This window comes from Moschus berezovskii, chromosome 9 (genome assembly GCF_049115385.1).
Source record: "Moschus berezovskii isolate FMDL1 chromosome 9, NW_MosBer_1.0, whole genome shotgun sequence".
In the NCBI taxonomy this organism is placed as follows: domain Eukaryota; kingdom Metazoa; phylum Chordata; class Mammalia; order Artiodactyla; family Moschidae; genus Moschus; species Moschus berezovskii.
This window is the reverse complement of record NC_142468.1, coordinates 9,880,017-9,952,105: the sequence shown is the minus strand read 5'-3', so window position 1 is coordinate 9,952,105 and position 72,089 is coordinate 9,880,017. Positions and strand designations below refer to the sequence as shown.

The following is a 72,089-nucleotide window of genomic DNA, read 5'->3' as shown; positions in this document are numbered from 1 at the left end:
TTGTCCTAAGGAATTACTGAATGTCAAAGTCCAACATAACATTTATGTAAATCCGTTTTGTGAAGTGTTAGTCGCTTAGTTGTGTCTGACTCTTTGTGACCCCATGGACTGTAACTGGCCAGATTCCTGTGTCCATGGAATTCTCCAGACAAGAGTATTAGAGTGGGTTGTCATTTGCTTCTCCAGGGGATCTTCCTGACCCAGGGATCGAGCCCAAGTCTTCTGTATTGCAGGCGGATTTTTTACTCTCTGATCCACCAGGGAAATCTTAATTTGTTTCTAATCTCTGTCTATTCTCTACACCACACACACAAATGCACAGACACACACCAGTAGACATAGAGCTTTCAGATTATAGTGATCATAGCTTGATCTCTTTAGAACTGGAAGAATCTGTCTGTGGGGACTGCTGTATAAGACAAATTTGAGTGAAGGGTAACATTCTGTCGTCAGTTTTGCTTCAGCTTACCTGCCAGTTTTGTCTTTTCTTAAAATGAATGTTTTCCTGGATAGCCTGTCCTTTTCTCCTGCAAAAATACAGACACCTGCTGCACAGTGTTTAGTATCTGACTGGACCCGTACCTGTACTGGACATAACATATGATACATTTATACTGGCAAATAGAAAAAAAGTATAAAGTTTGTCAGAAGACACTGTTATTAGTATGCATAATCACTTGACTCTCCTTCAGTTCTGGTAGATGTTAGTTTCTATGACTTAGGATGACATTTTTAAGTATAATTTTTTTCAGTAATAATTGATCAAAGGTCATTTTTTCTCTAAGTTTACTATTAAGCAGCACAATAGTACATCATGCTACTCACTCCCCTTTGAGTCATAGTTGAGCTCCTTATTCTCTTTTCAGGGCTCAAATAGTTGAGAGCTATTAGTGCTTGCATAGAAAATTTTTTAGTAAATTCTTTGGCATCTATTGTAAAAACAGTTTTGACTGATGAACTTTTGGGAGGCTCAATATTTGAAGGAGAGTAAGAAGTGAACCCTGATGTATTCTGTGCTTGGTCAAACCTGTTGCAGCTAGAATTAGATTTAGTTTGTTAAGAATTTTGTTATTAATAAGTCATGCAGAGCAGAGAAAATCTGAAAGCACTAAGCCAGTAATAAATCAGCAGGTAATAAATATTCACTTGTGGCTGATTTTGTGCTATTGTTGTTGATAGCACAACAGAGCTGAGAAACTTTCATTCTTGTCTAGTCAGAAAATGAGAGCTCTGCTTCTTGTCCTAACCCTGAGTATCTTCTATAGTGTCAATAGCTTTTATAATATTAACTTTGATGTCTGTGTTTACCTTACATGAATTATAAAGATATAAATAAGCAGGTGGTAGGATCTTGGATTTTTATAACTTTTTGTTTTTTAAAGTGTTGATGCAGCAAGTGATAAAAAGGAATGAGTCTATTTTTAACAACACACAAAAAGTCAGCCTAATCTTCCTATCAAACTGTCTTTTAAGTAGCATATCTCTGAAAATGAGCAATATATAAAGTTCCTGTTGTTTTGCAATTTTTCCTAAATAAGATGAGGTTTGAAAATTTCATAGATATGTCTCTTAAACCCAAGGTAGTTGAATTTATACTCTAAACCTCAAACTTTATATTTCAGTAACCTATGAATCTTCTGTTACAAAGATTGAGTACTATCTCCCACACGAGTGAGACCAACACAGAGATATTTTATTATTATTTTGAAATTTTGAAATATTCTTTCTGACTCCAAGCTTTTGTTGGCTTAGCTAAATCCTACATCTCTTTCCAATTCTCCTTAACTAATGCTTCTTACAGGAGGCCCTTTCACACCTTTTAATCTGTGTTATGTCTGCTAACCTCATTTGTATTCCTTTTATTTCTTTCACATTCCCTTTTCACAACAAAACATATATCAATTGTACACGTGTTTTTCAGGTTTACATTTTATCTCTAGGATTTCTTCTGATTGCAACTCTCCTATAGTTAAAAACCTAAGCTTTAGACAAGATACAAGAAAACAATGACCTGAAAGCACTGGAGAGTTAAAAAAAACAGGCATAATCTGGTGGGAGAATTGAAACTTGTAAGAATGGACTAGAGCCAGTTGAGTTTCTTGTCTTTATGGTTTTAATCCTGAGGATAGACCAGTGGTACCACAGTACAGGGTAGTCAAAACTCCAATAGAAATCGAAAATCTTTGTGGTCTGAAGAACAGAGTATGTATTTGTAAGACACTAGCCATGAAGACGGAGAAGGCAATGGCAAGCCACTCCAGTACTCTTGCCCGGAAAATCCCATGGATGGAGGAGCCTGGTGGGCTGCAGTCCATGGGGTCGCTAGGGGTCGGACACGACTGAGTGACTTCACTTTCACTTTTCACTTTCACACATTGGAGAAGGAAACGGCAACGCACTCCAGTGTTCTTGCCTGGAGAATCCCAGGGAAGGGGGAGCCTAGTGGGCTTACATCTATGGGGTCACACAGAGTCGGACACGACTGAAGTGACTTAGCAGCAGCAGCAGCAGCAGCCATGAAGAAGAGCAGGGCAATTCCTGGAATGGAGAAAGCCAGAGAGGGAGCTCCAGATTCTATTTAAAAAAAAAAAAATGAAATACTGGTTGAGTCTCTGACTGACTTCTTGATCCATACAAGGGAGAAGAAGTCTCAAGTCTTCACAGCTAATGTTGAAAGACTGACCTGAAATTAAGCTGCTGCTCAAAGGAGAGTTTGCCTGCCAGGTGCAGCCATGTTAATTGCGTGTAAAGACAAAAGCATCGATACTCTTTTGAGGAGCGTGACAAGTTGCAACATCTCTATGGCAAAGTATTTACAGTGTCTGGGGTGCAAGATTACTCAGCATATGGTGAACCAGTCTCAGAAGAAAAGGAATTCAACTGAGATCAATCATGAGATGATTCAGATGTTGGAAAGAGCTCAGATTTTAAAGCAGTTATATATTGATTCTCAGAGAAGTTTTTTTTTTTTAAAGCTAATAATACACAGAAACATATGAAATCTCAGTAGAGAAATAGAACTAAATGGAAATTCTAGAGCTGAAAAAATAGCCAAAATTAAAATTCCCCAGATAGGCTTATCAGCAAAATAGAAATGAGAGGGGAAGTCATCAGTGAATTTAAGGATGACTCAATAGAAGACTAATCTGAAGACAGAGAAAATAAGATTGCAAAAACTGAGCAGAACCTTGGGGACTTGTGGGCAATAACAAAATAGCAAAAACAAAAGGATAGCATAATCAGACTGCTGAACGCCAAGGATAAAGAGGAAATTTTGAAGCAACTAGAGAATAATGGTATTTTATGTGAGAAGTACAAGGAAAATGAACCTATGATGAAAGAAATAAGAACAGTGGGGGAAGGGACAGGAACTACCTGGAAATAGACATGAGAAACTTTTGAGGGTTAATATCATGATAGAGATTTGGGTCACATAGGTGTGTACTTTTATTATAACAGCAAATATCGGCTTTAAGATTAGTGTATCTAATCTCATTATGTGTAAACATAAGTTCTATATTAAAAGAAAAAATAGCTAAGCTAAAAATTGCAGTTTATTCTCACAAACATTAAATACTCTGAGGAAAAGGACTCAGCTCATTTCCCATCATGTGTCCCTTGTGCTGAATACAATGCATGACATAGGATACATGCTCAAAAAATTTTTGTTGAATTAAATTTAATTCCGTGTATTCCTTTTTCATTTGTGCTGATCTAATACAGATGAGTAGATCATGATCAAAGTTCTAGAAAATAAGCAGGAAGACAAAATAAATCTATAATTATTAGCATGATGCGCTATTGGGAATTTAAATGTAATGTGTGCCGTAGTTACATGTTAGAGTTTGCAGTTTTAGATCTTCCATTGTCCTATACTAAGTGCCTAATGTAAGTCAGGAACTCAACATACATGACCTCAGAGAACATACACATTATCTACAGGAGCACTGCAAAGTAAATATTACTATCTCCTTTTTTGCAGTTGAGCAAATAGAGACTAAAGAAATGTAAAGGATTGGGATTACGTGGCTGTCGGTTAGGATTTTAGCAGGAAACAGTTATTTCCAGATGGCTAAATAAAGAGGATTTAATGACAACCTACACACAGAGGTATGGGTAAGTGGAGTAAAATAGGGTTGATGAGACACTTAAGGAAGCCATTACAACCCCCCTTAGTTCTAGATGGAGCAAGGGAGGAATTGTATCTTTAGAGCCCAGTGAGAACTGGAATTATAGAGGAGGCATGATCTGGTGGGAACTCTAATGTTGTCGAGTCTTGCAGCTATTATCAGAGCTGTGATATAAAAGAAGGACAAGATGCTCAATCCCTACCACTTCCTGCCATCGTATTTCCTGCAGGGGCCTCCCATTGGCTGAACCCAACTGGATGCTGGCGGTCAAGGGATCTGCCAGTGCCGGCCTCCAGGACGCAGCACAGGTCCAGGAAAATGGAGACTAGAATGGGTTCAGAGTAACTGGAAATTAACTAGTACTTGTAGCCATATCCAGGTTGGAGCCCACATTCTTGTGTCTTCTAGGCCCTTGTTCTTTCTTACATATCATGTTGGCTTTCATTTTAGACCCAAGAATTTTACTAGCAACCATGGATTTTATTATCATGGCTACACAGCTGCTGAACGACACCCTCTCACTTCCGCTTTCAGCAGTCAGAAGGTGATCACGGAGTTGCTGAGTTTAGATGTGAATTGGAGAATGGGAATGAACTCCTATTAACCTGGCTTCGTTCTTTGATCATTAGCACAGACAGCCCAACCATCTTTCAAGTTCAGCATAGAATTGTCCCCAGGTTAGTAGATTTTCTCAGGACTTTCACATGAATGAAACCGAGTTACTAATTAAATGCCATAAGGCTAACTGATGGATGGTTACTCTTTAATGTGACATTTTAGAGCAGAAAAGACAGGGATTAAGATAATTGTTCTCCAGCTAGCTAAATGAAATGCAGCTAAGAAAAAGAACTAGGGTGCAGGGTCTGGCTTCAATTATTTCCAGCCCAGCAGGTCTTTTAGAAAATGTCTTTTAGAACTGCCATCCCTATCCAATTGTCTTGGCAGCATGAAACACAGACTCCTTCTCATGAAATGTGGCTGAAAATGCAGATCAAATGAAATATCCTTTTCTAAGTGTTAATTAAACTAGTTAATTAATCTCACTGAGCCTCAGCTTCTTATATCCAAAATGGGGATAATAATAATGTATACCTCATATGATGGTTGTGAAATTTAATGAGGTAGCAAACACAAAGCACATATGACAATGCTTGGAAAATAATAAGCATTCAATAAACGTTAGCTGTCATCATCATTGTTATTATTTTACTTTGTGCTGAGCAATGACCTTTGCCCTCTTTTTAATCTAGTCCTCTTTTTTAGGCTGTCAAGAATTTCTGAGATTTCTCTCCCTATTGTTTTTTCATTTTCTGTAAAACTCTTTTGTTGTACGGGCAGAGACACTTTCACACTGGTATTTGTAATTTTGGTAACTTTAAGGTATCCTGAATATGAGTCCCTATGTGGCATTGCCCTGGGAAATAAGCCATATATTCATGGGTTCATTCTGGAATGAAACCCTGCAAATAGACTGTGACCCATATTTTACTTACATGTGCTTAAAAGGAAGCAGGGGTCGGTGTTTATATCACAAGGGATTTATTGATCAAAACCTTTACATTTCAGCATCTTCCTCTTAAAGTTGACCCCTAATCTTTAGTCTTCTCTGCTCTTTTTAGTAAGAGACTTGAGGTTCAAATTCTGATAAAACCATTTATCAGTAAGTGACTGTGGGTAAGTCATATGCCTTTTCCATGTCTCAGTTTCCACATCTGTAAAATAAAGGTGACATTGTGTCTTCTCCATGTGTGTATTTGCCAGCAGAATGGAGTGTCTAGAATGTATAATGGGGTCTTATTAAATATTAATTAAATCTCAAAACGTGATCTTCTTTGTTCTGGGATGGAATTCAAAAGAGCAATTCCTACTGTAACTCCTCTACAGGTTTCCAATGTTTCTTCCCAGATGATTAGATGAACAGAATTTAATGACAACCTGTATATAGAGGTGTGGGTATGGTACAGGGCATGAAACGGGAATAGTAAGGTACTCAGATAGAGCAGTTGAAGGAAGCTGTTGCCTTAAAAAAATGCACAATGTGAGAGTTGTGAGTTAAGTTTTATTTGGGGCAAAATGTGGACTATAGTCTGGTAGACAGTGCCTCAAATAGCTCCAAGAAACTGCTCCAAAGAAGTAGAGAGGAAGGTCAGTATACATGTGATTTTGGTGAGGAGGGATTACATGCAATCAAGCACATATTTTTTTTTTTTTTTTTTTGGAGAATGATTCTGCTAGTCATGAGGAGCAGTCATCACCATGAAGAATTTTAGTGCTTTTATAGATATGAGAAGATACAAGACTTGGGCTCATAAAATCAGCTCCTGAAAATATCTAACCATCTGAAGACCAGTTCTGCCAGTTTTTTCCCTGGGCACAGAGTGCCTCATTTTTGCTTTCCTCTCTGAACTCCTTGCTGGGGGTGTTGAAATTCAGCAGCTGCAGCATGAATGGCTTAATCCTTGTAGATGCTAAGTGCTAGATCAGTTCAGTTCAGTTGCTCAGTTGTGTCTGACTCTTTGTGACCCCATGGAACACAGCATGCCAGGCTTCACTATCCAACACCAACTCTGGGAGCTTGCTCATTTCATGTCTATCGAGTCAGTGATGTCATCCAGCCATCTCATCCTCTGTCACCAACTTCTCCTGCCTTCAATTTTCTTTCCCAGCATCAGGGTCTTTTCCAATGAGTCAGTTCTTCCCATCACATGGCTAAAGTATTGGACTTTCAGTTTCAGCATCACTACTTCCAATGAATATTCAGAACTGATTTCCTTTAGGATGGACTGGTTGGATCTCCTTGCAGTCCAAGGGACTCTTGAGTCTTCTCCAACACCACAGTTCAAAAGCTTCAATTCTTCTGAGCTCAGCTTTCTTTATGGTCTAACACTTATATCCATATGACAACTGGAAGAACCATAGCTCTGACTAGGTGGACCTTTCTTGGTAAAGTAATGTCTCTGCTTTTTAACATGCTGTCTAGGTTGGTCATAGCTTTTCTTCCAAGAAGGAAGTGTCTTTTAATTTCATGGCTGCAGTCACCATCTGCAGTGATTTTGGAGCAAAAGAAAATAAAGTCTGTCACTATTTCCATTGTTTCCCCATCTATTTGCCATGAACTGATAGGATTGGTTGCATGATCTTAGTTTTTTGAATGTTAAATTTTAAGCCAACTTTTTCTCTCTCCTCTTTCACTTTCATCAAGAGGCTCTTTAGTTCTTTGGTTCCTGTGATAAGGGTGGTGTCATCTGGATATCTGAGTTTATTGATATTTCTCCCAACATTCTTGGTTCCAGCTTGTGCTTAATCCAGCCCAATATTTTGCATGATGTACTCTGCATATAAGTTAAATAAGCAGGGTGACAATATGCAGCCTTGACTTACTCCTTTCCCAATTTGGAACCAGTCCATTGTTCCATGTCTGGTTCTAACTTTTGCTTCTTGACTTGCACACAGATTTCTCAGGAGGCAAGTAAGGTGGTCCGTATTCCCATTTCTTTAAGAATTTTTCACAATTTGTTTTGATCCACGTAGTCAAAATCTTTAACATAGTCAATGAAGCAGAAATAGATATTTTTCTGGAATTATCTTGGTTTTCATGTGATCCAATGGATGTTGGCAATTTGATCTCTGGTTCCTCTGCCTTTTCTATATCCAGCTTGAACATCTGGAAGTTTTCCATTCATGTACTGTTGAAACGTGCTGCTGCTGCTGCTAAGTCGCTTCAGTCGTGTCCGACTCTGTGCGACCCATAGACGGCAACCCACCAGGCTCCCCCGTCCCTGGGATTCTCCAGGCAAGAACACTGGAGTGGGTTGCCATTTCCTTCTCCAATGCATGAAAGTGAAAGTGAAGTTGCTCAGTTATGTCCAACTCTTAGCGACCCCATGGACTGCAGCCTACCAGGCTCCTCCATCCATGGGATTTTCCAGGCAAGAGTACTGGAGTGGAGTGCCATTGCCTTCTCCGACTGTTGAAGCCTAGCTTGAAGAATTTTGAGCATTACTTTGCTAGAGTGTGAGATGAGTGCAAATTTTGTGGGAGTTTGAACATTCTTTGTCATTGCCTTTCTTTGGGATTGGAGTGAAAACTAACCTTTTCCAGTCCTGTGGCCACTGCTGAGTTTTCCAAATTTACTGGCATATTGAGTGCAGCACTTTCAAAGCATCATCTTTTAGGGTTTGAAATAGCTCAACTGGAATTTCATCACCTCCACTAGCTTTGTTGTAGTGATGCTTCTTAAGGTCCACTTGACTTCACATTTCAGGATTTCTGGCTCTGGGTGAGTGATCACACCATCATGGTTATCGGGGTCATGAAGATCTTTTTTATATCTTCTGTGTATTCTTGCCACCTCTTCTTAATATCTTCTGCTTCTGTTAGGTTCATACCATTTCTATCCTTTATTGTGCCCATCTTTTCATGAAATATTCCCTTGGTATCTCTAATTTTCTTGATGAGATCTCTAGTCTTTCCCATTCTATTGTTTTCCTCTGTTTCTTTGCATTGATCACTGAGGAAGGCTTTCTTATCTCTCCTTGCTGTTCTTTGGAACTCTGCATTAAAATGGGTTTATCATTCCTTTTCTCCTTTGCTTTTCACTTCTCTTCTTTTCTCAGCTATTTTTAAGCCAGCCTCAGATAACCATTTTGCCTTTTTGCATTTCTTCTTGTTGGGGATGGTCTTGATCACTGCCTTCTATACAGTGTTATGAACCTCCATCCTTAGTTCTTCAGGCACTCTATCAGATCTAATCCCTTGAATCTATTTTTCCCTTCCACTGTATAATTGTAAAGGATTTGTTTTAGGTCATACCTGAATGGTAGTGGTTTTCCTTACTTTCTTCAGTTTAAGTCTGAATTTTGCAATAAGGAGTTCATGATCTGAGCCATAGTCAGTTGTGGTAAGTGCCAATTTGTAATTGAGAAAGCCATTGCAATCCCTTAGTTATGGAGGAGCCAAGAGAAAGGAAATGCCTTTTCTGGAGTCTGTAAGAACTGGAAATATATAGGAAAGATAACCTGATGTTCCTCTGCTAGGTCCATTATTTCTCAGATTTGTTTGGCTCCAACTCTTTTCTGAAAATAATGAACTGAAATATTGCCAAACGTTGGTTTTCTGCACATTAAAGAGTGAGTTGGATTCTGGAGTAGAAGATATCCAATTCCCTCTTCACACTAGAGTTCAATGAGTGATAATTATTCCATAGTATGATATACTGGTGTCCCTAGTATTGTGTTCTGGAGCTTCCCAGGTGGCTAAGTGGTAAATAATCATACGACCAGTGCAGGAGATGTGTGTTCAGTCCTTGGGTCAGGAAGATTCCCCTGGAGAATGAAATGGTAACAGTATTCTTGCCTGGCAAATTCCAAAGACAAAGGTGTCTGGAAGGCTACTGTCCCTGGGGCTGCAAAGAGTCAGACATGACTTAGTGACTAAACAACAACAAACTATGCTATTCTTCCCTGTACTTCAAATATCAGTGTTTTAAGCTCTCGTCTCTCTGTTTTATTCAAGGGAAAGGGAGTTAATTTGATCATATGATTTGCATGGGTCCACCATTTACTAGTGGGGAGCATTACATATTATAATGCTCTCTGTGTCCTTGGAATAAACATTTTTTCTTTAGTTCAGTTCAGTTCAGGCGCTCAGTCGTGTCCGACTCTCTGCAACCCCATGAATCACAGCACGCCAGGCCTCCCTGTCCATCACCAACTCCCGGAGTACACTCAAACTCATGTCCACAGAGTCGGTGATGCCATCTAGCCATCTCATTCTCCAACGTCCCCTTCTCCTCCTGCCCCCAACCTTTCCCAGCATCAGAGTCTTTTCCAGTGAGTCAACTCGTCGCATGAGGTGGCCAAAGTATTGCAGTTTCAGCTTTAGCATCAGTCCCTCCAATGAACATCCAGGACTGATCTCCCTTAGAATGGACTGGTTGGATCTCCTTGCAGTATAAGGGACTCTCAAGAGTCTTCTCCAACACCACAGTTCAAAAGCATCGATTCTTCGGCGATCAGCCTTCTTCACAGTCCAACTCTCACATCCATACATGACCACGGGAAAAACCATTGCCTTGACTAGACGGACCTTGGTTGGCAAAGTAATGTCTCTGCTTTTTAATATACTATCAAGGTTGGTCATAACTTTTCTTCCAAGGAGTAAGCGTCTTTTAATTTCATGGCTGCAATCAGCATCTGCAGGGATTTTGGAGCCCAAAAAAATAAAGTCTGACACTGTTTCCACTGTTTTTCCATCTATTTCCCATGAAGTGATGGGACCAGATGCCATGATCTTTGTTTTCTGAATGTTGAGCTTCAAGCCAACCTTTTCACTCTCCTCTTTCACTTTCATCAAGAGGCTTTTGAGTTCCTCTTCACTTTCTGCCATAAGGGTAGTGTCATCTGCATATCTGAGGTTATTGATATTTCTCCTTTATAGTATTAAACTTCAGTATAGCTTTTTAAATTTTTTTCTTTATTTTTTAATTGAAGGGTAATATGGCCTTTTACCAATAAGATCTACACTGGGAGTGCATGCTGGATTGATAGCTGGAAATAATGTGACACTTGTATTTTCATGCTGTTATTGTTTATGTGTATTGGTTACTCTTTAGAATTGAGCAGGACCAAGGGACACGTGATTGGCAAACAGAGCTTCAAAAATCCTGTATTTCTGGCAATATTATAAAACCATGGATACCCCACCCTGAAAAGGAGAATAGCCATTTCATTGCCTGTTTTCTAATTGATGAAGCTAAGAAAGTCCATTTTGACTTTAGTTGCTTCATTTGAGCTGGTTGAGCTGGAATTTAAGTAACTCTACTTAAGAGTAATCTTTTCATTGTAGAATTTAATTAGGAAGAGTGAATAATAAGAGGGCACTTCCCTTGGAGTGCTGTCTTGCTTCGGGTCCTGGAAGAAAATAGATGGCACACTCAAACTGGATGCGTGAAGAAGGATTTATAAATAGACCACTTATAAGGTGTGGGCAGGGAAGCCAATAAAAAGTAGTAAAGCATCCCAGGACTAGTGTTCATGTCTGAAAAGAAAAGAGTATCACATTTGAAAAGAGTAGCTGTGGTGAGGGCATCTGAGATCTGTTCCTTTGGGATTCAGTCCAGCAAGGGAAAGTGCAAGCCAGGAGATGAAAACCTGGTCATACTTTCCTCCTGCTTTATAATCTCCTTAAGATGGTTCAACCAAATCTGAAGCCAGAGGTTCAAGGGAGCCTGTTAACTCAACTCAGATCCCTATTAGGGTAGAGAGTCTATCTGATGGAAGAATGGAAAATATCTTGCACAGCTGCCAAATTTTTTGCTAAATTTCATGAGAAAGGAAAGATCATAGCTGAACCTGTTCAATCCAGTTCACTGGAAGCATTGAAACATTACCTTGGCTTAAATCTCTTCAGTCATTTTTAAGCTGCCTTTATTGTTTCCCATTGTGATAGGAAGACACATCCCTAGTTTGAAATGAGTATGTATCATCTATTTAATTTTATTTTACAACCATGTGTAATAATAACTATCATGTACCAGGACCAGTTCTAAGCACTTTAAATAGGCTAATCCTTTAATTCTCATAACAGCTTTCCCATTGTTACTGTTGCTTTCCTCATTTTGCAAATGAAAAACTGAACATAGGAGGTTAAATAACTTGTCCAGCATCGCAAGTTTAAGATGTGGTCTGCATCTGCACTGAGGCAGGTTGCTCAGTGCTATCACCTTTCTTTCTTTCTTTTTACCAGTTTTCTTCTGGCTTTTTTATTCTTTAAATTTTTGCTTTATACAGTATTCTGTGGACACACTTCCATATCAGTTCACATAATGTCATCTTATCCTCTGAAGGATTGTGTGAAGGTTCACTGATTTACTAACTTGCCCATTGCGGAAGGACATTTAGGATTCTTTTTCCCTGTCAAGTTTTTGTCATTATAGATAGTGCTACTATTAATGTACTTATATATATTATGTTTTGTTGACTCAGATGCACAGTTTTTCACATTTTAACGTCTGAATTCTTGTAATTGTTATCCAGTCTGGTGGCAGAAGTGAACATAATCATCGTTGCTTTTGTATGCATCAAATTTGTCATAGCTACCTGCAGTGTTGATCCTTTATTTAGTTACGGACATTAGTGATATATTAACATTTTGCTGATTAAAACTTCTTCAGAATTTAAATAAAATGTTATTGTTTATGTAAAAAATCATGGAACTATATCAACGATGTATAAATGCAAGTATCAGTGTCAGAATGGCTTGAAGGAAAGAGAAACTAGAACTGGGGGTGTGAGTTCAATCCCTGACTGGGGAACTCAGAGCCCACGTGCCACGCAGTGCAGCTGAATGTTAAATAAAAAGAAAAAAAAATTAATTTAAGAAAAAGAAATAAAGTAGGATCCTATGTTTCACTTGTGGTGTTATGATGTTGTAAAAAGAACATGCACTTAGAATCCAAGTCTGCTCTAGGAAGGGTCCTGGACCCCAGGCAACTTACCCAGCACCTGATAAAAAATAAACGTCCTTGAGAAAAGCCAGTTATTTAAACATCCTTCCTGGGGCTTGAGATATCACTAAGAGAGATAATGCTAAATTGGATTCAAATAATTATATTAAAAGTGGGTTTATTATTCTGAACACTGCTCCCTGCCAGACTTGGAAGACCACAGGAGCTATTCCATTGCCTTACCAAAGAGTCAAGACAGGCAGATACACCTAGGTTTTTGAAGGCCGGAAATCCAAAATCAAGGTGTTAGCAAGGTTAGTTCTTTCTGGAGGATCTGAAGGAGAATCTGTTCTATGCCTTTCTCCTAACTTCTGGTGGTTCTGACAATCTGGTGCTCCTTCGCTTGTAAACATATCACTCTAAATTCTGCTTCCATCTCCACATCAACTTCTCCTCCATGTCTTCTTCCCTTTTGTATCTCATAAGAAGACATGCCATGGGAATAGAGACCCACCCAGTTGATCCAAGGTGATCTCAGGTAGAGATCGATAACTTAATTACATCTGCAAATATTCTTTTCTGAGTAAGTTCACACTTATTTTCCGAATAAGTTCCCAGGTTCTGAGTATACTTCTAGGGGTCACCATTCAACCCGTTATAGATGACCACCTGATCCAGGCAGGCTTCATTCATGGTCATCAAGCTCTTTTTGCAGAAAGAATCTCTATAAAAATTAAGACAATGTGGAGAAAAGCAGGACCAAATGATGCAGCAATGGGGAGAAAAAAGGGAAAGAGAGAAGAAACAGCGAGAAATAGACGGATCTCAGTGTCTCGAGGGAGCACGCGGATCCAGTAAGCCTTAAATCATTTTCATCTCTGGACTTCTCTGTTCCATGAGCTAATGTGTTTTGTTTGTTTGTTTGTTTTATTTTTGTGTAAGCTTGTGTAAGTTGATTTGTTTTATCATTTGTATCTAAAAGAATCCTGAATAATACAACTAACATATGCTAATTCCTTTCCTTTATCTGCCTTTGGTAGGAAGGGGTAAAAGGATTGTTAGAAAGGGCTTCCTGATGAGTGATTACTTCAGCTCAAGTTGGAGTAGACCCTAGCCCTTCTCATAGTGGATTATAGTTGCCTGCTTCCTCATAAGGATGCTCAGTTCTTATGAGCTACCATATAAGGAGAGCTTTCTCTTTTTAACTCCTGGACCAAACCTTTGCGTATATTTTATCTAATCTTATAGAAAACCTATGGTATAGACAGTATTATCCTCATTACAGATAAGAAAAGTGAACCTTGGAAAACTGAAATATTCTCACAATTAAGAAAGGATTCTGTCAGGCAACAACTCTGATGTCTTCACTGTGGTGTCTTCAGGACTTATCCCAGGACTTGGCACATAGTAGAGCCATGGTTCTTAAAGTATGTTTCCTGAATAAGCAGCATTAGCATAACCTGGGGTCTCATTAGCAATGTAAATTATCAGGCCTGACTGTACATATGGAATGGAAACTCTTGGGTAGAATCCAGCTCTCCAGGTGATTCAGGTTCCACTGAAATTTGAGGGTCATTGAGTGGGCACTCATTAAGTGCAGAAAAACAGTGACAATACCGAACTTCAAATTGGAAGCTTTAGTTAAGGGAGAAGGTTTAGTCTAGGTCTATGGTTTCCCAAGAAATGATCTGACTTCTAATATTAGAGTGACTGAGAATACCTATAGGTACCCTAAACTTATTTTTCTCCTTTATGTCATCTCAACTGACTGCTGAGGTATTTCTTTGGTGCATAGAGTTTGGAACCCATTGCAGTATGCTAGTTACAACCACAAACATGTAGAAAGCAAGGACTTCTCACCTTCCAGACAATGGAGGGCTTCAATCTCTCTTCACCTACACTCCTGAGCTCTGTTCCCGGCGTCTCTCTGCCTTTCCTTACAGCACAAGCTTGCAGAGGAAAAAATCATCTTTCACACCATTTAGGCCATTGCTTACCTAATGGGACATATAATGTGATGAAATTGCCACCTGGTGGTTGAGATATGGGACAGTTCCCAAGGGTATAATTATGCAGGCTATTATTGAATATTTTAACTGTATGTACTCCAAAGGCATGCCTGTGGAGTTAGTTAATGTTATGACAAGCTGTAGATTGGAACTGAGATTTTTAACACTTTTCAAATGGCAGAAAAACAAATGACTAGATTCAGGGGGAGAAAAGCCCAGCCACTTGATTATAAAGAAAAATTTATCACAGATGCAGGTGTTCAATACTCAGAATAAAACATGACTGAAGGACAAGTAGCAAGGAGCAGTAAATAAAAGCCCAGAGTTAAAAAAAATTGGTACACTGATTCATTTTGAAAACAATGTTCCGTTTTATGGATGTAATATCATATGTAGAAATAACATAATATTGAGAGAAAGTTAAATATCTCTTCACACTAGACTTTGTAAGGTATATATTTGTTGGAGATTCCAGGAGATGCAGTCTCTACTGGGAAGTACTGAAGTGCTGTGTTAGGCTTTGCTGCAAAAACAAATTAACCTTGAAACGTCAATGACCTAGCAGTGAGGACCACAAAGGTTAATTTTGGGGACTTGGTGGTTCAGGGACTGAGACACTGGGATCCCAATGCAGGGGCCTGAGTTTGATCCCTAGTCAGGGGACTCAATCCCACATGCCACAACTAAGAGCAAGCACAAGCAAAAAATAAGTAAATACTTTTTGACAGGGTTCATTTCTGTCTTGTTCTTCATGTCCAGTGCAGTCTGGGGTTGTTGCGTTAGGCGCTCAGTCATGTCCAGCTGTTTGCAACCCCAAGGACTACAGCCAGACAGGCTCCTCTCTCCATGGAATTCTCTAGGTAAGGATACTGGAGTGGGTTGCCATTCCCTTCTCCATGGGATCTTTCCGACCCCAGTCTTAGGGGGAAAGCATTCAGTCTCTCATCACTAAGTATGCTATTAGCCATAGGTTTTTAGCTGCTCAAACCTCAGGCTGAAGAGATGTTCTGACAGTTTGTAGTTTTATCATCTGAACATGAGAACTCAGCATTACCAAAGTCAGGGAAGAAAACGTACATTGGTTGCTCTGTGTTCTGGCCTAGAAGTGATACACGTCACCCATCATGGCCTGTTGGCCAGGACTTTTCATATGGCCTCGCTTAACTGTGAGAAACTTGGATCTATGAGGGTAATACATGGATTTCTTGACTGGAAAATCCCATGGATGGAGGAGCCTGGTGGGCTGCAGTTCATGGGGTCGCTGAGTCGGAAACGACTGAGTGACTTCACTTTCACTTTTCACTTTCATGCATTGGGGAAGGAAATGGCAACCCACTCCAGTGTTCTTGCCTGGAGAATCCCAGGGACGGGGGAGCCTGGTGGGCTGCCATCTATGGGGTCGCACAGAGTTGGACACGACTGAAGCGACTTAGCAGCAGCAGTAGCAGCAGCAAATATCTATGTCCAAAGCACCTATTTGTTCTAGTTAATTTGATGTCCTTCTGCATCAGCTCAGATCTGTATTCTGATAGCCCGTTGGGACTTTGGTTGGGAACCCTCAGCTTTCCCGGCAGACTCTCTCAGAATAGAATATCTTCTCTGTCTTCTTGGATAGCTTCAGCACGTGAGTCTTCACTCTACAACTGACACCCAGCTTTTACCAAAATGTTAAGAGAAAAAATGTTGCTTCAAGTGCTTGTGAGAGATTTTCTTTTCAATTATTTCTTCAAGACTAAGTAAATTATTAGAATTGAGTTAGACCACCAGAAAGTATTAGTACCATTCCTGGGCCCCTTTAGTTTTACCTTGTATAGAAATATATTTAGTGAGTTAAATTTTAATATAATATAGAAGCAGGAAAAAAGTTAGTCATTCATGAAAGTTTTGGCTCTTTTATCTTAAAATAATGACAGTATAAACCTTTGTACACTTTCCCTATTGCTTTGGCTACTAGGAAGCTCAGACCTAGATTAAGTGTTTATCACAAGTCAATACAAGAACTCCTGTATATCACAGCTCTAAATTCTCGAATATCCTGTGTATAAAGACCCATGGGATACCATTTTATATGGATCACTATGGAATAGATGTGGGTTTCTCTTGTGGCCCAGCTGGTAAAGAATCCGCCTGCAATGCAGGAGACCTGAGTTCAATCTCTGGGTTGTAAAGATCCCCTGGGGAAAGGAAATAGACTACCCACTCCAGTATTCTGGCCTTGAGAATTCCATAGTCCATGTGGTCACAAGAGTCGGACACGACTGAACGACTTTCACTCACACACATGGAATAGATATAGGCTTTGGAACTACTTAGTATTTGATCTGAACCCCTGAGTCTAGCAATTCTTATCTTAGTGACTGTGGCTCAATAACTTTAACCCATTCTTTCTTAGTATGCCACTATAGAGGATTAATTGAGGTCCAGTAGAGTCTCATGGCTAAGAGTTTGAATCATGAAACCAGGCTGAAGTTTGAGTTCCAGAGATCAATCCTGGGTGTTCATTGGAAGGACTGATGCTAAAGCTGAAACTGCAATACTTTGGCCACCTCATGCGATGAGTTGACTCACTGGAAAAGACTCTGGTGCTGGGAAAGGTTGGGGGCGGGAAGAGAAGGGGACGACGGAGAATGAGATGGCTGGATGGCATCACCGACTCTGTGGACATGAGTTTGAGTGTACTCCGGGAGTTGGTGATGGACAGGGAGGCCTGCCGTGCTGTGATTCATGAGGTCGCAAAGAGTTGAACATGACTGAGCGACTGAACTGAACTGAACTGAACTAGTACTTACTGGGCTTCCCAGGTGGTAGTCATGGTAAAGAACCCACTTGCAATGCAGGACATGTAAGAGCCGCAGGTTGGATCCCTGGGTCAGGAAGATCCCCTGGAGGAGGGTATGGAAATCCACTCTAGTATTCTTGCCTGGAAAATCCCATAGACAGAGGAGCCTGGCAGGTTAGAGTCCATGGAGTTGCAAAGAATTGGACAGGACCAGAGTGACTTAGCATGCACACAAGCACTAGTACTTACTAGTCATGTGGCCTTGGGCAAATCCCTTAACTCTCTGTACTTTGATTTCCTCATCTCTAAAAGAGGGATACAGAGAAGGCGATGGCAAGCCACTCCAGTTCTCTTGCCTAGAAAATCCCATGGATGGAGGAGCCTGGTGGGCTGCAGTCCATGGGGTCGCGAAGGGTCGGACACGACTGAGCGACTTTACTTTCACTTTTCACTTTCACACATTGGAGAAGGAAATGGCAACCCACTCCAGTGTTCTTGCCTGGAGAATCCCAGGGACGGGGGAGCCTGGTGGGCTTCTGTCTATGGGGTCACACAGAGTCGGACATGACTGAAGTGACTTAGCAGCAGCAGCAAAAGAGGGATAATCATAGTATCTATATCCAAAGTTACTGTGAAAATTAAATTGGTTAATATATGTGAGGCCTCTAAAACAGTGCCTGGCACAGACTAAATACTAAATTAGTTAGTGATGCCTATTATGGTGAAATTAGATGATGTTTGTAGAGAATCTTTTACCTGGTAAGTGCCTTATAATATAGAAGCAGCAAAATGTTAGCCATTCATGAAGATATTGACTCTTGTATCCTGAAATAATGGAACTGTACAAACTTTGTGCTCTTTAGGAAACTCAGAGCTGCATGCATACTCAATCGCTTCAGTCGTGTCCTACTCTTTGTGACCCAATGGGATTGCATGGGATTCTCCAGGCAAGAATACTAGAGTGGGTTACCATTGCCTCCTCCAGGGGATCTTCCTGACCCAGCGATTGAACCTACGTCTCCTGGGGCTCCTTCATTGCAGACAGAATCTTTACCACTGAGCCATTACATTGAAGAGCAATGTAAATGCAATGTAAATTTATAGTTTACATATATATGTAATATAAAATGCCGAAACCCTCTTTTGAAAGATTGAAGGGTAAAACTAATTTTTAATAGTAGGTTAAAATAGGTCAATTTTTGTTATTATACATTTTTTTCTCCCTTCCTTCCATGCCTCCTTCCTTCCTTTCTTTCTTTATAAGACTGATAGGACTGCTTCTGCTACCAGGCCTTCCCAGGTGGCACTAGTGGTAAAGAATCCACCTGCAGTGCAGGAGACACTGGTTTAATTCCTGGAGAATGGCAGTCTGTTCCAGTATTCTTGCCTGGAAAATTCCTTGGATAGAGGAGCCTGGCGGGGCTACAATCCATGGGATTACAAAGAGTCAGGCAGTCCTGAGCACACAGCACACAGGACTGCTACTCTGTAACTCCTGTGTTGCAGGGCTAACCTGTGTAGGAGCTAGACATTCTTCTAGAAGGATGCAAGTTGCTAACTGAAATATTTTTGAAAATACCCATGATTTAAATAACTGAAGAGTTCCCTAAATTTTTAAATGTCATTTCTCGCCAAATTTCAGTGATTGCTACCCTAAAGCTATCACCTTCCCACCGTGACATGAATCTCTGGCACTGATTTGCAAGTAGCTTGCACTCTCTGAGCTCTGCTGTCCCTGATAAATGTCTAAATATCTGTGATGAGATATCCCACTCATGATGTAGAAAAAGGAGAAGTAGAACTTAACGAGTGGGGGTGCGGTTGTCTCAGATGACTCCTGGCTTCATTTGAACGGGTATACTTCCTTTGCTTGGTAAAGTGGCACGGTTCCAGAAAGATAAAATACTACTGGAAAGACTTCTGTGAATCGAAAGAAAATGTGGCCGTGGCAGCTTGGAAGTATTGAGCTTTTAGGAACAGTCAGAGGCCAAGTGTGTGATAAACTTCAATAACTGACAAGATGGTGAAGGAGACTAATTGCCCAAAGGTTTGTGATGGCCATGAATACCTAGGAAGAAGAGGGAATATGCAGGAAGATTGCAGGCGGCATGGCTACAAGCAATAGAACACAAGCAAGCTCTCTCTCTGCTGAATTCCAAGTACTTATTATTTATGCAATTATTTTTGGAATTAGTCATTTTTGTCACCCAGGATATTTCCTATGTGGTTTTGTATTCTCCCCTGACCTCGTACCTGTGGATGTCTTATTTCCACAATATAATCATAAATTACTGGATAGCAGGGACCACAGCTATCCTCTTTGTGTTTCTGTCAATGAACAAAGCAAATGGTTCCAATCCCAGCTCTGCTATTCACTAATGGTGCGAAGGAGGGCAAGTTCCTTGACTAAGCTTGAATTTAGCTCATGCAAACTGAGGCTAATGATATTCATTAGAATTTTAGGGAAGTTTAATGGTTTATAAAATTCTTGGGTATGCTATGTAAGATGCAAATGACAACTATTAGCTTTCCCTTTTACAGTGGCTGATCTCATTGCCTGACATATAATAAGTATAATATTGCCCTTTTATAGTACAGATTGGTACAATATATAGTATTGTATATAAATTATAGTATAAGTATTCTATATACATGGGTTTAAAGTGTATCAGTTCAGTTCAGTTCAGTCGCTTAGTCGTGTCCGACTCTTTGCGACCCCATGAACCACAGCACACCAGGCCTCCCTGTCCATCACCAACTCCCGGAGTTCACTCAAACTCATGTCCACAGAGTCGGTGATGCCATCCAGCCATCTCATTCTCTGTCGTCCCCATCTCCTCCCACCCCCAACCTTTCCTAGCATCAGAGTCTTTTCCAGTGAGTCAACTCGTCGCATGAGGTGGCTTATTGGAGTTTCAGCTTTAGCATCAGTCCTTCCAATGAACACCCAGGATTGATCTCCTTTAGAATGGACTGATTGGATCTCCTTGCAGTCCAAGGGACTCTCAAGAGTCTTCTCCAACACCACAGTTCAAAAGCATCAATTCTTCAGCGATCAGCTTTCTTTACAGTCCAACTCTCACATCCATACATGACCATGGGAAAAACTATAGCCTTGACTAGACGGACCTTGGTAGTCAAAGTAATGTCTCTGCTTTTTAATATGCTATCTAGGCTGGTCATAACTTTCCTTCCAAGGAGTAAGCGTCTTTTAATTTCATGGCTGCAATCAGTATATAGCTAAAGTAAACAATACAGCCTATGCATATTGTAAGCTTTTACAACTTGGTACAACTTTGTAAATTTTGTTTTGCTATTTATGCATGTACCCATTGTGTATGTATTAGGTATTACATGCCTATGTATGTATTTAATATACACCAAGAGCCTCAGAAAATGGGATTATTTTGAAAGTTTCCAATTTTAGAGAGGTCTTGACTAAATTCAGCAGACCTACAATCAGCCTTGTTTCCAGGATTTGGTTGTATAAAAGTACTGTGAGCCTCATTTAACTGTGACCCAAAAGTCCAAGGGGGTGTTCCTGGTGGCTTAGGCAGTAAAGAATCTGCCTGAAATACAGGAGACCCGGATTCGATCCCTGTGTCGGGAAGATACCCTGGAGAAGGAAATTGCAACCCACTCCAGTATTCTTGCCTGGAGAATCCCATGGACAAAGGAGCCTGGTGGGTTATAGTCCATGGGGTCATTAAGAGTCGGACGCAGCTGAGTCAGTAATACTTTCACTCCACTTACAAGTCCAAGGTGTCAAGAGAGCATCAGTACAGTTGGAAGCTGAACTGGGTCAAGTTGCAAAAACAGGCCATTGGGAGCTAGCTCTTTTTAATGGGGAAAGTCACAGTGGAACTCGGTTGGTGTGACCTAACAGGGATCTTTCATTTTCAATTGCCATTTCTATGAAATCTCTCCTAATTGATGACAGAATCCTAATTCAAGGAGAGGGCTTCCCTGGTGGCTCAGACAGTAAAGAATCCGCCTGCAATGTGTGAAACCTGGGTTCGATTGATTCCTGGGTTGGGTAGATCCCCTGGAGGAGGGCATGGCAACCCAGTCCAGTATTCTTGTCTGGATAATCCCATGGACAGAGGAGCCTGGCAGGCTATAGTCCATGGGGTCACACGACTGATGCTGGGAAAGATTGAAAGCAGGAGGAGAAGGGGATGGTGGAGGATGAGATGGTTGGATGGCATCACTGACTCAGTGGACATGAGTTTGCGTAAATTCCGGGAGTTGGTGATGGACAGGGAGGTCTGGCATGCTGTGATTCACGGGGTCGCAAAGAGTTGGACATGACTGAGCAACTGAACTGAGCGACTAAGTACAGCACAATTCAAGGAGAAAGAACAGTCACCTGTCAGTCATTCCCTTTAAGCCTTCTGCAGACCCCAGCACCACGGTGCTCCTGGTTCTGTGAGGGGAGTGAAACAGCAGGGAGAAGGAGAGTAGGCGGCTGGTTTGCATGCAGTACAGACAGGCATATCAGTCACGCTCAGGGCAGCTTCTTAATCAGAGGCCTTCGGCACCCTGCGGTGGGCTGCCAATGGCACCTTCTGTTTGGGGACACTATTGATTGCACCTCTCTTCTTCTCTTCCGGGAGAGTTTCCGGCCTCATGGAGGTGTCCAGAGAGGAGCAAGGGGAAAGGTGGTTTGTGAGCAGCACATAGGATTTGGAGCCCAGCTCTAGTTTCCAAAGCAGAGGACACAGTGCCACTCGATGCAGATTTTTTAGAATGGTGATGAGTCGGGGTATAAGGGAAAGGAGTGGAGAGCCAGGGATGCCCATGGAAGGGCAGGGAGAGTGATTCAGTGAGTGGATAAGAAGTGGATTCAGTTTAGACATGAAGGTGGTCGGTCTGGGGAGGAGGTCACGCTGAGTGCATTAGCTCTGCCTGGAAGAAATAGGAGAGAGTTGCTGGTTAAAATCATCTGTCTGGAGAAACGTAAAATCTGGAAATCTGGCAGGGGCTAAGAGTATAACTGGCCTATTAGTAAACTCTTCTTCTAAATTAATTATCTCTGTGTAGACATTAGTGAGTAAGCAGAAATACCCTTAGAAACTGAGATCTATCATGGAAGAAAATTATTTTGAACATAGGATTGGGGGTGGGAAATGCAGAATTTAATTATTCTTGATTCAGAGTTTGCTATAAGGATGAATAGTTGAACACAATCAAAGAAAAAAATAATTTTCCCTCTGAGCTAGAGAAATAATGCTGGGGGCAAGACACAGTAGGAGTGAGATTCAAACCAATTTGAGATTATAAATGAGAAGATAATATAATTTTGTATATTGAATGGTTATGAAAATCAAAAATATTCTTTAGTGCTTGACTGCTGTTAAGCAATTCAGAGGCAGAAATATAAAATGAAGCAAACTTAAACTCCAAAGGCTATAAAGCAGCAAGCTGTGAGAGAAATAAAAAAAGGATTTTCAAGTCTCAGAGAGATACGTTCAAATTTTAGGTCAACCACTTGTCATGTTACTTTAGTTGGATTCTATGTTTTTCTGAAACTCATTGTTTTATAGGTAGTGTGGGGATAATATGTGTGCTGGTATGCTCCCTCCCTACCTTCCAGGTATTTACTGATTTTCTACCCCTTTCTGACATACTCTGTGCTGCAGACACTTACCTCTGTGGTTGCTTCCCCACTGGGCTTCCCGGTCAGGTGAGTTTGGGTTGGGATTGACCAATGGGAGAGCCTAGCAGATTGAAAGCTGCATCCAGGTGTCTCTCACTTTGTCCCTGCCTTTGACCAGCTCTCTGTGAGCAGTTTCGTCTTTTGTCTTGTCATGACCAGGTCTCTTACCAGGTGGACCCTCTCATGGTTCCCATTCTCACTGGGCTCCAATAATGTTTTCTCATCGGGCCCAGCGATCTGGAGAAATCAGGTGAAAGTCTCCCATCATTGCTAATCTCTCAGCGTATCGCATTCATTGTTCTTTCCCTTACTCGCGTCCACCCCCACTGACTTGAACCACCTGTCGCGAGTCCTGTGTTCTGATGCATTCCTCACTGATACATAATGGTTTTCGAATTTCAAAGAAAATGTTAAAGTATCCTCCCAACACATACAGAAATGGGTATGTATTCACTTCTTGACAAAGGTGGTGTGGTAGGTTGAATAACGGCTCCCAAAGATGTCCAGGTCCTAATACCTGGAACCTGTGTGTCTTACTCTATATGACAAAAGAGATGGACAGATGTTATTGAATTAAAGATCTTCAGATGAAGAGATTAATTTTAGATCATCTGGTTAGGATCTAAATGACATCACAAGTGTCCTTATAAGAGAGAGGCAGAGAGAAATTTGACCCAGAAAAATAAGACAAGGTGATCACTGAATCAGGATGCTCACTGCTAGCTTTGAAAATGGAGGAAGGGACCAAGAATCAACACATGCCTAGAATGCAGCTCTAGGAGCTGGGAAGGGTGACGAAATGGTCTTCCCTCAAGCCTCTGGCGAGAGCATGACTCTGACAGCACCTTGAAGTTGGCCCAGTGAAACTGATTTTTGGACTTCTGATCTCTAGAATAAATCTGTGTCTTTTTAATCCACCGAGTTTGTGGTAAATTGTTACTGCAGCCATAGGAAGCCCTCAATGGATATCCCAAGGTACAGGACTTAGCTTATAGATTGCAATCTCAGAATGCAATCCTCAGCTACCGTATCCTTTTTCACGATGCACTCATGTGAACCAAGATATGAGACTGATGCGTAAAATCACAGTGATAACTCATCCCTTTCCCATGAGAGATCTCACTCTCCTGTTGACTGGAAGACATGTCAAATTGATCAGTCTATTTTCTCACTGTAAACAGTTAGGCTTGGGAAATCAGTCTGCAGTCAGGATTCCAGGATAGTGATTTATAATTGAAAAAAAAAATTGCCACCTAGATGGGAATCTTCAACATTTTCACAGTGTTTCACAACATTTTCACAAGCATTTCATCCATTTTCCACTCTCCAGCAGACAAATCTGGAAAGACAGATCATAGCTGAAGGTTGTTTGTGGAACATTAACTCTGAACAAGGGCAGTTAGATTAATTACTTGCTGAATGGCAACAGACTTGGAGAATGAAGCACTTGGACTCTTTTGGCTAGAATCTTACTATCCATCTCCCTTGTAGGGCACACCTTGCTGCAGAACCAGGATAGTGTGCTTGTTTTATAAGATTCCCTCTCTCCTAGGCCATATCTGGATGGTCAATAAAAAATTAATAGCCCCTGTGATTTTTTCTCACCAGGGTATCCATCCTTCCACCTATTTTGGGGGATGTGTGGAGCTTCATTCTAGCCAGTGTTCAGTTTTGCTGGCATAGAACCCATATGGTTTCTTTAAAGTAGAGTTGCGTATCTCATTATGTGTTGGTATGATAATAAAATGGACAATCTTATTTTCTTTCAAGTTGTGGTGGAGAGATTTGCTTCAGCATTCTCCCGTAAACTGATAACAGATCTTGTGGGGATTGTACAAGGTAATATATAAGGAGTGCTCAGCTCTGCTCTATAGAGAAGGCAATCAATAAACGTCATTCCTCATGTCGTATTCCCTGAATGTCTGGGGTGTAGTATGGTGTAAGGATATGTCGGGAGGTTAAAATTCAGAATGAGAACATCAGAACCTGTCATCCTCTGACAGTCTTAAACATCCCAGGGAAGCAGAAAACCCACTATTTAGAGCTCTGTTTCTTTGTTCTTTTCATGAAACATATATTGTTCATGAAAGAAATCTTTTTTTTTTTCTATTTCACTCTGATCTAACTATAGAAATACTTTCAGGTTGGGACAAGATTTCATTATTACAGAGACTTATGAAATTCACAGTAGGCAAACACATCTTGAAAAGACAATGTTTTCATTTTGCATATTGATGTAGTATAGAAAAATAAAATTAAATGATACATGTATTTCATTCAAAGGCTTATACATCAGAGTTTATATAATAGCCAAATTTTCCCTATATATATTGTAATTCCTAAAATATATTCCCATCAAAATTCAGTGCTAGAGAGTGAAAATATTCATCCTCAAGAATGTAGCAAGCTTAGCACTATATAATTAACCAGATACTAATAATTTCTTAGTAAAAAAGTCTGATAAATTGTCACATACAGTACTATGCTTAGAATACAATGTAGCAGAAAGAAATGATCTCAGATTTCAACCAAACAGATGGTTTTAAGTATTGGGTTGGCACAAAATGTTTATCACTAAAATGAAGTTGATAAATAAAATCATGTAGGTAGATAATCTGGTTCATAAATAAGTGTTGGTTAATAATACCAATACCCAGTTGTGGATGTGACCGATGATAGAAGCAAGGTCCAGTGCTGTAAAGAGCAGTATTGCATAGGAACCTGGAATGTTAGGTCCATGAATCAAGGCAAATTGGAAGTGGTCAAAGAGGAGATGGCAAGAGTGAATGTAGACATTCTAGGAATCAGTGAATTAAAATGGACTGGAATGGGTGAATTTAACTCAGATGACCATTATGTATACTACTGTGGGCAGGAATCCCTTAGAAGAAATGGAGTAGCCATCATGGTCAACAAAAAAGTCCGAAAGGCAGTACTTGGATGCAATCTTAAAAACGAAAGAATGATTTCTCTTCGTTTCCAAGGCAAACCATTCAATATTACAGTAATCCAGGCCTATGCCCCAACCAGTAATGCTGAAGAAGCTGAAGTTGAACGGTTCTATGAAGACCTACAAGACCTTTTAGAACTAACACCCAAAAAAGATGTTCTTTTCATTATAGGGGACTGGAATGCAAAAGTAGGAAGTCAAGAAACACCTGGAGTAACAGGCAAATTTGGCCTTGGAGCACGGAATGAAGCAGGGCAAAGGCTAATAGAATTTTGTCAAGAGAACGCACTGGTCATAGAAAACACCCTCTTCCAACAACACAAGAGAAGACTCTACACGTGGACATCACCAGATGGTCAACACCGAAATCAGATTGATTATATTCTTTGCAGCCAAAGATGGAGAAGCTCTATACAGTTAGCAAAAACAAGACCAGGAGCTGACTGTGGCTCAGATCATGAACTCCTTATTGCCAAATTCAGACTTAAATTGAAGAAAGTAGGGAAAACCACTAGACCATTCAGATATGACCTCAATCAAATCCCTTATGATTATACAGTGGAAGTGAGGAATAGATTTAAGGGACTAGATCTGATAGATAGAGTGTCTGATGAACTCTGGACAGAGGTTCGTGACATTGTACAGGAGACAGGGACCAAGACCATCCCCATGGAAAAGAAATGCAAAAAAGCAAAATGGTTGTCTGAGGAGGCCTTACAAATAGCTGTGAAAAGAAGAGAAGCGAAAAGCAAAGGAGAAAAGGAAAGATATAAGCATCTGAATGCAGAGTTCCAAAGAATAGCAAGGAGAGATAAGAAAGCCTTCCTCAGTGATCAATGCAAAGAAATAGAGGAAAACAACAGAATAGGAAAAACAAGAGATCTCTTCAAGAAAATTAGAGATTCCAAGGGAACATTTCATGCAAAGATGGGCTCGATAAAGGACAGAAATTGTAGGGACCTAACAGAAGCAGAAGATATTAAGAAGAGGTGGCAAGAATACACAGAAGAACTGTACAAAAATGATCTTCATGAGCAAGATAGTCATGATAACGTGATCACTGACCTAGAGCCAGACATCTTGGAATGTGAGGTCAAGTGGGCCTTAGAAAGCATCACTATGAACAAAGCTAGTGGTGGTGATGGAATTCCAGTTGAGCTATTTCAAATCTTGAAAGATGATGCTGTGAAAGTGCTGCACTCAATATGCCAGCAAATTTGGAAAACTCAGCAGTGGCCACAGGACTGGAAGAGGTCAGTCTTCATTCCAATCCCAAAGAAAGGCAATGCCAAAGAATGCTCAAACTACCGCACAATTGCACTCATCTCACACGCTAGTAAAGTCATGCTCAAAATTCTCCAAGCCAGGCTTCAGCAATATGTGAACCGTGAACTCCCAGATGTTCAAGCAGGTTTTAGAAAAGGCAGAGGCACCAGAGATCAAATTGCCAACATCCGCTGGATCATGGAGAAAGCAAGAGAGTTCCAGAAAAGCATCTATTTCTGCTTCATTGACTATGCCAAAGCCTTTGACTGTGTGGATCACAATAAACTGTGGAACACTCTGAAAGAGATGGGAATACCAGACCACCTGACCTGCCTCTTGAGAAACCTGTATGCAGGTCAGGAAGCAACAGTCAGAACTGTACATGGGACAACCGACTGGTTCCAAATAGGAAAAGGAGCGTGTCAAGGCTGTATATTGTCACCTTGCTTATTTAACTTATATGCAGACTACATCATGAGGAACGCTGGGCTGGAAGAAGCACAAGCTGGATTCAAGATTGCTGGGAGAAATATCAATAACCTCAGATATGCAGATGACACTACCCTGATGGCAGAAAGTGAAGAGGAACTCAAAAGCCTCTTGATGAAAGTGAAAGAGGAGAGTGAAAAGGTTGGCTTGAAGCTCAACATTCAGAAAACAAAGATCATGGCATCTGGTCCCATCACTTCATGGGAAATAGATGGAAAAACAGGTGGAAACAGTGTCAGACTTTATTTTTTTGGTCTCCAAAATCACTGCAGATGCTGATTGCAGCCATGAAATTAAAAGACGCTTACTCCTTGGGAGGAAAGTTATGACCAACCTTGATAATATATTAAAAAGCAGAGACATGACTTTGCCAACCAATGTCCGTCTAGTCAAGGCTATGGTTTTTCCAGTGGTCATGTATGGATGTGAGAGTTGGACTGTGAAGAAAGCTGATCGCTGAAGAATTGATGCTTTTGAACTGTGGTGTTGGAGAAGACTCTTGAGAGTCCCTTGTACTGCAAGGAGATCCAACCAGTCCATTCTAAGGGAGATCGATCCTGGGTGTTCATTGGAAGGACTGATGCTAAAGCTGAAACTGCAATACTTTGGCCACTTCCTGCGACGAGTTGACTCACTGGAAAAGACTCTGATGCTGGGGAAGGTTGGGGGCGGGAGGAGAAGGGGACGACAGAGAATGAGATGGCTGGATGGCATCACCGGCTCTGTGGACATGAGTTTGAGTGAACTCCGGGAGTTGGTGATGGACAGGGAGGCCTGGCGTGTTGTGATTCATGGGGTCACGGAGAGTCGGACACGACTGAGCGACTGAACTGAACTGAACTGAATAAATATGATAATAACAACTGCATTTTCTCGATGATGATACAGAATGTAAGGTATAGGATGAAAAGAAATTTTTAAGATAGATTTATTTATGGCTGCGCTGGGTCTTTGCTGCTGTGTGCAGGCCTTCTCCAGCTGTGGCGCAGGGGCTACGCTCTAGTTGCTGTGTGTGGGTTCCTCTCTGCAGTGGTTTCTCTTATTTCATCGAACCTGCATCTCATGCATTGGCAGGCGCATTCTTTACCACCGAGCCCCCAGGGAAGCCTGGGACTAGAAAATTGACCATGATTTATGGGAAGAGAAAAAACCCTTTTGTAGAAAAATACATAACAATTCCCCCCCGCCCAGTTTTGAAGTTTATCAGCTTTAAATAGTCTTTTCCCCTATGCCTATCTTATTCTCTAACCTGGTCTCTGTAGACATGTTTATTAAAGGTCGTGAATTCAGTGATAATAGATATACTGTATTGTACCTGATGCCTATAATAAAGAAGCTTTTTTTTTTTTTTTTTTTTTTACAATTTAAGAATCAGGGGAGAAGATGGATTTTAGTATAATGGAAAATTGCAGGCATTATTCCAAGGGCTTATATTAAATCACCTGGTAGTGAGCTAAGTCACTATTTGATGTTGCTTGGCTATAGGGAATGAAGAACAATGATTTGGGAAAAAAGCAGGAGAGTTTTGTTACCTAATCATCTAGAATTCCTAGAAAAGATTTAATTAATGGAAGTCTTCCTTCACCTGAGTATCTGTCTTCTAATCACAATAGCTAACATTTTCATATTGTCTTACTATAGTATTTGTTGAAATTGCTTCAATACAGAGTAAAGACAAATGTACAGATATTATTATTATTATATCCCTTTCCCTTTCTAAGTTGTTATAGTTTGTTTTGATTTATAGCTGAGGCAACAGAAGCTCATTCTGTTAGATTGTTTCCAAGTCCACAAGGCTTCCCTGGTGGTTCAGAAGGTAAAGTGTCTTGCTGCAATGCGGGAGACTCAGGTTCGATCCCTGGGTTGGGAAGATCCCCTGGAGAAGGCAATGGCAACCCGCTCCAGTACTCTTGCCCGGAAAATCCCATGGACAGAGGAGCCTTGTAGGCTACAGTCCATGGGGTTGCAGAGTCGGACACGACTGAGCAGCTTCACTTTCACTTTCCAAGTCAACTTAATTGAACTTTAGATAGCAGTTTCCTTTTACTGGAAAAATACCTGGTTCAATTATTTGTAGATAAAGTAAGTGGATCAAGAAAGTAGGCAATGGATGAAAGAATTAGACTGAAGCTCCTAGGACATTTCCCTGGTGGCTCAGACGGTAAAGTGTCTGCCTACAATGTGGGAAACCCAGGTTCTATTCCTGGGTCGGGAGGATACCCTGGAGAAGGAAATGGCAACCCACTCCAGTATTTTTGCCTGGAAAATCCCATGGATGGAGGATCCTGGTAGGCTACAGTCCATGGGGTTGCAAAAAGTCAGACATGACTGAGCGACTTAACTAACTTCTGGGACACAGACCTACAGGACAGTGCCAAGATGCATGATTAAGTTAGTGCCAGAAATAGTTTATGTCACAAAAAATGTCACCATTGTGCAGAGTAGGGTTAACCGAGGTTTCTAAGTAACATTACCATGTGATCTGGGGATAGTGTGTCATGAATTCCAGATACCGATCCTTCTCATTGAACAGTATTGAAGTGTGTATCAACTGTATTATTACAGTCCCCCTTAATTTACAATATTAAAGACCCCCTGTGGAGTCTGTGTATTTATTAAAATTTGTGGCTGTTACTGAGGGCAGCCGTAACTAAGGAAAACCTATGTAGCACAGAAACATCATCCAAAATTGGATTGAGATGAATCGGGTAGCATCTTGCACAGAAAATGTGCAGCACAAAAAGAGAAAATGTGTCTCCAAATAGAATCTGCTTGTCTAAGTTCACATTTCAGGTAAATCCCTACATAAAGATTTTTTATAACCTCCATCCCATCCGCCACACAGTCCAAGTTCTCTACTGTCCTTTTTTTCTCCATCTCTAGGTCTCTTCTAATTATCAAACCTGAATAGAATATAATAGGGATAGAAACCCTACAGAGGTTAAGAGCTTAGCTTTGCAATTCAATAGGTTTGGTTCTGAATTCTAGTCTATTTCTGAATTCTACTCTGACTATTTCCGAGCTGAACTTTGAGCTTCAATTTCTCATCTATAAAACTGACCTAATTATAGAGCCCACCTTAAGCGGCTGTTCTGATGAATATTCATCACTGAGTATAAAAATCTAAGCACCATGCCTGGCATACAGTAAGCACTTAATAAAAGATGAGTCCACTGCCATTGTTTTTAAAGCTAATGAGGTTTTTCATTTTTGCCTCTGCTTGATCAGCTCATCCATTCATTCATTCAACAAGTATTTTTAGTAGCTACTCTTTCATGAAGTCCCATGTGGCCAATTGCAAACGAATCATCAGAAAGGGAACAAGAAAGGCTAAGGTGAAAAGGATTAAGGGTGTCCTTGCGCTCCCTTCCTGCTTTTCTTTGATGAGTAATCACTGTTGGGTCAAAAATTCACCTGCCACAATCCATTCAGTTCAGTTCAGTCGCTCAGTCGTGTCCGACTCTCCGCGACCCCATGAATTACAGCACGCCAGGCCTCCCTGTCCATCACCAACTCCCGGAGTTCACTCAAACTCATATCCACAGAGTCGGTGATGCCATCCAGCCATCTCATTCTCGGTCGTCCCCTTCTCCTCCCACCCCCAACCTTTCCCAGCATCAGAGTCTTTTCCAGTGAGTCAACCCGTCACATGAGGTGGCCAAAGTATTGCAGTTTCAGCTTTAGCATCAGTCCTTCCAATGAACACCCAGGATTGATCTCCCTTAGAATGGACTGGTTGGATCTCCTTGCAGTCCAAGGGACTCTCAAGAGTCTTCTCCAGCACCACAGTTCAAAAGCATCGATTCTTCGGCGATCAGCTTTCTTCACAGTCCAACTCTCACATCTATACATGACCACGGGAAAAACCATAGCCTTGACTAGATGGACCTTTGTTGGCAAAGTAATGTCTCTGCTTTTTAATATACTATCTAGGTTGATCCATTACATGCCCCCAAAGATATAAGGCAGATGGAAACGTTAACAGTATAACTTGTGTTATCTGAATTTGGGGGGATTATTAAGAATTTTTATAATTCTTCATAATTTTCTGTGTCTACATGAGTAGAAAGCTGTTTCATTTTATTTTGGCCCAAATCATTTTAATGAAAGCCTAAGTTTGTTTTTAAAGAGCCAGCTTTAGAGTTGGACCACAAAAGCATGTCCCAAATTGAAAGTTGTTCAGTCATGTCCAACTCTTTGGGACCCTTGGAATTCTCTAGGCCAGAATACTGTAGTGGGTAGCCTTTCCCTTCTCCAGGGGACCTTCCCAACCCAGGAGTTGAACCGGGGTCTCCTGCATTGCAGGCAGATTTTTACCAACTGAGCTATCAGGGAATGGGGTGTAAAACAGGGAGAGGAGCCTGTTCTCCACTGAGTAGTTCCCTAAGGAGAGTCCCTCTAAGTTGTTCTGAGACCCCTAAAAGATGAATTACTATTTGGAGACAGATCTTTTTACTTCATGCCCAAAGGAACATGTTGTACTTAGAAAATACCTACTTTATCAACTTGATTATTTTTATGCCAGACTTCTGAATGAATCCTTTACCATGAGCAAGGTGGAAATGACAAAGCAACCAACACTTTTACATGGCTGAGCACCAAGCAACGTGACCTTTCGTCTCTCTTAATTGCTTTTCTCTTATTAATCCTGATCTGCCTATTATTGATTGTACCATTATGCTGTGCTTCTAATGACTTTGCCTGGGAGGATCAAAATTTATTTAATATTTGGAATACTCCTTAGAGGAAGAAGTTGGAAAAAAAAGTATTAATTAAAGGTACCATTTCTCAGACTTTCCTAACTAACCATTGCTTCTATTAAAATCCTAATTATCTTTTAAAGTATAAATTAAGTTCTGTACCCTCCACAAGTTTTGTTGCACTATACCTGTTTAATGATTATAGTTTTGCTCATATTGATCACTTGACTCAATTAGAATTTAGTATTCCACTCTAATCTATGGCAGATTATTTGTATAAATTGTCTAAGGTCCTTTACGGAGTTGTTAGCTCTTTGAAATCAGAGACAAGAGTTATTCTCTGGTATTCTCATAGTGATAAACATTTTTCTCTTTGTCAACAATAAATTGTAACTATATTGATAATATTAATGCCATTTTATACTTCTGTTATTTGTAGGATTTTACAAAATATTTCCATGAGCATTATCATTTTCAGTTCAGTTCAGCAGTTAGACCCTCCTAAAAGAAGCACAAGCTGGAATCAAGATTTCCAGGAGAAATATCAATAACCTCAGATATGCAGATGACACTACCCTTATGGCAGAAAGTGAAGAGGAACTCAAAAGCCTCTTGATGAAAGTGAAAGAGGAGAGTGAAAAATTGGCTTGAAGCTCAACATTGAGAAAACTAAGATCATGGCATCCAGTCCCATCACTTCATGGGGAATAGATGGGGAAACAGTGGAAACAGTATCAGGCTTTATTTGTTTGGGCTCCAAAATCACTGCGGATGCTGATTGCAGCCATGAAATTAAAAGACGCTTACTCCTTAGAAGGAAAGTTATGACCAACCTAGAATAGAATATTAAAAAGCAGAGACATTACTTTGCCAACCAAGGTCTGTCTAGTCAAGGCTATGGTTTTTCCCGTGGTCATGTATGGATGTCAGAGTTGGACTGTGAAGAAAGCTGATTGCCGAGGATTGATGCTTTTGAACTGTGGTGTTGGAGAAGACTCTTGAGAGTCCCTTGTACTGCAAGGAGATCCAACCAGTCCATTCTGGAGGAGATCAGTCCTGGGTGTTCTTTGGAAGGACTGATGTTGAAGCTGAAACTCCAATACTTTGGCCACCTCATGCGAAGAGTTGACTCACTGGAAAAGACTCTGATGCTGGGAGGGATTGGGCGCCGGAGGAGAAGGGGACGACAGAGAATGAGATGGCTAGATGGCATCACCGACTTGATGGAGGTGAGTTTGAGTGAACTCCGGGAGTTGGTGATGGACAGGGAGGCCTGGCGTGCTGTGATTCATGGGGTCGCAAAGAGTCGGACACGACTGAGTGACTGAACTGAAATTTCAACTGCCCAGTGAGTGAAGTATTTAATTTTATAGATAAGGAAATGTAATGAAATGAAAATTTAAGTTGCTTATTATAAGTCTTGACATACCGTAGAATGTACGATCATAGAGTGTTGTTATTGTTTATTGTTATTGTTTTCTTCTGTTGTCGTTAACTCTAACTTTCCTTTATTGTGGTTAATACATAAACATTTCTATTCTATAGAAGGCCCAAGAGGGATCAAAACTATGGGATGAAAGGGGCAGATTATGCATAAATTCTTGCCTTTGGATATGCATGTGTGACTCCTTCCAATAGAAAGAAAAAAAGAGTGCAGCAAAAAGAAGCGTCACTGCTAGCATATAAATGAGACAGAAAAAAGCCCTCCTCCCTCCCCTGCCTTTCTGCCCCACAGATAGACACAGCACTGGTTTGCTGCATGAAGCCATTTGCTCCGTTTGCTCATTGCCCTTGCACACGAGCAGCCTGTTTGTGCATCGTAACCCAGGATAAATGATGAAAGCAGGGTTGCTGTGCAAGGGCCCAAAGCGGACAGTGATAGAGAATCAGTCGGTGATTCTGGAGACGTTTGTTGGGAGGCTCAGTAGAGGAAGGTATATAAGCCAACAGGAATATTTAGAAGGACTCTTTTTTGGCATAGAAGTACGAATAATCCTGTTATGGCTCTTTAGACCCATGTACCCTGGGACTTTAAGTCTTCTTATTAAGCAGAGAACAGAATTTGGGAAAGATGATTCTATTTTGACCTCAAGTCAAAAGACTTGAGATCTTAAAAATACTACTATTCTTTCATTATATGTTATTTTCATCGTGTGTCTGTCCCATTCTTAAAGATACCTTTGAAAATTTCAAAAAGAAAAGGCATCCTCTTCCCAGAAAAAAATATACTGACATATGTACCTAAGTATTCCACAATTAATTTCAGTGTTGGATCCTTTCTTGAATTTGGTGCAGTTTTCTCAGCTCTAGCTTATTCATCACAGTTATTGGAGGTCCTTTAAAATGGATGGATTGCCTGCCTCTACTCTAGCAGATTCTGATTAGTAAGTTTGGGAAGAAGCCTCATATACTTGAATCATTTCCTTACATATGAGATGACATCAAAGAGAGAAAAAGTCAACAGACAATGACAAGAGAAGAAATTAAAGGCTATTTTACACTGTTGAACATAAATCACTGGAGAACTTGTAATACAAATAAATTAAGTGAGTATCTGAAAAACACATATCTGGAGTGGCTTTATCATATTAACAAAAACATTACTTTCATTTTGTTTATAGTATTCATGAAAATATATAACGGAAAGCTACAGGCAGAGGGAGGATTTGTAGAATATGGTACAGGGAGGGAAGATTTGCAGAATGTAGCACGGAGCAGAAGCTGTTGTTTCCTCTGTTGATGGCATCTAGGAAATAACCTGGGAAATCGATCACTCTGGAGGCACAGAGACTTCTAGAAGATGATACTGTGTTTTCTCTTTGTCAGATTTTAGACAGTACGGACAATTGAATAAAATTATTCAGTTCATTTTGGATGTAGAACTAATCAATGAGTCATGAATGGATGATGAGTGATAATAAATTATAAGCAACATTCTCTGATGGAACAACAAAAAATCTCTTTAAAGGAAGTGAGCAGATTTGCAGTGAGATGTTTTGAAATATTTTTAACATTTCCTTCATGGATTTTCATTAGGAAAACAAAATATACCATTCGCAAGAACTGTTTCTTTGCTCTCTCACCCAGAGAAAAGCTTTGGGTACAGAGTGTTAGGCTGAATGCTAAAAATAAAAATGTTTTTTCTCCATCCCCAAGTGTTAATTCATGCCCTCTTTTTTTATCATTTTAATGACAATTTCAATATTAATATTGTAAACACAACAAATGTATACATGTTAATTAAAATGCTAGGACATTGTTGCAAGTTTGCTATGGCAAACCTAGACAGTACATTAAAAAGCAGAAATAATGCTTTGCACAAAGGTCCATATGGTCCAAGCTATGGTTTTTCCAGTAGTCATGAGCTGTATGAAAGTCGGACCAACAAAAATTGATGCAGGAAATTTTTTCATCAGAAGAAAATTTCATAACTTGTTCCTCTTAAATATAACTTGTTGAGAAAAACCTGTAAAGATGTTTTATAGCAGAATTAAGATAAGAAAATTCATTGAATATACTTATATGTAAATAACTGGAGTAGCAGAGTATTATGGAGAATATAAATTTCAAGAGGTAGGATACCTGGGTTCTTAGCTGTGTTATTTCTCTTCTCACAGCCTCAGTTTTTATAAAGCTGTGGATGGTACAAGGGGTGTATGTATGTGTGTGCATACACAGAGGGGTTGTCCTGTCCTGGAAGAGCACACATTTATTAAAAAGGCATTAGTCGGGTGTCTACTTAATTAAAGTATGACAATAGACCCTGGATATGTGGATGTGATGACAGCCCTGGGACTTGCCTCGTGGTCCAGTGGCTAAGAATTCGTCTTCCTGTGCAAGGAGTGTGGGTTTGACCCCTGGTTGGGGAACTAAAATCCCACATGCATTGGGCTGGCAAGTCCTGACACAAGCAGAAAAAATAAAATTAAAAACCTTTAAAAAATGCATCTGAAGTCTAGTGGTGCAGCAGGATGGTAGCTATGATAAGGGGAGGGTACAGAAGCAGGTGAAATGTTCTGAATTCTGTGAGGAGAGCTTGAGGACTACAAGGTTTCTAAGTTTCCCTCAACCGCTTTTTAAGATGAATCCTTCTTTAGGATTTGATGGTGGGTAGGACAGTGGTCCAAAACTTGGCCAGAAACTGGAACCCAGACTGGAACTGGAGGGAATGATGGAGTCTTTGGAGAATAGGAACATCAAACTTTCACTGCATGGTTGTGTCTAAATCTCCCTGCTTCCCTAACCAGGTAAAGTCTGTCCTGTGCACACAGGCCTCATGCGAGTGGTTGCTTTGCAGGAATCAAGGGAAAGCAGCCAAGTTCCAAGTCTGAGGTGATGTGAAATAGAGATAGAATAACCTTTATAAGGCAACATGAACCATCCACTTAACAGGATACTGAACCCAGTGGTGACTCAGAGAACCATTAAGCAGGTAGGAATTTGCGGAAACTTCAGGTTGGCTTCTACAGAAGAAATAATAATTTTCCACTTTTCTTCTCTCAAGCATCACTCTTCACACGTTTTCACCATGCTCTGTGCCCCAAGATGCCAACCTTTCTGGATTCGATCCAAGGGCTCTCTCGTCCTCTGACCTCTGATTTGGTTTGAACAGTGGGAAGCACTAGTAGGCAGGTAGCAGGAGGGAGAAGGAGTTGGGTTCAGTTCCTTATCTCCTTTCTGCAGTTCCACGGGTTGTTTGCCTCCCTCCACCAGAGAGCACAGGTCCTGGCAGGAGGTGCTGTCCACTGTCCCGTGGTCCCTTCATTCCTAATGGTGATGACAGCTCTCCTGCAGTTGCTAACCCCGGGTTACTGCACAGCTCATCGAGATCTCCTTACAAACGCCCTCACTTATAAAGTAGCTTATTAAACTCTCCTCAAGATACCTACTTTGAGTGTACCAACTGTTTGCTTTTGGAAGTCTAGTATAAAAGACCTTACATATGTAAGTATCCTTGTGTATACTTTAAGTATATACTGATGGGTAGTTTGGAAACACAAATAGAAATGTATGAAAGATAAATAGCTCAAAAATAACAACAACAAAAAAATATTGGTACTAGATCCAACCAGTCTATTCTAAAGGAGATCAGTCCTGGGTGTTCATTGGAAGGACTGATGCTAAAGCTGAAACTTCAATACTTTGGCCACCTCATGCGACAAGTTGACTCACTGGAGTCATCAGAGTCATCAGAGTTGACTCTGATGCTGGGAAGGATTGGGGGTGGGAGGAGACGGTGACGAGAGAGAATGAGATGGCTGGATGGCATCACTGACTTGATGGACATGAGTTTGAGTGAACTCAGGGAGTTGGTGATGGACAGGGAGGCCTGGCGTGCTGTGATTCATGGGGTCGCAAAGAGTCGGACACGACTGAGTGACTGAACTGATCTGAACTGAATGACGGTAAAGTGAATAACACTACTATAGGCACTACAAATGAGTTAGGCAAAGTTTTGAAATAAAATCATAGATGTTTGTGTCACAGAGAATTAGTCTGATAACCTTATTTTCTAGATGAAAAGCTTAGACCTTCCAGGAAGAAACTGATTTTCTCACTAACCCTGTTTTTTAGTGGCAGAATATGAATGAGTGTGTATGAATGTGTATGTATATATGTGTGTGTGTGTGTATACATGCAAATTCTCTTATTCTCTTATTTGTCTCTGATCAGTAGCTGAGAATCTTATAGAAGTGATTTCATGAGTTCATCTCAATTACTCTGTATTGTTTTCCCAGCAAATTGTTATGTATCTCTCTTTTTCAATGTCTTGGAAAGCTTTCTGACTTATTTGATGACTGTTTTCCAGGGAAGGTTTTTTTTTTTCCCTTTCGGTGGGGAAGGAAGGGGAAGCCATCTTGTGAGGATCGTTGCAAAAAATCAACAGATAAAAACAAAGCTATCTTGAGATGTGCAACATATTAGCTTACTGACTTGCTGCTGTTTATAGTGTGCATGGGTTTCAATTTGGTGCCTCAGATATGTTCCATATGACACTGAAATTGAGGTTTGATAAAAGAGTAAAAACTGAGAATATTTAGTCCATGGATGCTAAGTGTGTCAGTACCCGATATTTGTTCCTTAAAATCTAGTTCAAGGAATTCCTGTATCACAATCACTTGGATTCTTTTTAGTATAACACAGATTCTTCAGCCTCACCTAAGACCTACTTAATCAGAGCTTCTCGGAGTGGGGTCCAGGATCCTTATTTTTAATACATTTTCTGAAACAACACTTATGTACACACATGTCTGAAACTGTGATACTAGGAAGAGGAATATACATCAAAATTGCTAAGTGCATTCAGCCTGATATTTGTTTGGTCATTACTGATGAAAGCTGGCTTTTTAAATGTTTTCCCCAAATGCAGTGACTGTCTTTCTTGGATTTAGGTGAACAGGTAAGTTAGATCTGTGTATATATTGTGCACTGGATTTTTGATAACAAACTTGGATCTCTAGCAGAAGTAACTTTCCAGCTTCTGTGGAGCTGAATGAAAAATGCAACCACTGATTGACAGCCAGACCCCTATGATGTTCTGAACTTTTAAAGAGGCTAAGACTGGGTGGCTGATTTGTGGTTGAAGGGGGCTAAACATTCTCTCCAGGAGTTCAGGGAACCCGCTGCTTCCTAAGCTGGCAAAGAAGAGAAATCCTTGAGGCAGAGGTAATTCAATTTACATGAGATGTACGAAGCACACCTCCCATTAGCTGGCTGTTGCCTCTCTTGATGACTACCTTGGGGAGGAGATGGGGGTTGTGAACTTTGAAGTGGATTATTAATTATTCATGCCTCCTTCGCCTGGACGGAGGTAACCTGCATCTCAGGAGTCGGGCCCAGAATTCATTATCTTTGTGTTGATGTTTGCAATAAAAATAACACTGAATATTAATCCTTTCACCTTCATTCTTAACTCCTCTTCCCCCTCCTCTGTTCTCTAGATGGATTGTGGGAAATCGTGGCTCTCCCTTAATTCTCCCATCCCCGATACTCCTGGGCTGTTTATCGTTTATTCAATTATTTGGAGGTTCATTAAACTGAGAATTAAGTTCAAGGGCTAGTTGCCTACTTGAAAACTCCGCAGAATGCAGTATTTCCCTACTCAGACTTTCAATTCATTTTTTTTTTTTTTTTTTAGCATGGTTGTGCTGATTATGTCATGATGAGCGAATTGTCACCTGTCCCTTTTTTTATTTTTATATTTAAAAATTTTTGGAGTTTTGTACTTTTCCTGTTCCTTAGGGAGACTTCTCTATGGATGTTGCTGTCAGGTTTAGTCAGGGTGTTATAGTAAAAAGCAGAAGACTTGTTCTTGTCAAGTGTATGTGTGGGAGCATTTGAGCTTACCTGTGTGTGTGTGCATGTGCCTCTTAAGTCTGTCTGTGCATTTTTCTTTCTAAGGGAGCCAATGGATAAATCATTACTTATGAAAAGTATAAGTTAATGAAGTGGGAGGTCATTAAGTCCTTGTAACAAAGAATAGTCTGCCGCATTATCTGATATGTGAAGACAAGGATTGATTCGGAGGTGGGTTATGATTAGTTTGAAGAAGACTCGATATGAAGGTTCATAAACAGGAAAGGGAAAATGTAAAGAAAAGTATGACGTGACAATAATTAACTGAACAAATGTAATGACAGTCACATGTTAATGCCAAGAAAGTTATGTGATTAGTGTTGATGCTTCTAGCCATTGCCTTCTTGACTTTGTTCCGACTTGCTTTTTTCTACTTGTTCTCTCTGCATTCTTCTTTCTCTCATTTTTCCTTTCTTTTTACTTTTATTAAATAAAGTATATAGTTTATACTAGTGTTCTCCCTGGGTCGGGAAGATCCCCTGGAGAAGGAAACGGTAACCCACTCCAGTATTCTTGCCTGGAGAATCCCATGGACGGAGAAGCCTGGTAGGCTACATACAGTCCACGGGGTCGCAAAGAGTCGGACATGACTGAGCGACGGAACGGAACGGAACGGAACGGAGTGTTCACCCTTGATGTATGTGCGGTGGGTTATGGCAAATGTATGTGTGTGTGTGCGTGAGCGTGTGTGTGTGCTCAGTCATGTCTGACTTTTGCAATGCCGTGGACTGGTAGATCACCAGGCTTCTCTGTCCATGGGATTTCCTAGGCAAGAATACTGGAGTGGGTTGCCCTTTCAGTGTATAATATACCCATAAACTCATCATCACAGTGTCATATAGCATAATTTCATGGCCCTAAAAATCCGCTGTTGCTCCACCTGTTTTTCCTCCCAGACCCCTGCGCCCAGAACTTCTGGCTACCACTGATTATTTTACAGTCCCTATAATTTTGCCTTTTCCAGAATGTCATGTAGCTGGAAGAATACAGTGTAAAGCCTTTTCAGACTGGCTTTTTTCACTGAGTAATACGCATTTGTTGCTCCCTTATATCTTTTTGTGGTTTGATAGCTCATTTCTTTCTATTGCTGGATACTGTCACTCTGTATGGATGTATACAATTTGTTTATCTGTTACCTAGTGAAGAACATCTTGGTTGATTTGGCAAATTTGAATAAATCTTTTATAATTATCCAAGTTTAGAATTTTATGTTTTCAAAATAAAGTGGGTATGTACCAAGGAGTGTGATCGCTGGATTTTATGGTAACACAATGTTTAACTTTGCAAGAACCTGTCAAACTGTCTTTCAAAGTGAAACTACCATTTTGTATTCCTGCCAGCAAAGAATCAGAGTTCTTGTTGCTCCATATCCTCACCAGTATTTGGTGTTGTCAGTGTTCTGGGTTTTAACCTATATACCTGCCTCTTGAGAAACCTGTATGCAGGTCAGGAAGGAACAGTCAGAACTGTACATGGAACAACAGACTGGTTCCAAATAGGAAAAGGAGTACGTCAAGGCTGTATATTGTCACCTTGCTTATTTAACTTATATGCAGAGTACATCATGAGGAACGCTGGGCTGGAAGAAGCACAAGCTGGAATCAAGATTGCTGGGAGAAATATCAATAACCTCAGATATGCAGATGACACTACCCTTATGGCAGAAAGTGAAGAGGAACTCAAAAGCCTCTTGATGAAAGTGAAAGAGGAGAGTGAAAAGGTTGGCTTGAAGCTCAACATTCAGAAAACAAAGATCATGGCATCTGGTCCCATCACTTCATGGGAAATAGATGGAAAAACAGTGGAAACAGTGTCAGACTTTATTTTTTCAGGCTCCAAAATCACTGCGGATGCTGATTGCAGCCAGGAAATTAAAAGACACTTACTCCTTGGAAGGAAAGTTATGACCAACCTTGATAGTATATTAAAAAGCAGAGACATTACTTTGCCAAAAAAGGTCCATCTAGTCAAGGCTATGGTTTTTCCCATGGTCATGTATGGATGTGAGAGTTGGACCATGAAGAAAGTTGATCGCCAAAGAATTGGTGGTTTTGAACTGTGGTGTTGGAGAAGACTCTTGAGAGTCCCTTGTACTGCAAGGAGATCCAACCAGTCCATTCTAAAGGAGATCAATCCTGGGTGTTCATTGGAAGGACTGATACTAAAGCTGAGACTGCAGTACTTTGGCCATCTCATGCGATGAGTTGACTCACTGGAAAAGACTCTGATGCTGGGAAAGGTTGGGGGCGGGAGGAGAAGGGGACGACAGAGAATGAGATGGCTGGATGGCATCACTGACTCTGTGGACACGAGTTTGAGTGAACTCCGGGAGTTGGTGATGGACAGGGAGGCCTGGCGTGCTGTGATTCATGGGGTCGCGGAGAGTCGGACACGACTGAGCGACTGAACTGAACTGAACTGAACAGCTGTGTAGTGGTGTTTCCTTGTTTTAATTTGCAATTCTCTAACAATGTAAGATGTTGTTGAGGATCTTGTCGTATGCTTATTTACCATCACTTTCACTTTTCACTTTCACACATTGGAGAAGGAAATGGCAACCCACTCCGGTGTTCTTGCTTGGAGAATCCCAGGGATCGGGGAGCCTGGTGGGCTGCTGTCCATGGGGTCGCACAGAGTCGGACATGACTGGAGTGACTTAGCAGCAGCAGCAGCATCTTCTTTGGTGAGATATCTGTTCAGATATTTTGCTCATTTTTAAATTGGGTTGTTTTCTTTTCTACTGTTGACTTTTAAAAAGCTGTTTAAATATTTTGGATATATTTTGCAAATATTTAGAATTATTTTTCATTTCAAAAATTATGCTTTAGGTGTCTGTTTGCATCTTATTTTGTCTTTTTCTCCATTTCTGAGAACTCAAAATGCAATTCTGTGTGACCTGTGGCTTTGCCATTTTCTAGTCACATGATCTTGAACAAATTTCATTTCCTCTCTAAATTTCAGTTTCCAAGTTCTTGTCTATAACATGGAAATAATAATGTTGTGTTATTTTTGAGTGTTTTGAAAGGGTTATGTAAGACTATGCATTGAAAATTATCATTTAAACTGTAATTTTTTGTGTTATTTTATTTTTTCTTATCTTCCTCATTTGTCTTTCTTACCATTTTCTGTTACCTAGCCTTGAATATAGGAGACATATTTGCCACTCACATGAATAAAAAATTCTTTCGCTGAACTGGTAGTTAATAGCAAGTTGCATGTATATGAACCCAACCAAAAGAAGTTTTAAAAATGATATAAACTGATTGTTAGCACCTTCAGCTCAGTTCACTTCAGTTGCTCAGTCGTGTCCGACTCTCCGCGACCCCATGAATCACAGCACGCCAGGCCTCCCTGTCCATCACCAACTCCTGGAGTTCACTCAGACTCATGTCCATCAAGTCGATGATGCCATCCAGCCATCTTATTCTCTGTCGCCCTCTTTTCCTCCTGCCCCCAATCCCTCTCACCATCAGAGTCTTTTCAAGTGAGTCAACTCTTCGAATGAGGTGGCCAAAGTATTGGAGTTTCAGCTTCAACATCAGTCCTTCCAATGAACACCGAGGACTGATCTCCCTTAGAATGGACTGATTGGATCTCCTTGCAGTCCAAGGGACTCTCAAGAGTCTTCTCCAACACCACAGTTCAAAAGCATCAATTCCTCGGTGATCAGCTTTCTTCACAGTCCAACTCTCACATCCATACATGACCACTGGAAAAACCATAGCCTTGACTAGACGAACCTTTGTTGGCAAAGTAATGTCTCTACTTTTTAATGTGCTGTCTAGGTTGGTCATAACTTTCCTTCCAAGGGGTAAGCGTCTTTTAATTTCATGGCTACAATCAGCATCTGCAGTGATTTTGGAGCCCAAAAAAATATGTCAGTTGAAATGAGAGGGTGAGTGATTTGTGTGTGTGTGTGCTTTTTCATCTTGTACCAGGTTTTTTGGTACTCTAGGCCTAGAACTCAGAGTAGTCCAAGATCGCATTTTAAAATTAAAATTAATCCAAGGTCATATTTTAACCGTAAAATTAATTTGACAGAGAGAACAATTCCATTGTGGGCCCTCATACCCAACCTTGTCATAAATATTGGCTCAACAACACCTCAGATCCATTGAGGCCATGGTTTTCAAACTGTGTTCTGTGGAGATGTTGAGGTCTGATAATATGTGTATCCTGCAGTTGTTCGGGGAGGGGAGCAGTACTGTCAGGACACTGAGACCATCCTCCTGACTTCATGAGAACAGTTTTGATTGTTTTAATTAAGTTTTCATGTAAAATCATGCTTGAAGAAATGTTTTTTCCTGCTAACAAAATTTTTTTTTCTATAAATCAGAATTGTAAACTGAAGTTCAAGATTCTAATGAGTTCACTGGTATTATGTCTTACAAACTAGAGAATATATATCAATTCTGTTTATTGGAAGAATTATATTAAATGCATTAGTTGTTTTATATGACTAGAATGCCATTGGGTATGTTATCCAAGATATGGTGTTTGAACAGTGAACTATTCTTACCTTAAAGTCTTCTGTTTTTATAGCCGCCTATGACAGAGCCACTATATCTTGTCACTAGTTCAACTCAAGTTGAAAAGCACTTATTCCCACACTCTAATATGTTTTCTCTCTCACTTGATTTATAAACCTGGCCTTTATATTTTGAGAGCCAAGAATGTGGATGTAAGACCTGAGATATAAATGATGAGGTTGTTTATTATTCTCTTCCTTCTCCAAAGAGACAGATCAAGCAAGAGTTAGAAGCAAGAATTGTATGAATGGAAATAAAAAGGACGCCTCAATGGAAACATTAAACCCATTCATTTTAGATGTTTAGTCCATTCATTTCTACTGATCCACCCTTAGAAATATCTTCTGTATCTGGTCCTCTGTTTCTAGTACCACAACTTCCCTCCTCTCCAAATGTTTTTCAATTCACGTAATTCTCCCCGTGTTCATTCCCTCTCACTTTTAATTCATTCTACACATGGCCTTGAAAATTAACTTTTAAAAATCCTAATCCTATACTATTGCTTTATGGCTAAGAAAAAAAAAAAATCAAATGAATATTCCTTATGTCAGGATCAAGTTCTTACTAAACACCACGACATTCAAGCTTTCCATAAGTTTAATTTATCTTTAAAAAGATTCAAATTCTTTTAGTATTTCCCAATCTTATTTTTTAAGGCTTTGCTCATGTTTTATTTCTACAAGCTCATCTGGTTGTCAAAATAAATGGACTGTTCTTTTAAAGTTCAGTCTGGTCCATCACTCCAACTATAACCATCTTTGGATCACTATATTTAAATTGCTCTAAATATATATATTCTGAGAAATTTATTTTGATTAAATTAATACTACCTTTTAATTATTTCTGTTGTGTTTATAAGTAGACTGCTATCTATTGGAAGAAAAGAACCAGGTTGTTCCACAGAACCACAACCACAGACAGCAGGAAAAGCCACTGTGATTTCTTACGAGTACTTAGTATGACCAGGTATGTGATAAGCACCATGTCTTTTATTTTCTAATCTTCAAAGTCACTGCAAACTAGTCTTTATTATTTCATTTCATACATGAGAAAATAAAGGCTTATAGATAGGTGTTAAATAGCTTTACTAAGATAACAAAAATAATATTTGGTAGAGTTGGACTTAAAACATAATTCTGTTGGAAAACTAACAAACAAAAAACCCTTTTCAGTTTATATATTGTACAATATTTGCTTTGGTATCTATTTCAGCAGACAATACAGCTCTACCAAAAAGGAAAATTTGAAATGAGTTTTTGAAATCCATCCTTCCAGAAGGACATAGTAGTCTGGATAAGGAAACAGATTAAAATATTTCCAAAGCTTCCTTAGAATAACTAAATTCCTATCTCAAAAAAAAAAAAAAAGGGCAAAAATGCACACACACCAAAAAAACAAAAGCAAGTAAGTTAATTCCTGTCAGGGAGATCAGTCCTCGGTGTTCATTGGTAGGACTGATGCTAAAGCTGAAACTCCAATACTTTGGCCACCTCATGCGACAAGTTGACTCGCTGGAAAAGACTCTGATGCTGGGAAAGATTGGGGGCAGGAAGAGATGGGGACGACAGAGAATGAGATGGCTGGATGGCGTCACTGACTCGATGGACATGAGTTTGAGTGAACTCCGGGAGTTGGTGATGGACAGGGAGGCCTGGCGTGCTGTGATTCATGGGGTCGCAAAGAGTCAGACACGACTGAGCAACTGAACTGAACTGAAATATCCTCTATTGCTTCTCCTAGCTAAAATACTAGTGAGACCATAAGTTACACTATTTTGGTGGAATAAATCGCAGAATTGTTCTATAATCTCTCCCTAATTTTTTGGGGAATGAAACCCTATGGAGAGAACAGATCTTGTATTACCTCAGTTCAGTTCAGTTCAGTCGCTCAGTCGTGTCTGACTCTCCGTGACCCCATGAATCACAGCACGCCAGGCCTCCCTGTCCATCACCAACTCCCGGAGTTCACTCAAACTCATGTCCACAGAGTCGGTGATGCCATCCAGCCATCTCAATCTCGGTCGTCCCCTTCTCCTCCTGCCCCCAACCTTTCCAAGCATCAGAGTCTTTTCCAGTGAGTCAACTTATCGCATGAGGTGGCCAAAGTATTGCAGTTTCAGCTTTAGCAACAGTCCTTCCAATGAACACCCAGGATCAATCTCCCTTAGAATGGACTGGTTGGATCTCCTTGTGGTACAAGGGACTCTCAAGAGTCTTCTCCAACACCACAGTTCAAAAGCATCAATTCTTCGGCGATCAGCTTTCTTCACAGTCCAACTCTCACATCCATACATGACCACGGGAAAAACCACTGCCTTGACTAGATGGACCTTTGTTGGCAAAGTAATGTCTCTGCTTTTTAATATAGTATCAAGGTTGGTCATAACTTTCCTTCCAAGAAGTAAGCGTCTTTTAATTTCATGGCTGCAATCAGCATCCGCAGTGACTTTGGAGCCCGAAAAAATAAAGTCTGACACTGTTTCCACTGTTTTTCCATCTATTTCCCATGAAGTGATGGGACCAGATGCCATGATCTTTGTTTTCTGAATGTTGAACTTCAAGCCAACCTTTTCACTCTCCTCTTTCACTTTCATCAAGAGGCTTTTGAGTTCCTCATCACTTTCTGCCATAAGGGTAGTGTCATCTGCATATCTGAGATTATTGATATTTCTCCCAGCAATCTTTTTTTTTGTAATTAATTTATTTTTTATTGGAGGCAAATTATTTTACAATATTATATTGGTTGGTTTTGCCATATATTGACATGAATTCACCCCGGGTTTACATAAGTTCCCCCTCCTGAACCCCCCTCCCACCTCCCTCCTCCCTTTATCCTCCCTCTGGGTCATCCCCGCATGCCTGCCCCGAGCATCCTATAACATGAATTGACCCTGAACTAGTGATTCATTTCACATATGACAACATACGTGTTTCAATGACATTCTCCCAAATCATCCCACCCTCACCCTCTCCCACAGAGTCCCAAAGACTGATCTATACATCTGTGTCTCTTTTGCTGTCTCGTATACAGGGTTATCATTTGCATCTTTCTAAATTCCATATATATGCGTTAGTATGCTGTATTGGTGTTTTTCTTTCTGGCTTACTTCACTCTGTATAATAGGCTTCAGTTTCATCCACCTCATTAGAACTGATTCCTGATTCCAGCTTGTGCTTCTTCCAGCCCAGCATTCCTCATGATGTGCTCTGCATATAAGTTAAATAAGCAAGGTGACAATATACAGCCTTGACGTACTCCTTTTCCTATTTGGAACCAGTCTGTTGTTCCATGTACAGTTCTGACTGTTGCTTCCTGACCTGCATACAGGTTTCTCAAGAGGCAGGTCAGGTGGTCTGGGATTCCCATCTCTTTCAGAATTTTCCACAGTTTATTGTGATCCACACAGTCAAAGGCTTTGGCATAGTCAATGAAGCAAGAATAGATGGTTTTCTGGAACTCTCTTGCTTTCTCCATGATCCAGCGGATGTTGGCAATGATCTCTGGTGCCTCTGCCTTTTCTAAAACCTGCTTGAACATCTGGGAGTTCACGGTTCACATATTGCTGAAGCCTGGCTTGGAGAATTTTGAGCATGAGTTTACTAGCGTGTGAGATGAGTGCAATTGTGCAGTAGTTTGAGCATTCTTTGGCATTGCCTTTCTTTGGAATTGGAATGAAGACTGACCTTTTCCAGTCCTGTGGCCATTGCTGAGTTTTCCAAATTTGCTGGCATATTGAGTGCAGCACTTTCACAGCATCATCTTTCAAGATTTGAAATAGCTCAACTGGAATTCCATCACCACCACTAGCTTTGTTCGTAGTGATGCTTTCTAAGGCCCACTTGACTTCACATTCCAAGATGTACTACTTGGCTTCACATTCCAAGTTGTACTACCTAATCATTGGTAAACTTTTCTAAGGAAAGGGTAAGCCTTTTGTAATTTCCTTTATCTGCGAAATGTTTTTCTTTGTTTAGAACATTGAAGAAAGACGTCTTTGAGTGACTTCTTTGATAAATGTTTTTTATTATTTTTCTGATTATTTTAAGCTTCTGTTTTTCTACTTCTACAGTGCCTTTGGTCATTGTGGATATGTATCACAGCACATATATTACCCGATAATTTTTTTGAAAAAGCAAGGGTTCTATTAGTAGCCATAGTGATGGGAAAACTCATTTAGAAATCTCCATTTGTCCTCTCACTTCCAATTTGTTTCTTCTAATTCATTACTTCAGTGAGTAAGACAGCCTCACTTGGAACTAAGATTCCTTAATTTTCTGCTAGGCAGATTTCTTATCTTTCTGGGACAGACATTGTCTGGCTCTAATCAGATTGTTGACTGAGAAAACAAGAGCTTAGAGAGAGACTGAATAACATTCATAACAAGCAAACAAATAAAGAAGCCTAGGAAAACATGAGTACTCTCCCTAAAGAAAAAAAAGAATGCACATAAACTAAATAAACTTTTTTTTTCCCCTCAAGAATGTCATTGAGCCAGATCATTATTTGGGAGATATAATAGCCATTGAATATCTTGTACTAAAATTTTAAAAAATCTTGTTACATTTTTTATTTTTTATAGATTGAAATCTGTGTGTGAGTTATAGCTATAAACTCTGTATCCTTCCTTTTACACAGGTCAAATAAGTTTGGACTATAAACTATCAAAGCAAAACCAGTTGATTACTAAAACTTATGAGAAGGAACAAGGGTAGTCTTAGGAAATAAATCTTAAATACAGAGAATTTCATGGCAATGAAAGTTGTTCAGATGATATGCCCCTTAAAGTTTTACATGGTTTAATTAATTGTTGCTAAGTTCTTAAAAAAGCAAATGCATTTTGGATTTTAGGGAGGCTCCGTATGACAGAAATGTTATTGGAAATCATTGAAGGGCTCAGCAGGATTTTTCTATCCTCATTATCTAAAGAAGAAAATTTATGACCTTGGAAGAAAAGTTATGACCTTAGAAGAAAAGTTATGACCAACCTAGACAGCATATTAAAAAAGCAGAGACATTACTCTGCCAACAAAGGTCCATATAGTCAAGGCTAGATGGTGGTCATGTATGGATGTGAGAGTTGGAGTATAAAAAAAGGTGAGTGCAGAATTGATGCTTTTGAACTGTGGTGTTGAAGGAGACTGTTGAGAGTCCCTTGGACTGAAAGGAGATTCAACCAGTCCATTCTAAAGGAAATCAGTTCTGAATATTCATTGGAAGGACTGATGCTGAAGTTGAAACTCCAATACTTTGGCCACCTGATGCGAAAAACTGACTCATTTGAAAAGACCCTGATGCTGGGAAAGATTGAAGGTAGAGAAGGGGACAACAGAGGATGAGATGGTTGGATGGCATCACCGTCTCAATGGACATGAGTTTGAGTAAACTCTGGGAGTTGGTGATGGACAGGGAGGCCTGGCATGCTGCAGTCCATGGGGTCGCAAAGAGTAGGACACAGCTGAGCAACTGAACTGACTGACTGATTAACTAGAGAAGGTTGGGAAAACACTCTAAAGATGAAGTGTTCTATAAAGACTAGTGTCATTATTGGGGTCATTAAGCATGAGTCCATGTATACTTATAGAACTGGTCAGTCTTCCTTAACCCTAACAGACTGAAATTTCCAACTGTATATTTCCCTTCTGGTCTTAAAACTGCTACTGACTTTTGATTTGTGATTTTTTTTTTTAAAGAACCACATAAATGTGGATACATTGTAATTGTACTGTTGGACCATTGTTATAATCTAACCTAGAAGGATGTACATAATTATTTGAAGTAAAATTTAATGTAACATTTTGGTAAACTTTATTTGAAGTTTAAAAATTATCTTTACTATTATTGCCTTTTATTATATATTTTTATTATCCTTCCTCTTCTTAGTCTATACAGTCCTTTATTTTGAAAGCAAAAGTAGCCTCAAGGAGATTATTAAAGTTAGGAATGTGAAATTCCTTATTTCTTTCATTCTAAAATCATTGAATATGTTTGTATCAGTTATTAGGAAATATTTGGTTGATATGAAACAAACTTTCAATTTGATAATGAGTTTTATCTTCAATAGAGATAAAGAATCCTGGATCATAGAAAAAGCAAGGGGATTCCAGAAAAAGCATCTACTTCCGGTAAGCCTTTGACTGTGTGGAGCACAACAAACTGTGGAGATTCCTTAAATGGATGGGAAAAGCAGACCACCTTTCCTGTCTCCTGAGAAACCTATGTGCAGGTCAAGAGTCAACAGTTAGAACTGGACATGGAAAAATGGACTGGTTTCAAATTGGGAAAGGAGTATGTCAAGGCTGTATATTGTCACCCTGCTTATATAACTTATATGCAGAATACATCATATGAAATGCCGGGCTGGATAAATCACAAGCTGAAATCAAGATTGCCAGAAGAAATTTCAACAACCTCAGATATGCAGATGACACCACTCTCGTGGCAGAAAGCAAGAGAAACTAAAGAGCCTCTTGATGAACGTGAAAGAGGAGGGTGAAAAAGCTGGCTTAAAACTCATCCCTCCAAAAACTAAGATCATGGCTTTGGGTCCCATCACTTCATGGCGAATAGATGGGGAAAAATGGAAACAGTGTCAGACTTATTTTCTTGGGCTCCAAAATCACTATGATGGTGATTGCAGCCATGATATTAAAAGATACTCGCTCCTTGAAAGAAAGATATGACAACTAACGTAGATAGAGTATTAAAAAGCAGAGACATGCCCTGAAGGGACCCGTATTGGTACGAAGGTGCCTGTAGGGGTCATGGGCCACCAGACTACCCCCAGGGCCGGAGGCCTATGGTCCCTCCTAGGCCCCAATTCTCACCTCCTCATCCTCCTGCCCTCTTGGCAGGTCCCTAAGGCTTGTGGCACCGATGTGGAGTACATATTTTACCGTCTGTGGAAACTTCTTTGTAATTTATTTTTTCCTCACTTTAGTATTAAACATTACAGCAAATTAAAAAGATACGAATGAATATCCTACAAAAATAAAAAGGAAGACTTTACATCTTTCTCCTTATTCAGATTCCTCTGGAATAAGCAGAATTGCAGATGGGTTCAGTGGAATTTTCTTTGATCATTGTTACCGTGTTTGTTCTATGAGACAGCCAGACAAAATATTTTGACAACAAAGATGATGATTCAGATATAGAGATATCAAATGATGACTTGCCAAAATTTACAGATGGAATCAAGGCCAGAAACAGAAATCAATACAATCAATCAATCAATCAATCAGGACCTGTTTCCTGGTCCGTACTTAGAATTATAGACAACACTGCCTTTCCTACAGAAAAATCTGCTGATATTGAAATCCGTGATGAAGAGTTTGGCTCTCCTGAATCAGCCCACCAGCAAACTCAAGAAGAGAGCCCCACAGAAGTTCACACTACTGAAGATGTTCCAGTTGCCACAGAAGTGCATGAAATTTCTGACGATTATGATGTAGAGACAGAAAACAAATCCTCTGACATTCTCTGAGACCAAACTGATGAAGAGTCACCAGCTAAACCTTGCAAAATTGTTGGCAAGAGCCAAGATTTGAATGTGACTACCCAGCAGGAGTGGGCTCAGTTCAGTTCAGTCGCTCGGTCATAGCTCATCAGGCACTCTGTCTATCAGATCAGTTCAGTTCAGTTCATTTCCGTTCAGTCACTCAACCGTGTCCGATTCTCCGCAATTCCATGAGTCACAGCACGCCAGGCCTCCCTGTCCATCACCAACTGCTGGAGTTCACTCAAACTCATGTCCATCGAGTCGGTGTCGTCCCCTTCTCCTCCTGCCCCCAATCCCTCCCAGCATCAGAGTCTTTTCCAGTGAGTCAACTCTTGAGAGCTAATAGCAGTGGCCCCTATAAATGTGAACTTTATGAGTCCAACAGGAAATATTTTTCTGATTTAAAGCAGCATATGATCTTGAAGCATAAAGTGTACTGATTCAATAGTGTGCTGAATATGCAGAGAAAGTTTCTCTACCAGCTTCTGTTTAAACATCCAAACTGCATGAAGAAGATCCCTACATTTGTAAATACTATGTTTATAAGACAGAAAGCCGTAGTACATATACACAATGGAATATTAGTCAGCTATTAAAAAGAATGCATTTGAATCAGTTCTAATGAGGTGGATGAAACTGGAGCCTATTATACAGAGTGAAGTAAATCAGAAAGAAAAATATCAATACAGTATATTAATGCATATATATGGAATTTAGAAAGATGGTAGTGATGACCCTATATGTAAGAGAGCAAAAGAGACACAGATGTAAAGAACAGACTTTTAGACTCTGTGGGAGAAGGCGAGGGTGGGATGATTTGAGAGAAAAGCATTGAAACATGTATATTACCATATGTGAAATAGATCGCCAGTCCAGGTTGGATGCATGAGACAGGGTGCTCAGGGCTGGTGCACTGGGATGACCCTGAGGGATAGGATGGGGAGGGAGGTGGGAAGGGGGTTCAGGATGGGGGACACATGTACGCCCATGGCTGATGCATGTCAATGTATGGCAATAACCACTACAATATTGTAAAGTAATTAGCTTCTAATTAAAATAAATAAAACACAAAGAGTAATTTCTGAGACCCTCAGCTGTCACATTGCAGACACCCATTTTAGTGATCACCTTTATGTGTGTGAGAACTGTGACCTACAGTTCTCCTAGAGCAGGGAACTCTACCTGCATTTCGAGGAGCACAGCTGTGATGAACAGTACTTGTTTCTGTTCTGTGAACATGAAGCGAATGATCCAGAAGACTTGCATAGCCATGTGGTAAATGAGCATGCAGTTAATTAATAAAATAAGTATAACAATGGAGAACATGGACAATAGAGCCTTTTAAGCAAAATCACACTTGACAAATGTAAAAACTTCTTTGTTAGTCAAGTATGTGGGTTTCGGAGTAGACTTCATACAAATGCTAACAGATATGTTGCTATTGAACATATTACATTTTTTTCCTCATGTTTGTGATGACTGTGGGAAAGGCTTCTCAAGTATGCTAGAATATTGCAAACATTTAAATCACATTTATCTGCAGGGATTTGCTTATGTCAATACTCTGAATATTCAACAGGAGAGACTGAAGATTTTAAAATTCATCTAGATCATAAACATTTGGCTGATTTACCTCATAAATGTAGTGAATGCTTGATGAAGTTTGGAAATGAAAGGGAATTAATAAGTCAATTTCGAGTCTATGAGACATCTTGATTGTTCTCTTTAAATTCCATACTGTTGATGTGAAATAATAAATTCGACTACTTTGGCAATGTTAAAAAAAAGAGAAGCAGAGATATCACCTTGCTGCCAAAAGTCCATATAGTCAAAACTGTGGTTTTTCCAGGATATACAGATGTGACAGTTGGACCATAAAGAAGGCTTAGTGCCAAAGAATTGATGCTTTCAAGTTGTGGTACTGGAGAACACTCTTGAGAGTCCCTTGGACAGCAAGGAGAACACACTAGTCAGTCCTAAAGGGAAGCACCCTTAAATATTCATTGGAAGGACTGATGCTGAAGTTGAAGCTCTAATTCTTTGGCTATCTGATGTGAAGAGCTGACTCATTGGAAAGACCCTGATACTGGAAAAGATTGAAGGCTGGAGGAGAAGGTGACAACAGAGGATGAGATAGTTGGATGGCATCACCAACTGAGTTTGAGAAAACTCAGGGAGATAATGAAGGACAGGGAACCCTGGCATGCTGCGGTCCATGGGGTCACAGACAGGCATAACTTAGTCACTTAACAACAACAGCATCTCCAATAAGTCTTTGGATTCATTATTCATTTTATTTGTTTTATGATGCTTTTGCTTTTATATTATACTGAAGAATACCTATATTAATTGCATTTAAGTGTAATAATACATTTCTTTGTAATTAACAAAATGATTTCTTTCATTGAAAGACAAACTCCGTAAACATCGAGGGTCAAAAAAAGAAAAGAAAGATAAAAGAAAAAGTGAAAATGTAGTCACTCAGTCCAGTCCCTTACAACACTATGGACTGTAGCATGCTAGTTTCCTCTGTCTATGGAATTCTTCAGGCAAGAATACTGGAGTGGGTAGCCATTCCCTTCTCCAGAGGATCTTCCCAACCCAGGGACTGAACCAAAGTCTCTTGCATTGCAGGCAAATTCTTTACCATCTAAGCCACCAGTTCAGTTCAGTTCAGTTCAGTTAAATCGCTCAGTCATGTCCAACTCTTTTTTACTCCATGGACTGCAGCAAACCAGGCCTCTCTGTCCATCGCCACTCAGGAATTGACTCAAACTCATGTCCATTGAGTTGGTGATGCTATCCAACCATCTTATCCTTTGTCATCCCCTTCTCCTCTTGCCTTCAATCATTCCCAGTATCAGGGTCTTTTCAAATGAGTCACTTCTTTGCATTAGGTGGCCAAAGTATTGGAGTTTCAGCGTCAGGATCAGTCCTTCCAATGAATATTCAGGACTCATTTCCTTTAGGATGGACTGGTTGGATCTCCTTGCTGTCCAAGGGACTCTCAAGAGTCTTCTCCAACACCACAGTTCAAAAGTTTAAATTCTTAAGCACTCAGCTTTCTTTATAGTCCAACACTCACATCCACACATGACCACTGGAAAAACCATAGCCTTAACTAGATGGACTTTTGTTGACACAGTAATGTCACTGTTTTTTAATATGCTGTCTAGGTTGGTCATAACTTTTCTTCCAAGGAGTAAGTGTCTTTTAATTTAATGGCTGCAATCACCATCTGCAGTGATTTTGGAGTCCCAAAAAATAAAGTTTGTCACTGTTTCCATTGTTTCCCCATCTATTTGCCACAAAGAGATGGAACCAGATGCACCATGATCTTAGTTTTCTCAATGTTGAGTTTTAAGCCAACTTTTTTACTCTCCTTTTTCACTTTCATCAAGAGGCTCTTTAGTTCTTCATAATTTTTAATTTATTCTTTCAATATTTACTTATTACCTGCTTTTATTAATTGGAATAAAAGTACCAGATTACAAAAGTTTATTTCTTAATTCATGACCTTTCCTTTTGTTAAGAAAATTTACAGTCTCTAAATTGAGCTCAGTAATTAGATTGAATAGTTACTCAGGAAAGTAATTTTGTTTTACTTATCTATGAGGCATTTATTATGGTATAAACTTAAAAGAAAAAGACATTTTGTGTATATTAAAAAAAAAAAACAGAAAATTGATGTCATTAATAACTTTATATTTAATGCTAATTGTTTGATTGATTGTTTTTTATTATTGAAAACTTGACTAAGTTCTTTCACTTTCCTTCTTGGTAGTTTGACTACAGGTAGGCATAGTAGTGGAAAAGCTTATAAAATGAGAGACATAGAGTCATAGTTCTAAAGTAAGTAAAAATTTATGAAATGTCCGTGAATGTCCACAGGTGGTACATACCCTTAAAATAATTAATCCTACCCCTCAACTTTCCTCCTTATACATACTGAATCTGCTTTCATATATCAGTTGAAAAATATTTGCCACTATCTCATACTTGGAATATTCTGTTTGCCAACTGTTTGATTTTAGAAATATTAATTTTTTGTATAACAGTGTTTGTTCAATTATTAGACTATTTTGTGTCATAATGGGTTTTGAAATGAGTATAAAATTGAAAATGCTAAAATGGTGGAAATATTAAGCATATTAAAAGTACAACTTTTAATTCATTTGAATGTTCACGAAGTTTAATTCAATTATGAAAGAAAATAGAAAAGCAAAATGGTATAAAATCCTAAAAATCTGTAATTAAGTACAACTTTTGAAAGGTGAGGCTTAATGATAAATTTATGGAGGTTATTAAACATTGGATTGAGTGATAATAATGTTACAGCTAAAAGTTTTGAATGCTTCTTTGCCTTAGCACAGAGCTGAGGTTTATAAAAGCATTGTATAATTTGATTTCTACAACAGCAATATGAAATGTATGTCAGGAACTGTGAAGTGGCTGAGGTTTTATTCTACATGCCTGCAAGTTGACATCAATTCACAGATGCAGGTAGAAGATACAGGCTAGTGGAACAGAGATGAAGAACTGTGTGTTCCAGAAACTGCAGAAACCAGACTATCAGCGTTTGTCCCAGTCTCCACATCCAAATTCCCACAGGGCAGCGCAGTGAGAGCTAGGCGACTCCTGGGTTGTATTATAGGAGAGGAAGCCCAAATTTTAGGGAACTTCAATCTTTTAGAAGGACTATAAGCAAACTGGCCCAATTTTTGCTCAGGAAGGAGTCATTATGATTATTATTATTCTGGACAGCAGATGGTAGTGCTTCTAGCCTGGCATATATCTTTCAAGGTTGTTTGCTGTGCAAATATTTTTGAAAAGGTCGTCTGGAACAAAGTGTTAGGAGGATCTTGATTCACAAGACAAACAGAAATAAGGAAGATCCACAGGAAATTGGGCTTTCCTGGTGGCTCAGTGGTAAAGAACTTGCCTGCCAATGCTGGAGATGCAGGTTAGATCCCTGGGTTGGAAAGATCCCCTGGAGTAGGACATGGCATCCCACTCTAGTATTCTTGCCTGCTGCTGCTGCTGCTGCTAAGTCACTTCAGTCGTATCCGACTCTGTGCGACCCCATAGATGGAAGCCCACCAGGCTCCCCTGTCCCTGGGATTCTCCAGGCAAGAACACTGGAATGGGTTGCCATTTCCTTCTCCAATGTGTGAAAGTGAAAAGTGAAAGTGAATTCGCTCAGTCGTATCCGACCCCTAGTAACCCCACGGACTGCAGCCTAGCAGGTACCCCCATCCATGGGATTTTCTAGGCAAGGGTACTGGAGTGGCCTAGAGAATTCCATTTACAGAGGAGCCTGGTGGGCTACAGTCCATAGGGTCACAAAAGAGTCGGACATGACTTAACAATTAAACAACAACAACAACATGGGAATTTGTCTTTCAACATTATAAATTTTGTTATTCCCAGTTTAAGAAAGTGAAGTTTTGAGACTTCAGGTGACTTATTAAAGTCACACAAATTTGTATCAGAACATCATTCTAGTGGTCTAAATGCAAAAGGAAGCTCATAATTCTATGTAGCTAATGACAGGATGAGAATTCACCAGAGAATCCTTTGTTTAGAGAAGACTGCCATTCATATTTCTTTGATAACATTTTATTATCTGTGGACTATGCAAAAACAACAGCAGAAAAACCCCCGTCTTCACAACTCCAGACTTAATCCAAGTTCAATCTCTTGCAATTTTTTCAATTGTAATCTTTTTTTTTCAATATTAGAACAAGTTCCTTCTTTGTATTCAAAGTCACTTAAGATTATCTTTTAAAAAACTAACTTTCTAAAATATGTAAAATTAAATTGCATGGTCTGTAGCAAATGGAAATCCATACTATTAACATTTGAAATAATTCTAGATATTGGGTAACCTAAAGAAAATCAATAGCAGTACCATCTATAAGCCTATATATATTTTCTTTTTTAATAACCAAAGATAGTTTTTACTTACTACTTTATTGAAGTATAGTTGATTTACAATGTTGTGCCAATTTCTGCTGTACAGAAAAGTGATGCAGTTTTGTATATGTATACACACACACACACACACACATATATGTAGATGTGTATCTGTCTATATACATATTATTTTTCATATTCTTTTCTACTATGGTTTTTTATAGGATATTGAATATAGTTCCCTATGCTACATAGTTCCCTATCCCTACATTAGGACCTCATTTTTTATTCATTCTATATGTAATAATATATAATAGTTTGCATCTGCTAATCCCAAACACCTAATCCATCCCTTCCCACTCCCCTTTGGTTACATAGGGAACCTAAGTTTGTTCTCTATGACTGTGAGTCCATTACTATTTTGTCCTTAAATTCATCTGTGTCATATTTTAGGTTGCACATATAAGTGATACCATATGTATTTTTCTTTTTCTTTCTGATTTACTTCACAAGGTTTGATACTCTCTTGCTCCATCCATATTGCTACAAATGGCATTATTTCATTCCTTTTTATAGCTGAGTAATATCCCATTGTATATATTTATGCTTGTATATTTTCAATAAGGAATTTATAAAAAGTTCGAGTTTTTTTTTTTAATTGAAGCCTTAATTTAAAATCTGCGAACTTAGTGATTGTAAACATTTAGTTATTAAGTATCATCTCAAGAATGCACTGTATATTAAAATATAGGACTTCCTCCATGTGAGCATTGATGTTGGGGCTACTCATGAAGACAACAATTAATACCTCACTTCCTATTATTTGGAAAAGTCACAGTGGAAGAAGTGTAACCTTGTGCTTAACTTGTGATAAAAAAGGAGAAGGATAACTCTTAGAACTAGAATGGTAGAGTCCACAGGCTCTGAAGTGGACTTCAAGTGAACTGAAGTGGGTGGGATTGTAAATAGAGGAAAGGAGGAAGTGACCTATCTACTCTTGTTCATGTTGTTTCCATAAATTGTAATCATGGTTTAACGTTTGCTTTGAGTTGTATGTTAGCCATATTTACTGTCATGTGTTAATAATACTAGGTACTGAACTGAACTGAACTGAAACCTCTCCATTCAGGGAATGAACAGTTGATTCTATTTAGATGTTACTCTGAAAAATCCAAAACTGAGTTTATGAGATTATATACTGTTTGTAGAACTGACTTCAGGATTTAATTTCTGTTAAGTTAGACTTTTTTCCCCTTCAAAAAACTACTGTCATTTTATAGTAAGACAGTAAGTTATGTAACATAATCTTGTTAAATGTATTAGACTGCATATTAAACTTCAAGGTGACCTTGGGAGAGTTTTGAACCTGTACTAATCTACAAGTATATGCATATATGAAGAGAAGGTGCCTTATCATTTTTACTTAAACAAAAACAGACCATCTACCAATCAGAATTCTCTATCAGTTCCCCTGGACCTAAATATCACATGCTCCATCCTACAGGATATATGAAAATTCAGCTGGATTCTGCATTAAGTTCTACACTGTTCTGGAGATTGATTGAGCAGAATTAACCAGTTGTATCCTTTTAACTCTAAATGGTGCTTTTAAGGTGCAGATTAAAATTTCAACACAAAATTCAGTTATCAGCTTAGTTTCCCATAAATTGTGAAGACCCTGTACCAAATCAGACTTACTCCATAAATCCCATTTATTTTTGACCTGTATGAAGACCTGAATGAAATTTTCTCTGATTTTTATAATGTAGTTCAGAGCAGTGTTTCCAAATTGCAGGCAGTGTGTAACCCAGCAGTTGGGTTACAGTGTAGTGTAGCAATTGTTAATTCTTCATAGGAATAAAAGAAATGAGGATACAGTAGATGCATTCCCAAACCATAAATCTTTAACTACATAAATCACATACACGTTGATTATTTCATACATATATGAGAGAGCTAATGCTATGAGACCCGGGTTCTTTTTACTTCATTAAAAAAAAAAAAAAGATATAAGGCATTTAAAAGAAGGAAGGCATACAATGTTTAGAGGTCTCATACTGAGAATCAGTGATTATTGCTATTCTCTTTCTGTTTCCAAGGGTGAAGGACATTATCTTAAGAGCATTAGCAGATTTCAACTGTGCAGAAATAGCCACCGGGGCCTGAAAAGAATGTTGAGAATGCTGTAGAAGCAAATCATGTTGGAGACATTGAGGTAAAGAATCAGGAGGAAGGAAGTCACATAATTAGAGCTGGTGAATGAAGCCGAGCCCGACATGGGTAGATAAAAGTTGATGAGAAAATGGTAGTCTCTAAGACCATTGAAATAGATGGGAATGCTGACTGTAACACATGGCAGAACAAGGCGAAGCAAACCCTGGCACTCACTCTGAAAATTGTGTATGCATATGTTAAATGGTAATGGAAGGAGCCCTCTCTGTGGTTCACCCCAGCTGCAGTGGCTTCTCATTTTCAATAAAAACTTAATGCCTCTCCCAGAGAATGAACGCGTGCCCTGATTTATAAAGGGATAATGCACTGGCCTTATTTCCAGTGTATGACAGATCAGCAAATACACATAGGCACAACTGCCTATTTGCTATTTACTACTACGGTAAATGGCAAGCCATAAAGAGCGATCTGTTTAAATTGCATTTTGCAAACAATCCTGACTTTGTACCATACACTCTGTGAAACATTGTTATTATTATTTATGAGGCACTGTTAAGGGTGCCTGGTGCTGGGAGAATTGTGGATTTCTTTTACATTTAATTTTGCAAATGGAAGCAACCCAGAGATTATCTTGTTGGGAACTTTCATTTTATGGTAGACAAAACTGTATTGTTATAACGTGACTGTGATCATGCAGATAACTACAGATGGAGGCCAACCATGAATACAAGTTCCCAGCATATTTTTATTTTAAGCTGGACTAAAAGAGCCATTTTCCTATATTTTAAGCAGTTGTTGGTGAGAGAATAAAATTCTCAGTGAGTAAAAGACATTGTCACCATGAATGAGTCCTTTAAATATGCCATTCAGAAAAGGAAGTGTGTATATCCATCCACTGTCCCACTGGTGGTCACTGTTGAGGTATTTTGCCTTTGAGAAACTCATCAGTCAAGACTAGGTGTTTAAAGTTCATCATGTGCCATGATTGCCATGTGTCTATGAGGCTAGAAGGATGGATCTCCCAAAACCATGAAATGAGATATATCTGTTTTCTGAGGTTAAACATTAAAACACAAGTATAATTAATCAGGGCAAAGATAGGTGAAATTTTTTCAGAGGGAAAACATTTCTTAGGCCTCTAAGTGCCAACTATAGTCTTATTTCCATATATTTCAACTCAACTGGTGTCGTAAAATCTTCACTTGGATGTCTGCCAGACATTTCAAAGTGAGAGTGAACTCATAGTTTGCCCATCCAAACCAGCTCCTCCTTCTGTTGTTTTCTGCCTTTCTGTAAAAAGCTCCAGCAGTATCCATGCTCAGATACAAAAATCTAGGTGTGATTTTTTTTTAATGTATTCCTGTTCACATCTTTCATCTCAAAGGCCTCAGTACATCCTGCTCACCCTTCCTCCAAAACATGTTCCAAGCCATCTGCTTTCGTCCACATCTTGTCTAGTCTGGTCTTGACAAATGTTAAGAATATTCTGATTGGCATCCCGCTTATACTTGAAACCTTCTATAAATTGCTCTCTACACAACAGGAAAAATGACTACCTATTTTAACTCCCTTAATAATTTCCCCCTTTCCCTAGCCATTGCCATAGGGTCTCTCTGTAATCTATTTCTACTGCCAGGAATTGGCTTTCTTAATCTTTGTATAGATGCCTTCTAATGATTATTTAGCTTAAATGGCATTTGTTAGGCTTGCTGAACTCACAATCAAAAGTGGACTGGCAGCCTTCTCACTCTTGGGGTTTTTCCATTTTTCCAGGACTTCATGGGAAAGGAAAAAAGTTCCTTGATGGAACCCCATCCACTTCTTGTCTTACCTCCTCTTTCGTCCCTTCAGCTTTGAAGGAAAAAAGAAAAAAAAAATAAAATAAAATCAACTTCTGAAAAGTGCTATGAAAAAATCAAAACAAGGAGAGTAAAAGAGTTAGTTGCTCAGTTGTGTCCAACTCTTTGTGATCCCATAGACTGTAGCCCACCAGGCTCCTCTGCCCTTGGAATTCTTGAGTCAAGAATACTGGAGTGGGTTGCCATTTCCTTCTCCAGGGACTCTTCCCAACTCAAGGATCAAACCTGGGTCTCCCACACTGCAGGCAGATTCTTTCCCATCTGAGGCACCAAGGAATATGATCAAATAATAACAGGAGCAAATCCAAGGAATATGTAAATATAAATGATGGCAAGTGTTATGAAGGGAATTATGAAGCATGATGAAGAACGCCACGGTGTACACACATTCTCCTCACCTGTGACCAATGGGGCTACTCACACCTTTGCGACGATACTGATTCAAATGGATTACTGGCCTTTGAGTAGTCGGGAACAGTCTAAAGAGGCTTTCACACAGTTTTCTCAGCTGTATTTGCATATTCATTAACTTGGCACTTTGACCTATTCCTTACTGATAATAAGGTGCCAGCAACAGATACTTTATTAGTCCTTCACCTGAGCTATGCACTAATTGTAAGACTAAATGGTTGAGATTTAGAAACTGGGTGTAATTAGCACACCATAGACAACATTGCTCCAGTATCTTGGCTTGAAACTCTTCTTATTATTCCTCTGTTTTACTTCATCTTTTGGTAATCACTTTAGAAATTGTAGAATCAATTCTGGATTCCTTTGAGAAGTATTACAGTTCCAGGAAAGAGAAGTAAGTTAAGTGTTGGAAAGAAGGGAAGAAAAGCCATCACAGATATGGATTGAACATCTACTGTGTGCTGGCTTGCTAGGTGCTTCCAAACTACACTGTAGATGTTTCTTACACTCACTGAAGTTAGTTTATGTGATAATATGATTAATGTCTAATTCAACAAGTAGATAGTAAAATGAAAGCAGAGGTTTTTTTTTTTTTCCTTTAACTTACTACCCTGGGGGGATGTATGTGTATGTGCTCAGGCATATCTGACTCTCTTTGACCTTATGGACTGTAGACCAACAGGCTCCTATGTCCATGGGATTTTCCAGGCAAGAACAGTGGAGTGAGTTGCCAATTCCTTCTCCAGGGTATCTTCCTGACCCAGGGATCGAACCCTCATCTCCTGAATTGCAGGCAGATTCTTTTAACCTCTGAGCCCTTATTACCTGGCACTGTGACTAATATGCAGAAAGTGTTGGAATAAAATTTTTGAGTGTAAAAGATGAACATATGTTATTTCCTTTGATAACCTCAGTAATCCAATCAAGAGGTAGTGGGTATTCACAGAAAATACCAATAACCGGAGATAGAGCTAACATTTTGTCATTTTCATTGATTTTTGTTTTTTGGCCATGCTGGGCAGTGTTTGGGATCTTAGTTCCCCAATCAGGGATTGAACCCATTCCCCTTGCACTGGAAGTGTGGAATCTTAATCGCTGGACGACCAGGGGAGTCCTAAAGCTAGCATTTTGTTTCATGACACATATAAAATTCTTGTGGACAGATAAAACTATGACTTACATCAGTTCAATAGTTGTATTCTATTACAGAAAAGTACCAGTATTAAATAGTTAATTAAAAGTACCAGTATTAAATAGTTAATTCCCTCCTATTGGAAATTTGGGTTGTTTCCATGTTTCCACCACTGTAAATGGTTGTCTAATAAACACACATGTGTATTTTCTGTGATCTAAAACTGTAACCATATCTTTTAAAACCCTTCCTGATTTCTAATTTCTTTTTATTACTGTTTTTGTGTTTCCACCCTGTTTTCTTGATTAGGCCAGCTTGTGGCTTATCTGATCTGGGGGCTTTATTTTTTCCAAGGAACTGACTTTGAAATAAATGCTTTGGCTATTCTGTTTGTAACTTCCTAACTCGTTTATTTATATGCCAATATTTTATCAATTCCTACCTTCTATTTTTGCTAAATTGTATGTTTGGCATTCTTTTTATAAGCTCTTACATTAAGTGTCTAGTATATTCTTTCTTCCTTAAAAGCATTTACAGTTGTGCTTTTGCCACTAAATACAGTCAAGGTCACATTTGTTGTTTTGATAATTCATGTCCTAAATTTTGGATTATGATGCATAATTTGATACTTTGGTACTTAAATACTTTGATGAAAGTTTATTTGAAAAGTACACAAATCATGATTGCTCAGGTGGAAGAATTTTCCCAAAATGAACACCCTCAATGTATACTCTTCCCATTTCCCCCCTAAATGTTATTTTCTAGATTTATTGCTTTGTAGTGAGAGAATGTTGGAGAAGGAAATGGCAACCCACTCCAGTGTTCTTGCCTGGAGAATCCCAGGGACGGGGCAGCCTGGTGGGCTTCCGTCTATGGGGTCACACAGAGTCGGACACGACTGAAGTGACTTAGCAGCAGTAGCAGCAGCAGTGAGAGAATACACCACTCCAGTACTCTTGCCTAGAAAATCCCATGGATGGAGGATCCTGGTAGGCTGCAGTCCGTGGGGTCGCTAAGGGTCAGACACGACTGAGTGACTTCACTTTCCCTTTCACACATTGGAGAAGGAAATGGCAACCCATTGCAGTGTTCTTGCCTGGAGAATCCCAGGGACGGGGGAGCCTGATGGGCTTCCGTCTATGGGGTCACACAGAGTCGGACACGACTGAAGTGACTTAGCAGCAGCAGCAGTGAGAGAATACAATTTGCACATTGCTGTGTGAAGGAGAAGAGGGAAACTTATTCTTGCGGTCAGCTCACTCTCACTTTCAAGAGCAAAAAAGAGAAATCTGTGTTTCATTCACTCAGTTTATTCTTCAAAGACTCACCTGTCAGTCAAGTCACATGGTTTGCCTTGGGAAGGTGGAGTCAGAAAGGGCTATGGAGTAGTGACTTTGCGGAAAGGAACAAAGGATGCTTGCCTGTTACAATGCTTGTCAGTTTTCATATATTTATTTTATCCATTTATCTTTAATTTAGAATCTGATAACTAAATAAGTCGAGTTTATGGCCATGCTCAGTGACTTCAGTCATGTCTGACTCTTTGTAACCCTATTGGTTGTAGCCCACCAGACTTCTCTGTCCATGGGATTCTCCAGGCAAGAATACTGGAATGGATTGTTATGCCCTCCTTTGGGGGATCTTCCTGACCCAGGGATCGAACTCATGTCTCCAGGAAGATTCTTTACTGCTGAGCCACTGGGGAAGCCCTAACTTTGTGGTGCTGCTTTATTAATTCAGGAGTCTCTGGGCAAGAGCAGGGTAATCTGGGCCTTACATAGAGTGTACCTGCTTGGTCAGATTCTGTGTTTAGTGAGGGCGTGTTTCCTAGTTCATAAATGTCTTCTTGCTGTGATCACAGACAGAGGAAAGGTCTAGAGAGCTCTCTTGGGTGTGGAGTCTCTTATAAGGGCTCTAACCCCATTCTTGAGGGCCCCACCCACATGACCTAAGCATCTCCCTAGGGCTGTAACTCCCAATACTGTCACATTCGGCATGAGGGTTTCACATGAATTCTGAGGGGGACACTCATTCAGACAATAGGAAGTCCCTTTGGTACTAATATCTGGCCCCCAAATTCAAATTTTATGGCAAAAGGATCACACTCCTTCTTAAATTTTCAGCACTTTATATTCTTCTGTTTATTTTGGGTGGGTTCTGATTGAGTGAATAAATATTTGCATTAAAATACTGTTTGACCTGAAAATTACCTTTCTCTTTTCAAAGATAAGCTCTGAAACTATGAACTGATACATTCTGAAATTATAAGTATAAATGTGCTTATAATGACCTGAGTTCTCAGATTTAAATATTTTTCCCCCTCTGGATAACTTGGAGAGTCATATCTTAAAAAAGTGCATGGTTTTATATCAATATTCTAATTCTTATATATAGTTTTTATTATAATTTATTCAAAAGTTTCACTTATAAATTTCCCCCGACATATTCTAGGTCATTTACATTTTTCTTGGACTTTTGTATCTCAAAGTGAATGGTAACACCATATTATCATTTAGATACTTTGCTTTTCCATAAATCCTAAAGTCATTTAACAGGCCCAGGAGATTCATAGGCATGGAAGCTTATCAGAAGTATTACTGAAGAGCCCATATTTTCCTGGCTAGCATCTATTTCCCTTCCTCAGGACGCTATTAGACTGTCATGCTTAAACATTTCCTTCTTTAGAAGAAATCAAAGCAAATTAAAAATATTAATCTTGTCAACTTAATATTAAAATAAAAATATTAATCTTGTCAGCTAAATTTTGTCGGGCTTAGCCTTCCGCTATATTTAGATTAAAAGTTAAAGGAATTTGAAGAAAAGCATGAACTTTCAGTTTTTAAGCATGGATAATTGATAGAGAAATGTCATCAGTTACATAGGATTGAGGTCAGTCTCTAGTTTCCTTTTGTGGCTTGGTGGCATACAACTTCAGTGCTTAGACTTCAGAATGTGGCTCCACATATAGGTTCAGTTCAGTTCAGTTCAGTCGCTCAGTCGTGTCCGACTCTTTGCGACCCCATGAATCACAGCACGCCAGGCCTCCCTGTCCATCACCAAATCCCGGAGTTCCCTCAAACTCATGTCCATCAAGTCGGTGCTACCATCCAGCCATCTCATTCTCTGTTGTCCCCTTCTCCTCCTGCCCCCAGTCCTTCCCAGCATCAGACTCTTTTCCAGTGAGTCAGCTCATCGCATGAGGTGGCCAAAGTATTGCAGTTTCAGCTTTAGCATCAGTCCTTCCAGTGAACACCCAGGATTGATCTCCTTTAGAATGGACTGGTTGGATTTCCTTGCAGTCCAAGGGACTGTCAAGAGTCTTGGTTAGTAATTCTTTAATGAACTATTTTGAAGACAGTTATTACTGTTATAGTTAATTCCATAAAGCCAGTATAGTTCAGATTTTGAAAGGTACAACACTTCAAAGATATACATCATGGCCTTGGAAAATATCCCTCCTACTCAAATTCTGCTTTGCTTAATAATTTGGCATGAATTTAAGCATTTATCAAATTTGCCCTATTTTGGCTTCATTTTTGATGCTTTACCTCTTAACCTGTTTATGTTTAAAATTAAGAGAATAGTATGCTCAAAGAGTCTTGCTGCCTGCAATCTAGACCAGTACAACGGCTGTCCTTAACACTCCTTCCAGAGATAGAAACGTATGATAAACATGGAGAGAATGAGTAGCAGAGGATGAAGCAATGACTAAATGGGTTAGGTGAATGTGGGCAATCCAATATCACACTGACACCTTGGACGAGGCTAAGAGCAAGAGATGATCTCGTTTTTCACCTCAGTTGCACCTATTGCCTGAGAGGAGGACATTCATCTATTGCTGAGACCACTTTAACATTTGGAAGCTGACAAATGAAACGCAAGTTTACGAACCTGAGTGACATCACCCTAGAAGACATTTTCTTATGACGATGAACTAGATTATAAAGACTGGCTAGGATTCTAGTAATGTGCCAGTGGCTTTTGAATTGTATATTGTTCTGCTCAAACTTTCCAGGGTCAGAAACCAAAGGATGGACTGTGACATACTGAGAAATGTGTGCTTGGTCTCATCATCTTTTTTCTTTTTTTGACACAGAGCTCCTAAATTCCTTGTAATTTGAGAGGGATGGGAATGATGTGAGTAATTTACACAGACATCCTAAATCTCGGCAAATTTCCTGGGTGATAGCAGCAGCTTTGGTTCTAATGAGGTGAATTTTGGTGGCTGCATGGATAATTCCTGGAAGAGGGCTCCTCACCAGAAAGACAAAACTATGACTTTGCTATTGTTCAGATGTTCAGTCATGTCGGACTCTTTGTGACCCCTTGGGCTACAGCACGCCAACCTTCCCTGTCCTTCACCATCTCCTGGAGCTTGTTCAAAATCATGTCCATTGAGTCAGTGATGCCATCCAAACATCTCATCCTCTGTCATCCCCTTCTCTTCCTGCCTTCAATCTTTCCCAGAATCAGGATCTTTTCTAATGAATCGGGTCTTTGTATCAGGTGGCCAAAATATTGGAACTTCAGCTTCAGCATCAGTCTTTTCAATGAATATTCAGGATTGATTTCCTTTAAGATTGACTGTTTTTATCACTTTGCTGTCCAAGGAACTGCTAAGAGTCCTCTCCAACAGCACAGTTTAAAAGCATAAATTCTTTAGTGCTCAGCCTTTTTATGGTTCAGCTCTCACATCCATACATGACTACTGGAGAAAAGCATAGCTTTAACAGTACGAACCGTTGTCGGCAAAGTAATGTCTCTGCTTTTTAATATGCTGTCTAGGTTGGTCATAACTTTTCTTCCAAGGAGCAAGCGTCTTTTAAATTTCATGACTGCAGTCATCACCTGCGGTGATTTGGGACCAAGAAAATAAAGTCTGTCGTTGTTTACATTGTTTCCCCATCTATTTGCCATGAAGTGATGGAACCAGATGCCATGATCTTCATTTTTCAAATGTTAAGTTTTAAGCCAGCTTTTTCACTCTACTCTTTCACCTTCATCAAGAGGCTCTTTAATTTCTCTTCTCTTTCTGCGATGAGTGGTATCATCTGCATATGTGAGGTTATTGATATTTTTCCTGGCAATCTTGATTCCAGCTTCTGCTTTATCCAGCTCAGCATTTTGCATGATGTACTCTGCATAAAAGTTAAATAAGCAGAGTGACAATAAACAGCCTTCCTTTTCCTATTTGGAACCAGTCTGTTGTTCCATATCTGGTTCTAACAGTTGCTTCTTGACCTGCTTACAGGTTTCTCAGGAGGCAGGCAAGGTGGTATGGTATTCCCATCTCTTTAGGATTTTTCCACAGTTTGTTGTGATCCACACAGTCAAAGGCTTTGGCATAGTCAGTGAAGCAGAAATACATGTTTTTTTGAAATCTCTTGATTTTCCTATGAACCAATGGATGTTGGCAATTTGATCTCTGGTTTCTCTGACTTTTCTAAATTCAAGTTGTATATCTGGAAGTTCTCAATTCATGTACTGTTGATGCCTAGCCTGGAGGATTTTGAGCATTACTTTGATAGCGAGTGAGATGAGTGCAATTGTGCGGTAGTTTGAATATTCTTTGGTCTTGCCCTTCTTTCGGATTGGAATACTCACCTTTTCCAGTCTTGTGGCCACTGCTGAGTTTTCCAAATTTGCTCACACATTGAGTGCAGAACTTTAACAGCATCATCTTTTAGGGTTTGAAATAGCTTAGCTGGAATTCAATACCTCCACCTGCTTTGTTCGTAGTAATACTTCCTAAGGCTCATTTGACTTTGCAGTCCAAGATATCTGGCTCTAGGTGAGTGATCACACCATTGTGATTATCTGGGTTATTAAGATCTTTCATTAAAATCTTTTTTGTACGGTTCTTCTGTATATTCTTGCCATCTGTTTTAATATTTTCTGCTTCTGTTATGTCCTTACCGTTTCTATCCTTTACTGTGCCCATCTTGGCATGAAATGTTCCCTTGGTATCTCTAACTTTCTTCCGGAGATCTATAGTCTTTTCCATTCTACTGTTTTCCTCTGTTTCTGTGCATGGTTCACTTACAAAGGCTTTCTTGTCTCTCCTTCCTATTCTTTGAAATTCTCCATTTACATGGGTATATCTTTTCTTCTCTCTGTTGCCTTTAGCTTCTCTTCTTTTCTCAGCTATTTGTGAGGCCTCCTCAGACAACCATTTTGCCTTTTTGCATTTCTTTTTCATAGGGATGGTTTTGATCATTGCCTTGTGTACCATGTTACAAACCTCTGTCCATAGTTCTTCAGGCACTCTGCCTATCAGATCTAATCCCTTGAACCTATTTGTCACTTCCACTGCATAATTGTAAGGAATTTGACTTAATCCATACCTGAATGTCCTAGTGGTTTTCCCTATTTTCTTCAGTTTAAGTCTGAATTTTGCAATAAGGAGTTCATGGTCTGAGCCACAGTCAGCTCCTGGTCTTGTTTTTGTGGATTGCATAGCGCTTCTCCATCTTTGGCAGCAAAAATGTAATCAATCTGATTTCAGTATTGACCATCTGGTGATGTCCATGTGTAGATTCATCTCTTGTGTTGTTGGGAGAGGGTGTTTGCTATGACCATTGAGTTCTCTTAGCAAAACTCTATTTACGTTTGCCCTTCTTGATTTTGTACTCCAAGGAAACTTGCCTGTTATTCCTGGTATCTCTTGACTTCCTACTCTGCATTCCAGTCCCCTGTGATGAAAAGGACATCTTTTTCTCTTTTTATTATTGTTAGTTCTACAACTTTAGCTTCTTCAGCATTAGTGGTTGGGGCATAGACTTGGATTACTGTGATATTGTATGATTTGCCTTGGAAAGGAACAGAGATCATTCTGTCATTTTTGAAACTTCTCAACCTGGGGATGAGATGAGTCAAAGGGACTGAGCACCTCCAGGGAATTTGACTTTGAAGACCAGTGGGGTTTGATTACGGAACTTCCACAGGACTGGGGAAATGGAGACTCTGGGAGGGCTGAAACAAAATCTTGTGCACACCAGGACCCAGGAGAAAGGAACAGTGACCCCACAAGAGGCTGAGCCAGACTTGCCTGGGAGTGTGCAGGCTGGGGGGTCAGGAGCACTCATTACAACAGTCCTGGGTGATGGGCGCGCTGACATCAGTCCTTTTGAAGAAGGTCTATTATTCCTACCATAGTTTGGCCTCAGGCAAAACTACAGGGAGGGAACACGGCCCCACCCGTCAGCAGAAAATTGGATTAAAGATTTACTGAGCATGGCCTTGCCCACCAGAGCAAGACTCAGTTTTGCCCACAGTAAGTCCCTCCCATCAGGAAGCATCCACAAGTCTCATATCTTCATCCATCGAAGGGCAGACAGAATGAAAACCACAATCACAGGAAACTAACCAAACTGACCACATGGATCATAACCTTGTCTCGCTTAATGAAGCTATGAGCCATGCTGTGTAGGGTCACCCAAGACTGATGGGCCGTGGTGGACAGTTCTGACAAAACGTGGTCCACTGGAGAAGGAAATTGCAGATCACTTCAGTATCCTTGCCTTGAGAACCCTATGAACAGAATGAAAAGGCAAAAATATAGGACACTGATTCCCTGGTGGCTCAGAGGTTAAAGTGTCTGCCTCCAATGCTGGAGACCCGGGTTCGATCCCTGGGTTGGGAAGATCCCCTGGAGAAGGAAATGGTAACCCACTCCAATATGCTTGCCTGGAGAATCCCATGGATGGAGAAGCCTGGTAGGCTACAGTTCACGGGGTCGCAAAGAGTCGGACACGACTGAGCGATGGAACGGAACTGGAACGGAACGGAAAGATGAACTCTGCAGGTTAATAGGTGCTCAATATGCTACTGAAGAAGAGCAGAGAGAGAGAGAGAGCTCTAGAAGAATGAAAAGTCTGAGCCAAAGCGGATTCAGCACCCAGTTGTGGGCGTGTCTATCTGTGAAAGTAAAGTCCGAGGCTGTAAAGAACAATGATCCATAGGAATCTGGAAAGTTAGATCCATGGATCAAGGTAAATTGGAAGTGGTCAAACAGGAGACGGCAAGAGTGAACATCAACATTTTAGGAAACAGTGAACTAAAGTGGACCAGAAAGAGTGGATTTAATTCAGATGACAATTATTATCTACTACTGTGGACAAGAATCCCTTGGAAGAAATGGAGTGGCCCTCATAGTCAACAAGAGTCCAAAATGCCATTTTGGGGTACAATCTCAAAAACAGAAAATGATTTCAATTCTTTTCCAAGGCAAACCATGACTAGAAACTTCTAATTTTCAGTCCCATAGTCTATCCACAGGGGAGGGGAAATGGGCTGGACATTGAGTTAAAAAGTGATCATGTCTATTTGGGTGAGATGGTTGGATAGTATCACCTACTCAATGGACTTGAGTTTTAGCTAACTCTGGGAGATGGTGAAGGACAGGCAAGCCTGGTGTGCTGCAGTCCTTGGGATCGCAAATAGTCAGACATGACTGAACGACTGAACGACAGCATGCCTGTTTGATGAAGCCTCCATAAATGTCCCCTAAGCATGGGTTGAGAGAGCTTCCAGATGCTGAATACATCCATGTCCTGGGAGAGTGGTGGACCCAAACTTCACAGGAAAAGAAGCTCCTGTACTGAGGACCCTTCCAGAATTTTCTCTATATACCTCTTCATCTGAATGTTCATCTATATCCCTTATTATTTAATAAACTGGTATGCTTGTTTCCCTAAGGTCTCTGAGATGTTCCAGTAAATTATCCAACCCAAGGAGAGGGTTGTAGGAACCTCTGATTTGTATACACTCAGTTAGAAGTTGGCTGGTCTGG

At 39.8% G+C, this 72,089-nt stretch overlaps 1 pseudogene; it reads left to right on the top strand.

Moving 5' to 3' along the window:
• Positions 1 to 36,800: 36,800 nt before the first annotated feature.
• LOC129562810 (zinc finger protein 639-like) lies at positions 36,801 to 53,524 on the top strand (annotated as a pseudogene).
• The last annotated feature ends 18,565 nt before the right edge of the window (positions 53,525 to 72,089 follow it).